The 72,089-nt window shown below is 39.0% G+C and overlaps 3 protein-coding genes across 11 annotated transcripts in view; all 3 read right to left on the reverse strand.

The window, feature by feature from the left end:
* Nucleotides 1-18,281: 18,281 nt before the first annotated feature.
* stk33 (serine/threonine kinase 33) lies at nt 18,282-37,006 on the reverse strand. 5 transcript variants are annotated; one of them, XR_006378678.1, is made up of 15 exons: nt 36,715-36,740; nt 30,971-31,087; nt 30,321-30,434; nt 30,082-30,186; nt 29,770-29,908; nt 24,686-24,771; nt 23,922-24,009; nt 22,880-22,955; nt 22,652-22,764; nt 22,373-22,458; nt 22,214-22,286; nt 21,773-21,942; nt 21,090-21,176; nt 20,460-20,711; nt 18,282-20,278 (listed from the first exon to the last, which is right to left on the reverse strand). XR_006378678.1 is itself a non-coding variant. In XM_044203287.1 (14 exons), the coding sequence occupies exons 2-14, from the start codon at nt 31,085-31,087 to the stop codon at nt 20,511-20,513; spliced, it is 1,455 nt and encodes a 484-aa protein (XP_044059222.1). In that variant the 5' UTR covers nt 36,888-37,006; the 3' UTR covers nt 18,282-20,510. The 5 variants fall into 5 exon arrangements, 3 of the variants coding, with proteins under 3 accessions (XP_044059222.1, XP_044059207.1, XP_044059229.1); XR_006378677.1 differs by having other exon boundaries at nt 18,282-20,374; XM_044203287.1 differs by lacking the exon at nt 36,715-36,740 and adding an exon at nt 36,888-37,006 and having other exon boundaries at nt 18,282-20,711.
* Nucleotides 37,007-46,211: 9,205 nt separating this feature from the next.
* trim66 (tripartite motif containing 66) lies at nt 46,212-67,190 on the reverse strand. Of its 2 annotated transcripts, none has more exons than XM_044193598.1 (18): nt 66,005-67,190; nt 62,250-62,475; nt 61,200-61,410; nt 58,962-59,091; nt 58,523-58,639; nt 58,229-58,343; nt 57,817-57,963; nt 56,730-56,847; nt 55,487-56,316; nt 52,917-53,123; nt 51,687-51,816; nt 51,507-51,588; nt 51,226-51,412; nt 49,485-50,398; nt 49,240-49,363; nt 49,046-49,120; nt 48,067-48,219; nt 46,212-47,908 (listed from the first exon to the last, which is right to left on the reverse strand). In XM_044193598.1, exons 2-18 carry the CDS (start codon nt 62,256-62,258, stop codon nt 47,672-47,674), a joined length of 3,786 nt encoding a protein of 1,261 aa, XP_044049533.1. In that variant the 5' UTR covers nt 62,259-62,475; nt 66,005-67,190; the 3' UTR covers nt 46,212-47,671. The 2 variants fall into 2 exon arrangements, with proteins under 2 accessions (XP_044049533.1, XP_044049539.1); XM_044193604.1 differs by lacking the exon at nt 66,005-67,190 and adding an exon at nt 65,425-65,994.
* Nucleotides 67,191-67,323: 133 nt separating this feature from the next.
* Nucleotides 67,324-72,089, reverse strand: part of dennd2b (DENN domain containing 2B) — a 51,597-nt gene continuing 46,831 nt past the window's right edge. For all 4 annotated transcript variants that reach the window (XM_044193627.1, XM_044193620.1, XM_044193638.1 and 1 more), the window contains 5 exons: nt 71,232-71,273; nt 70,413-70,524; nt 68,573-68,812; nt 68,181-68,267; nt 67,324-67,840 (listed from right to left, as the gene is read on the reverse strand). In XM_044193627.1, the coding sequence (XP_044049562.1) occupies nt 67,806-67,840; nt 68,181-68,267; nt 68,573-68,812; nt 70,413-70,524; nt 71,232-71,273 (516 nt within the window). In that variant the 3' untranslated portion in view covers nt 67,324-67,805. The remainder of the gene's footprint in view (nt 67,841-68,180; nt 68,268-68,572; nt 68,813-70,412; nt 70,525-71,231; nt 71,274-72,089) is intronic.

Raw genomic sequence — 72,089 nt, forward strand, 5'->3', positions numbered from 1 at the left:
AGAAAATAAATGAATAATTAAAATAAATGTATGCTTAAAGGCAATTAAAGCAGTAACTGCTTTAGCAGCTGCATTAGTACCACTTGTCCTGGAAAGTGTCTGTGAGGAAATGTAAATGTGCACACTGTTACGGACTTGAGGTCTTGCAGGTGAAAAATGGCTCCACAGCAAACTTGAAGTAAGAAAATGGAGCAACTGAAACAGGCTCCTCTATTTTTCATGAATAAGGTCACTTATCAGTGAATGTAATGTCACCAAGTTCTCTTCATCAATTCAATAACAGTGCAAACGTGAAAAAAAAATAGTTGGGTCATTTCTTTGTAATACACCCCTGGGCTTTTTATTATGACTTCATTTCCCGTTGTAATATTGGAACGTCTCTATAATTGTAAAAGTGTAATAGACTCTAATATAATTTCATTTTGAACCCTGAATGGTCTATGCCATCTCTGCTCAATTTGAGTAGAATAATGATTTTTAATGTCCACACATGGCTTCCTGTGACCTTATTCAATCTCTGGGCTGATCAAGAAATATATTGATTCAATTACAGTGCTGATGACAAGCGAATAGAGGAGAGGAGGGAAAAAAGGTCAGCATATATTTGAAAATGTAAATCTTAACAATGTCTTTTGGGTTTGCTGAAAAAAAGCCATTATCAAATGCCATTTGGCTCCAGTGGCATGTAGCCCTCTGCCTTTTTCTCCACCACCAATGGGAATAGTTAGAATATTTAGGATATCCATAGTGGATTTTTCCTTTGTCAGCATGTGACTTATATTCAGAGCATGTGCCTCTATTTTGCTATTTGCTATGATTGTGTGGAGTATAATGGCTAACATTATTTCTTTAGCATTATATGTCCACAACTGGCCTTTTGGAGACTTCCTAATGACCTTGAGGTAATGAGTTCCCAATGCTTTTGTATGTGTCACGCAGTTCTTTTGCTACATAAGCTGCTCTATAAGTAAATTAGCCTGTCTGTACTCAAACATTGAACAAAGCTCTCAAATTTATTCATTCTCAAATTACATGCACACACACCACACCGGGCTCGACTAATTATTTGTTTGGTCATTAAAAACTCATTAAATTTAAATTGTTCATTTGCATACCACTGTGTGTTGCATCATAAATTATTAATTGAAGATAAATAAATGAATTCAATTAGAAAAATAAGTAATGTAACATATGCACCAACAGAGATCTGGTGCTTGTCTTTCTTTTGACATTGAGGTTTAGCTTCGGAGAAATACTGTGCTACAGCTCCTTTTCCAATTGTCTGAATAAAGAGCTTGCACATAGAAAGGGATCCTTGTTAAAAGAGAATGACTGTACAAAATGTGAATTCCAGAAAGCAGATTTGAAGTGGTGCTGGTGAGTGTGGATCACAGCTGCACGGCCAAGATGAACATAGTGGTAAATTCTTTCTACAGACAAAAGTGGAAAATATTTTCCTCTCTTCTGTTTTACATTTCACTGATTAACTCCCCCCTCCCCTGCTGTCACTGTTTGGCTTTGATGAATTTGAATAAATTGACTTTTTCTCTTGCTGACAAATATTTAAGCAATCCAGCCAAAGAAAGGCAATTTTCCTTAACCCAACTCATTACCTCACATCTGCATGTGTTTTGTGGTTGGATCATCTTGTCTCAGGGCTGGAATAATATTCCATCTCATTGCAAACAATTACTCTGCAACCCAACTCTTGTGCTTTTACTTTGTATAGGGTTTTTTAAGACTGTGGCTGTTGCTATTCTTGTTGCTCTTGTTGTTTCAGTTAGTTTATATGCCCACTATTTTCCAGTTCCAGGGATTGGTAAATGTTCACCCTTTTTCAAATCACTTCATTAATTAAATGGGATTGGGAAAGGTTTTGAGCTAATGGATTAGACTGGGGCTGGCTGGTTCAGGCCTTTTACCAGAGGTCACATTTCATTTGCTGCCTATGTCAAGCGACCAGCAGCGGGGCCTCAGAGGCAATCTAATCAATGTCTGCGTGCCGTAGCCCTTGAATGAATCCATTAAAGTTATGTGGATGCATCCTGCACAGAGAAAAAAAAAAGTCTCCTGATACCTTTGATAGAAATTAGCCTCTCTCCAATTAGGAGAGAGGCTGGGCTCATTCTGGATGCCAGCCAAAGCAGAATTAATAGGCCATCAGAGCCTCTTGTGTGTTAAATCCCATTTGTTCGCCCATAGTTTATGAAAGCTCCTCCTCTGTTCCTCAAGGCCTGGCGTGAGACCCCCGAACACCCACCACAAAACTTCACTCATTAAATAAAGTTCTGGGAGGAGACGAGGCAGGGAGGGCTGGAGATCGAGGACAGAGCTGCAATTTAGGCTGGTGTTGTTGAGATGATGATTCTGAGGGGCCAGACTGAGCTGGGGTTGTGATTGCATTTGGGGTTTGGATGGGCTTAGTCTGTGGCCAGGAATGGAGCTAAGAGGACTTTAGCAGGACACTGGGGGGACGATAGTCATGTGGGCCTCTTCAGCACCAACTTTATCTCAGCAGTGTCCACTAATCCCACAAATTGATCCTCAGTGTTTCTGCGTTTAAGTGGAGGAAAAGCTCTGACCAAATCTCTTTGGAAAAGGATGTCTGAAATGCCTAAACCTATCAGAGGGAGAGGTTTCACCCCTGCAATCTTTCAAGCACTTTGTGGTACACAATCATTATTTTCTGTATGCCTGAAAACACGCAGCATCATAAGAGATAATTACTGGACATATACTTTACTTAAAGAGTAACAGCTTTTGGCACGCCTGACTCACAAAGTCAAGAAGTCAGCACTTGGAGTTTGTTGCTTAGAATAAACTATGTTCATCTGTAAGATTTTCTTCGTCACTGTATGTCTGGTCATCTATTTAGTGTGTTTTCTATTTTTCAGCTTCAGTTAGACCAATTAATCAACAATTTAAGTGAAGGACATTTTCAGTATATTACTTTTAAATCAGTGCTGCAGACAGTCTAATTAGATAAAATATTATATAGAAGCTTTCCAACAAATAGCTGCAGACTTGTGTTGATCTACAGCAGATCATTTTCTGGAGCACTTGGTTCTGTGAAGGCTGAATGAGCCTAATGTAAGTCGCTTTGGACAAAAGCGTCTTCTAAATGAATGTAATGTAATGTAATTGACTGTTCGCTAACCCCCACTTCCAAACAGCTATTGTCCAATCATAGCTTAGCAACCGTAACTAGGTACAGCAGGCCTGTCAAGCTCTGGAACTCTCAGCTTGCTGAAGCTGTGTGTGTGTGTGTGTGTGGGTGGGTGGGTGTCGTAAGAGCGATACTCGACATTTAAAGACTTTGGAGGGTGGTGTCCTTTTTTTGCCTTTTCAAACCCAAAACACAACAGCATAAGCGTAAGAATGGATTAAACAGTGTGTTGTTCTGCTCTGCATTTGTTAGCATGTCTGGCTACCTAGATTTCTACTTGCAATATTAACCCATAGATGTATCCAAGTAGGTGCCGTATCCGTCTTTTCAGATGCATCTCTGCTGCCATCATCTTGGGTTCTGGCCAGTTCAAATAGTAGAAAATGTCAGATTTTTGTACTGTGTGGATGTTCTCATGAAAGAAATGCCAAAACCAAGCAACAAGGAATAACATTTCACAAGTGCAAAGTTATTTTACAATATTTTACTGTCATGAACGTGTTGAATTTGATATATCACAATAAGTAATCCTTCTTTTAAGCTTTTAACATAAAGTTAAGTGACTGTCCTGATATTCAGTTAATGTAATTTATGTCATTTAAAGAAAAAAATTTATTTTTAGTAAAGTAATATATTAGTAAGATGCTGAAAATTACATTTGTAAATCAGTTATGTAGCGTGAGGGACACAATGTTGTCCTGGGCAAAGAGGTGGAGCTGAGGGGGGCCAAATGAAGCCTGGTTGCTGAACTACCTAGCAGCAAGCCACCTGAGAGGGCACCGACCTGTCACTCAAAGCGGCCACGTCCTTAATTATACAAACTTTAAACCTTAATATCATTTAAAAGGGTGAGTTATAAGATAGCCCCAGAGGTTGCCGTGTGGCACTGGTAAGTGACTTCCTGTGTTACAAGAGAAAATGTCGGTGTTGCAACAATCCCCCCGTTCATCTTGGTGCAGTTTTTATTTTACAAGGCACAGCTACCGAATGCAGATGGGGGTGTTTCAGCAACTACCCAACTAATGAAATCTTGGTCGACTAAACACACTGGAGACGGGCTCGTTATTCCAAGTGTCCAGTACTGTGAAGAAAAGTTACAATGTAAACAATCCAATGGGTGGCACCAATGTTACTGTAATGAGTGTAAATGCTGGGCTTCATTCATTCATTCATGACTGGACTGAACAGAGTCTGAATGTGTTGATTCATATGTATGTGTTTATTACATGTGATTCACCACATTTAATACAAGCCTTAATGGTCAGTTTATAACAGTCAGCTTATAATACGAAACAATTGAGAAAAAAACAAAACCCCGTTTACAACTAGCACATCCACTGTGTTGTATTTCCCCCACTCTGTGGCAGCTGGGATGCCATCAGACTTTAAGGAAATGTTAGCTGCTCTTTCATGAATTTGAGGCAGTTTAAACTCCAGCAGCCCCACCCACCCAACGCTACACAAAATAGCGTTAACGTTAAAAGTGAAAACATGTTGTTTGAAAGTACAAACAAGTATATAAGCTAAGCAGCCACACAGGTTTATGTTACATGTTATGTAACAAAATAACAGTCTCATTTTACATTTTTCCTTATGATGCTTATAATACTATGGCTAACTACCCTGCAATAAAAGAACAATGCTGTTTCTTAATTTGGCGTTAACCTAACCCACATCTTCTATGTGGATCATCAAATGGTGAGGAGGCCGACTTTTTGCCTGACATATGCAGTTTTAGCCTTATTTTTTTAGCACAAAATCATATAAGTAGCTATTAAGAGCATATTTAAGACCCTTTTGAAAGATTTCTTGTTTTAAAGACAAATCAGCTGGAAACATTAAAAAAGCATGCCAGAGACAGCGCTTTCAACCAACTCTTGGAGCTAATGTTAGCTTAATTAGCTAGTTAGCAGCAGATACAGTCAGCTAGTTGTCATTTGCACCTATAAATCTGAAGCCTGCATTTGTCTACCACTGTCTCAAATCAAGGACCCATTGTTTCAAGAAAGGATTTTGAGTGGTAATGTTATCATTGTAAAGATCATGTGTGCCATGCATGAATGGTAAGCTTGGCAGGCATAGCAACAGTAACTATGGGGGTCGGGGAGTAGCGAACAGTCAATTGAGCAGTTAGGGTATTAACTAGAAATTACTACAAGACTTGTAATGTAAAGCCACAAACGGCAGAGGCAGTTATCTGCTGGTAAAAAGCAGCTAATTACACTCAGTGTAACATTTAATTTAATTATAACAATTTTATGGAAATTCCTACATTTTATAAAAATATCTTAAAAATCTTTAAAGAGATACAACCTTTGATACTGAATGTACTCTGAGGAGAGTTCATAGTCAGAAACAAAACAGCAAAGATGAACTTTTCTTTGGAGATCTTGCTGCCAGTGTATGCAGCTAAAGTACTGACTCACCTTGACAAAAGCAGTGATAACCTCCAAATGAACTGGCACCACCCAAATCAAGCAGCCAACTAAAATAACACAGAGATGTGCAGCTCAGAGGGGAGGCCTCAAACTGCTGCTGTACACAGAAGTTTGCATACTGAACCCACTGGAGGGCCATTACAGCTCAACCGTTCTTTTCACTGCACTGATAAACAACAACTCCCAGAGTCCCCGAGTCCTCCATTGTCCAAATTTACATGAGGTTTTGGGGCTTCAGCGCATGTGAGTGATAGAGGTCAGCGCAAGTGTGTATTCACAAACACACGCAGCAAAGAGAAGAATGATAAGCATAACTTTCCCTAAAATACCACCCTGTAGAAAATTCAGTAACAAACTTTGAAAATGCCCTAATGCATAAATACACCTGATTGTACACTGCATTCATGCCTCATGAAACGTGCACGTTGCATGCTCATATGCACATGCACACACATACAAACATGGTTATTTTCATGCTGTTATAGACACACTATATGTAAATGAGATCTAAAATGGCTCTCATGCTTGCCCTCTTCCTCCGGTGCCAGAGTCACGCATCATTGTCAGCAGCCAGCAAAACAAGATGAAATAAAATTCTAAGCCGTCCTGGCAGTCAAGGACACCATTCCCTCACCGTAATAGCCTGTATCGCCTAGCCACTCCATGTGTAGCTTTTCTTCATTGCTCTGGGCTTTTATTCCTGGCAATAAGCTCTTTATCACTCCTCAACACAATTCATTTAAAACCACCGTCAAGAAGCAATCAAACCTTAAGTAAGAGGATTCAAAGTCAGTGTGTTATTGTTAAGCAAAGTAGCATTACTTCATTTCCATAATGCACCCGGACAGAGACACCAAATAGGTAATAATAAAGAACAGTTAGCAAGAAAAATATTTTTTCTAATTTTTGCATCCCTAAATTTAAATGCAATACTTTATCCACCCATGTTGTTTCCTCTTTTCTTCCTGCATTTGCCTCTTTTCTGCCTCCAAAATGCCATTATGTTTGGGTTAGTTGTCTCTCTGCCTCGGACACCTATGATTTAGCAATTCTTGACATATCCATTACATCTCACAGATTGGCTGTTCTACTTTCCCTGTGTCTTGGAAACCTATAGAAATGACATGTACCTTTCCATTTTTTTCCCCTTCAGATGTCTTCGATTCACAGGTGGTGCGTTTAGAAAGAAGTGGATTCTAATTTCAGGAGTGTTCCCTTACTATTAACTATAGCTACAGGAGAGACATCAATCTTGACAAGGTCTTTTTGAACCACGTCTAAAAATGCAATACTATTGTGTATTTTTCACCTGCTCTCCACAGTCTCACCATAGATGGGCATTTCAACTACTGGTTTTATGATTTACTATCTGCATTATTTTTATCTCTATAACAGTGTTTGGGAAATGGTTCACGTGTCATCATTATGTATCTTTTATATGTTGACTGCTTAGGTAGAATAACCTGTCTCTTCTCTTCTACAGCATAGACACAATCAATTTCATAACAGGTGCAATAATTGATAGAATCAATGTCATCATCACCGTAATCATCTTCGTTTTCCCAGCAATGTTTACTTTACTGTGAAACCAGCTTCAGCTTCCAGAGGCACCTCAGTCCTCTTACACTGATGTTTATTTGTGGACTGATCTTCATCCTCATGTATTTGCAGTTCTATTGAATCTTGATTTTTACATTCTTGACCGTTGACATGAATTGATCCAGTGAAAGAGGAAGTTCATCATGCAGCAACTGCATCAACCTATGATTGGATTCTGTAAAACCGCATGGCCAAAAGATCATTGTATGTCCCCATAGCAATCAGTCTGATATTCATATTAATTACACTATGATTCCCAATACTGAGAAAATGTGTTTCTTTTGGATATTCCTGGGTGTTTAGATTTAACACAGAGATGTTTTGCATAGCAATACCAGTCTTTATTTTTTCATAAAATATCTCTTTAGGAATCTTTAGCCTCGAGCTGAAAACCATTACTATATTTGTTTTATTGAATTAGATGTAATGAGGTCTCACTTCACAAACATTTTACAGAAAGGTATTTAGATTCAAGTCATTATCAAACAGCCCAGTAAGTGGTGGTGTTTGTTAAACATGGTTATAAGTAAGATGGTTTAATTCCATGTCCACTCTCCCCTCCCTCTAGTGCTTTCTGTTTAATACACCAACTTCATCACCGGGGAGATTAAGGCTAATGCCTAAAGGAGCACAGCCCAAAATTGAAAAGAATTAACTGTAATTAGCACGCTAACAAATGGCTAATACGATGGCAATTGTTATATTTTTATTATAGTATCTGTAATCTTACTCATGAGAACCTCATTTTAAATTAGGGGTATAGAGTTGTTTTAATATCAATCATTTCGATTTGCTAAAATCTATATATCAAATAAATGCAGGGTAAAAAAATGCATTTTTCTTTCACAGTCCTGTTCTGTTCTCACCAAAGTCTTTACCTTTTGTGCTACATCCTAGCAAATGTGACACAACACTACTAAAGACAGGTAAGCCTACATCAAGCGCAGCATCAGTGAACCAACACCACAGCCACAGCAGGCAGTACAGCACATAAAAGACCCTGCTAACTGTTCCTTCGGCCTGTAAACTCAGCTAATTAACAGTAGCTTCATGCTTTGTGTACATTGCCAGCTCTGTGTGTTTCTTCAAGGCCACAGGATGTAAGCCCTGCAACAATCTGCAAGCCAATTGTCACACAAAAAAAGTGAGACAGGCGGTAGTGAGCAGGGATTTATTGGCTCTAGTTAGTTATTGGATGGAGTATTTTTTCCCCATCTTTTCTCACCTTCTGCTGGCTGTTGCTGCTAAAATCACTAGTGTCTTTCTACACCAACAGTAATGAAAATAATAATAATGATAAGAATAGCATCACTTCAATCTCACTTTCAGTGATTACATTGTTCCACCCGTTTCCGTTTCTGCTTAAATTATATTTAACTTCATCTGCTGTGGTCCGCAAACAGGATTACTGGTACTTATCTGAAATGAAAGTGCATTTTTAATGCAGTTTAATAATGAGAGTGGAAAATCCAGTCCGTAGCAATAAACCTGAAACTAATTCATTTCAATGGCTGTCGGCACAGAGTGTTTCAATTCTTCCTCGTATGCCCATTCCCACTGTTAAAAACTGTAAAAGAAAGGAGGCAGAAGGCCATTTGTGTAATCTGCCGCAGACTGACATGAGCATGGTGATCACAGAAACACTGAAGAATCTTCATCCAGCCTTTAAGAGCTTCAGAGAGACACTAAAGACCAATCGAGATCACCAAACTCTGCAACTTTTCTTAAAAGTCTTGAGCAGAGTGGAGGGTGAAGGGGTGGACTGGTAAGATGGAGGAGAGAGAAACTGCCGGATGTCCTCGTGAATCTAAAGTGGTCAGCAGAACCTGTCCGTGCCTCCTGTTCCATTATGGAATAGTAACACAGGGGCCTGTTTGTTCGCCAAACACAATTAACAAGGTTTCTGCTGCACATCAATACTGCTATTTGCATAGGGTATTGATCTGAAGTCCTTATAATCACAAAATGTTAATTGCACCAATTAATTCTCAATCTGTTTGTGCCCTTGTCTGGCCGCCTTGAGCCCTGAAGGTCAGTGTGAAAATGAACTGCTCTTTGATTCTCCTCCAGGAAAAGATTTTTTCTCAAGACAACACAGTTTGCTACTCTAAAATCAAAAGGCCCGACCATCCTTTATCATTATTATCATTCCCCGTGAGTAGCAGCTAATGGGGTTGAAATCTTGTGATCTGATTTGTCCTTTTAAACAAGGTTTTTCTTGTCTCGTTCATTAACCGGGGCTGCCTCCTCTTCTCTGCGGAGCCACGGCTATTTACACCTCAAAGACACAGTATCCCCTTTTATATTGACTAATAAGTCATTTTCTGAGACAATGCATTGCCCATTTGATTCATAGCCCATATGCAGTGTTTCCCTCTGTCTCTGGTCCTGCTGCTACACCATGTTATTACATGCTGAAACATGACCTCCTGGTTTATTGTCTGTTTGAGATGATCAGAATAATAAGTCAGAGCTGTCCACTCTGCTGCTCCTCTGCCTGTGATATGAAGGTAGGTGGGCCTCCTTTCTTTGTTGTTTGCTACACTAATTTTTTTTTTATCCAAACATGACACCACTTATATCGCTGTAGTCATATGTTGGATTATACATACATTTTATATAATATATAGTATAGATAAGAAATATAAATAATTATCTATAAATGTATATCAGTATAAATATCTAAGTATATTCCTACTTTTAAGTAGTGAGAATAAATTATATTTTTGCATTGGCTGTATTTACCACTATTGATCAGAGTCTGGGTTAATTGCTTTTCCCTCTGTCTTGATGCGGTCAACAACACGAATACAATTAAAGGTTTTGCAACGTGTTTCACTCACCGATATCTGTACATAACAGTGCAGAAGGACCTCTCTTCCAGTCCCCGTCATCCATGCCTGAACACAGCCAAATGACAAATGAGCCACCCTGTGTGAAAGATGAATTTCAATCCACTACACCTGTGCCACCCCACCAAATGAAAGGACTGATTGCCTTCAATTGCATATTTAAAATGCTTAATTCCTCCATTAAGAAACCTATTTACATGAATTAGGGACAATTAGCATTTTCAGACCCACTTCAACTTTGTTCGCCCCCATCCATTAACATTTGAAAGTGTCGGCTGCCAGACACAAGAAAGCCCCTCCATCTGATTTGTGCTGACCCCCTATGACGGCTGCCTGGATGGACTTTTTTATCTGTACCACCTCACCAAAGGAGGGGGCTGGCTTGGGGTCTATAGTCAGTCACCTCATTATGGTTTATCAACAAAAGCCACTGAATGAAAGACAGAAAGGATGTCTAATTCAGAAAAGCTAAGGTGCAGGTCTTCAACCTTACACACCTTTTATCTAAGGGGTATTACATTCATTTAATGTGGTAGAGCTTATGGGTTGTCCGTCTAACAGTATGTTGCACATTGAACGATCAAGGCAGATGGAAAAACCTGTGGCCTCTAAACTGTCAGTAGTTACGTGGAAATAATGAAGAAAAAAGTTGATATAAGAGGAGAGAATGAGTATCAGGGTATGCACCTGTCAGGATTGTGAAGTTATTAGACCTTGTAGCTCAGTCCAATCTACACAATGGAAAATGAGGCCTCAGTGAAGTTTGTGCATAGCCTTGAGTATTTTCATTGGTCAGCAAATACAGCGTCTGATTCAAAGCGCTTACACATCCTTAATATGAGCTTTTTGATAGAGAAAAGCTGTCATCTTCTAATGAAGATGACAGAGGCTGTCTCACTCTCTGGGGAATTTATTAGAAAAAGGAGCCTCACATCATGTGAGTCATATGTAATGCTTTTTATTGCTGTAGTCACGGCAAGAGAGAGAGCGAGAGAGAGCTTGTTTTCATGATTATATTCACTCTTGAAATATATTAATATCTCTTTCGGTTGCATAAATCCTCATGTGTTTGTGTGTGTGTGTGTGTGTGTGTGTGTGTGTGTGTGTGTGTGAGAGAGAGAGAGAGAGATATAGCAGCAGCCTGCATCTGTGTGTGCCCATCTATAATGGTGCACATGTCTATGTTGACATGTACATTGTGCTCTTTTTGGTCTGCTTATGAAAAACTCCTTTGTGCATCAAAAAATTAAATTTTATGTTGTCATGTTTGACTTGAATGATGAATGCTGAAGTGGTCATAAATCTCTTACAAGTTATTAAGTTTACGTAAATAAAGTTTGTGGATTGAGACCTGAAGCCAACCCAAGACCTAAAGCTATACAGTAGTTTTGCTTCATTTCATCCATCACTGACTATTAACTTGCTAGGCTAATGCATCGCATTAGCTAAACGCTGTCTCTTTCCCTCCTCCCACTGGGCATTTGCCTGTTGAATTGCATCACATGACACAGATGTATGCAGATGATTGGCATAGTAAGAGATGATAAGAGAGAGGTTTCTTAATGAATTACATTTAAAAAATAACCCGAACCCGACCTAAGCCTGAAGCTTTGTAAGGCCTTGTTGAGTTTGGGTCAGGTAGCAGAGCTGTATGTGCTGAATGCAGGAAGCTGCTTTTACCCAACACACAGTTTTGGACATGTTAATACATTGCTCTACAGTACAGCACCACAAGTGGTCACAATCTCATCAATTTACCTTAAAGTAGTTGTATAAACATAGATGATTCCCACATTGGATATATTAAATGGAAATGAACAACAGCAGAATTACTGAGATACTATAAATACAGTGTGAGATTTGTGTACAAGAAAAAAAGGGGAAAGGTGGAAATGATCAACATACTGTTATCCGCAACAAGGATATGAGAAAAGATCAAATGTGCAGATATTCACATTACCACGTCTTTAGTCAGACATATGTACGAAAGTTATTAGGCATGTAGGCATGTGTGTAGATACCTGTCCACCTCCCAGATATATTCTCTTGATTTGCTGCTCTACAGTATGTCAACTCACGTTTTCCAATCCCTGGGTTCCCTCAGCTCCCCTTGCCTGTGTCTGCTCAACAATAATTCCTCCATGACTCATTGAATATGACATACAGAGCAAATACGAAACACGGATTTCTCTGTCTGAATAGGCAAATTTAATCTCTGTTTGTTTTTTGTCTTCCACACTTGATTGTGCCACCAATCGTAAAGTCCTTGTACCTGACAGGACATGTTAATGTTTCTGAACCAAGCTGCCAATGTTGAATCATCCACCAATGTTTTCAAGGTATATCCAACGTGTGCATATTATCCTCGTCACCACTTCATAATCTGTACTTATTTCTGCTCTGCTTGCCACCTTCCATTTATTCGCACTACCAAAAATGTACTCTTGGCTCTTCTAAACTACTTTTCTTGTGCAAGAGTGTTGTTCTGCTCAGTGTAGGGTTACTTGTGCCAATGTGCTGTCTGAATAACATAGAAAATGAGTTCCATTTTGTTTTCTATTGTGTAGTTTTACTGGGAACTGCACAATACTTTGTTTAGTAAGATAAAAACAGTTGATTTTGTGAATATGGATGATGCATAACGTCTGAGTTGGCTGTTGACATATGGAACATTTAAATTAGCCAGTTACTTGGAGAAAGCCTGGGAGATGAGGAAAAAAATCCTTGATCAGGACAAACTGTTATTTCAAAGCATATAGAGGCACTTACAATGTTGCAACTGGTGTTCTTTTTGTTTTTTGTTTTTTTAGGTATATAAATAGAGGTATCTTGTAATCCCATGTGGGATGGGTCAGATGTTTGACATGACACAGAAATAACTGATTAAAGGAAATAAATTGATAAATATACCTAACCCTAAATATTTTTGTTACTTTTGCGGGTACTGTTAGACCACCGACATCAGATGAAGCTGCTGAGTGTTGCTCCTCTGAAACACCTCCCAGTCCTTCTATATTTCAAAACACACCAAAGGACAATCAAAGGACAGAGCCCCCCCCCCACAATCTCCTAACATATTTCACAACAAAACATTATCAGTTTACTCATTTACATCAACTACTCATGGCAGTTTTTTCTTAGAGACACACAATATGTAATGAAGAGTCCTTGGTATATTAATTAGGATTGTTGTGCAGTTATATTATTAAATAAGCTGCCTGAGATAAAGTGTGTCACAATAAATAACTAAAGGGATACCAGTATGAATGCATAGACATTTACACAGGCTAATGCTGTAAACACAACGCAGCCTGTTTGTACAGAATGCACTTATTGTCTGAATCGCAAGGACAAGTCCTACGTACTATCATAATTGTGCTATTGATTATACATAACTCACTTTGTCTGATTATGATTACAATTTAATATTGACTTTCCATGTGCAATGAATTCATTCTCCTGGTGTCAGTCTTGTTGACTTGTATGATCTATGATTCATCAATACCATTGATTCTCCCAAAGTTCATCAATCCATATGTGACTGGCACATCGGTATTTTACATAAAAAAGATTGAGGGGAGGCAATCTGCATGTCAGCAAAATGTCACCATAATTGAGCTTGGCTGATGTTATTGTCCCTTAACGAAGTTCTGACTGTTTTATAAACAGGGCTGGGACAAGAGGCATCAGTCACAAGGGAGACTGTTAACATTACCAAGGACAAGAGCATCTTGAATTAAACAGGAGCGGCAGATGTGCCACGCTGTCCCTCATATGGAATTTGAATGCACTCTGAAACTCTACTCTTCTCTACTCTATCATCTATCTATCTATTCATGTGTTGGCTCAGACACACCACAGTGATGGCAGGAGATGTGTTTACAGTTTACAGAACAAAAGGAGAACATGCAGTACTCCAATAACACACAAGAATGACAGCATGCTGAGGCTAATTGGAAAAGGCCTGTCACTGATTACAGGCACACTGACGCACTCTGTTTGTGTGTCTGCGTGTGTGTGTGTGTGTGTGTGTGTGCGTACACATGCTCCTTGTGTGCCTTGCGTGGGTGCAAGGCTATTCAGTCCACGCACACCTGTGTATCTCTGGCAATTGCTCTGCTGGTGGACACCGCTGTGACAGTGGGCTGCCCTCGGAGGTCTCTGGATATCCAGTGTAAATCCAGCCCAGTGGAGCTGTGAAAAAAGCTAATAATATGTTATTGCAGTCTAGGTCCCCCTGTCGCCTCTCCATCAGAGCACCACTGTCACCTTACACATGGACCACGGTGTGATAATGGACAATAATGCGGAGTAGCTGAGAGTGAGAAGTCCAATCTGCCTCCTGAGTGGTAAAAGGGCTGGAGGAAAGCACATCCCATACACTGTGAGAGAGCTCCTGACTCTGAGGCCGTGTGTCATCCCATCATGAACCTCTGGGCATCCCTTCCAATAGGTAAGCAAACTTCTCATTGATTATTATCTTATTTCATAAATCGTGAAGGTTCAGTCTTGACAAGCGAGGGTATGTGTGAGTTTTCGCAGTGCAAAACCCAGACCCACTAATTACATTATTTTCCACCAAGAAGTGAGGCTAATTTGTGAATACTACTCTACAGCTTTGTTTTTCACAGTTGTTTAGGCAATACTTAAGCTACACAGAAGACCATTGCCTAATTGTTTCATCATGATGTGTTTATTCATATTTAATGCAGAAGCATTGTCTCCTGCAAAAACATAATCATTAGTAGGAGCTTCACAAAAGAAATAAATACTCAGATGTGTTGTGAGAGTGTTTAAATCTCTCAAAGAGAATCTAAAATCATGTTATCAGTGGTGACTTCAGGCATGTTTGCAGTTAGGGAAGCTCTACCGCACATACAGTAAGCCGATGAAGCTATTGTTGTGCTTTCTTTGTTTAGAACAAAGTTTTATAAAATAACCTTCAGAACATAACTAACAACTCCGTTTTCAAACCTAAACATATTAAATATGCTCACTTTGATCAAGCAAATGTTTCTGGTTTTGCTTACAGTGAAATGTTTCCCTGCAGAGAAAATGTTAAAACATAACAAAACATAAGCAGCAGCAGAAGAGAACATGTAAAAACAAAGTGGTACAACTTTCAGCCGGACTGAGGCCTCTAGTGGCAGCTGACGGCAACATCCTCCCTATTAAAAGTTTCCATGTTAGACTTACATCATGTGGAGGGTTTAAGAGCACGATTCTTGAATTTGATGATCAACTTCACAATTTGATATACATAGTACATAAAGTATATGTAGGCATAGCATCTCGGCGGGTGCAAAATAAAGTTGTATCTAATGTATCTTATAGCTGTACGTACTTGTAATTTCTATACTTCAATGTAAAAGTTGTGAATAAAATAACACAATAGTTTCCAGTTGTCATACAAGCATCATTCATCAGGTTAGAGTAAAAATAAGACGGTAAACTGCATGGAGAGTCTTCTATTTGTAATTATTGTGATGTTGCGAGGGCACAGGGGGCATTTTATTTTCTGTCTGGTGATTGAATTTCTGCCTCTCTCCTGTGCTGAGTTGTATTTTGGTGCGTGACCACGGGCTTTGCCGTTTTCCAACCCTCGTGGGACCAATTCCCATTATTTACTTGACTGTGACCCCGTATCATGACCCCTCAAGTCTCTCGTTCTCCAGAAGCCTACTTTTAAATTGCCCATCTAATGGCAACCTGCATTTTTACTGAACTGTAATGAATGCTCCAATTACGCTGAAGGTGATGGAAGCGATTTTCCTATGATAGAAGGGGTGATTGGATCTCCCACACTCCATTTCACTATCTCTCTGCTCTTCAGGCATTCCCACAGACCTGCGGTCAGCACTAGCTGTTGGGAGGAAACTAAGCCTCCACTTGTGGTAATGCACCCTCTCAGTGCACTGCCAAGTCGTGCACCAATGAGGTGACTACAAAATTAAGTGCTTGAAATAAATGAATTCATTCCGGCAGAAATGTGTCAAATGACCTTTCCGCTGCTCATTACACACGGTGCACATTACACCACAGAAATGCTCCTGTTGTCTGGGCTTCTTTGTTTCCCCCCTCCTCTCTGCCTTGTCAAAGGGGAATGGTAATTAATTGAAATCATTTCCATGTGTAAGGTTGTGTAGATCCCTCCTCAAGGTGTGTCAATGGGTCGATAGATATTTGGGGTGTATAGTGGAGTCAGGTGATAAGAACTCCAGTCATACTGAGCTAAATGACTGCCAAAGCTCCATAAAACCAATTCAAGGGCAGAGGAGTTTAAGGGCAGGAAGTAACAGAAAGAGAGAGGGGAGGAGGGGCATTGTCCCCAGCGGACGATATTCTGAGAGCAGTGACGGTGGTCACTATCCACAGAAACTGAAATGTTTTGGATCACTCAAGGCTGGGCTCATTTTTCATTTTCCACCCTTTCCCCCCTCTGATTAAAAGGTTGTTTGTGAGAACCAAACAGTCTCCTTCGAGGTAGTATCCTCCTGCTCAACTGAATGCGGGGCATTTCACCCAGCTCTGTGCACAAGAGAGGAGAGCTTATCCTAATGCAGAGGCTGCCTGTCTGCCTGCCAAGGAGAGATGTGGCTTTAAGAGGCCCATACATGGTGTTGATTAGTTTTACTGAGCGGGTATGCAGAGACCAATAAATTAAATATGAATAAATTAAAAATGTACTCTAGCAGAAAATTGCTTGGAAAACAACCACCTCCCCATTAAAATATGTATAGTAATGCCTTTTATGTGAAGTAACTTGGGATTAGATATCACTGTAAATTAACACGCCATCCAACCGTAGTCAAGAACTTTTCACTTTTAACAAGGAGTTATAAAAGAGGTATTTACTCCAGTGTGTTCAGTAATTAATTTGATATTCAAATGAGCTTACAGTATGTATTATAATTGCAAATATCCCAAATAAGAGTAGTTTTAAAAAGGGGTAATGTCAACAAAGATTGATGAGGCTTGCTTTGAAATGGCCATCTGTTTCAAATGTTTACTTGAGGTGGGGTTCCCCCCCTCCTCTCTCTTCTTCTGTGGAAATAGAAGCATCATGGTTTCCTCCTGCCATTTGGCCATATGTATCTGTTAATGGTGGGAGTGTGGGGGGCACTTTGGTGCAGCTGCATACATGAACACACACACACACACACACACACGCATCTCCACAAACAACACAAACATTGAAGGGGATCAGGAACATCAGCATGTGTGATGAGCTCCCACAGATAACGTCTCCGCAACATTTCCATGACATTGTTGCTGTGTTACCTCATTACCACAATGTCACAGCAGCAGTGTGAGGATGTTGTGTTGGGTGAGGATGGAGGGGAGTTGGGGGGGTTCAGCTGCAGGTATCGGGCCTCTGCAGATGAGCTGATTAATTAAAGGGAGCTCTTTTAAGGTTATTGAGATGCACCCCTCTCCCCTCTCCTAGCAGCCCCCAACGCTCCTCAGTGGATAAAGGTGGATGGAGCAGAAGGGGGGCCGGGGGAGGGGAAGCATCCTTGCCTCTTTTGACATTAGCCCGCGTGCACCCACTTCACACACCCCACGACTCTCGCCACAAGTGCCTCTCTGCACCCCACCTTTGCAGGAGTGACACTCTCTTCAGGCTCCAAAATGGGGCTGCCGAGTTTTAATCCCTCCAGCCCGTCAACCCACCCACCCTTACTTCCATCTGTCAGGAGCACTGCTGGAGGAAAAGGGGGGAGGGTTTAGGGGGGGCAGGGGGCGCATCCCTTGTTCCATCCCAACGAATTTTTAAATTTCCTTTGCCTCCATGCTTTGTCCCAAATTCACGCCCCTAACCTATCCACCATACAGCCACTCTTGTTCTGCCCCCCTATCTCTCCCACCTCTTTCCTCTGTTGTTTTGGCCAAAGGAGTAAAAGTAAAACTGGAGGCTCCTGTTGGATGACAGTATTTTACTACTACTCATCATATATGTGAAGACACTGATTGTTCCATATTTTCTTGATGTGTTGCAACCTCTTTAAATTTGTTCCACCTTGAGGCATGTATAAGCACTCAACTATAATTTGCTGTAGGTCATATTCTGCTTGCACAAATCAATTTAGAAATTTTTATTTTCTTTGTTTCCCTATAATTAATCAAGACAACGAGGACCATATGCTGAAATCCCATCTCCTCTGTCTAAACAGACTTCCAGCGTGTTAGTCTAAAGGGAAAAGAGGTGTAACTAACAAGACATCATTGTTGAGTGTTTTTGTTTTTTATTTCTCAAATTATCTATCAACAAAATCACATTTTGTGAATAAGACATCACCCAAAAAGAAGCATGTCTTAACCATTTACTATGAATGGGCCATCAAGACATAACCATACAACATATTAATTAGTGACACATTACATGGACATCACAGTTTTAATGGGCAGTGACTCAGCAATCAATTCTAATTACACATCTTCATGCACCAAACTAGGTAGTGAGCTTTAGGGATAGCACTCTCCTGTCAGATTAACTCCAGGTAATGAATTCAGCAACTTACTACAGCTCCATCTGCTGTTTATACCAGTCTGAGTAAACCAAAGGCATACGGTATGTCAATAATGATGCGGTAATGTTGCAGTCTTTTTGGCAAGCAGCTTGAATCAAAGAGAATTCACGTGCCATTTGTTCATTGTCATAAACTGTCTGTTTTATTAAAAATAAATCTAACAAAAGACAGTGAAAAACTGTTTTGCATATCTACTCACTAGGTTAAGAAACATCACCCGAGATCAGTATGTCTACCTGGACAGAATTTTAATAACGCTAAACATACTGTGTCCACACTTTTAAGACAATTACCTCTTCCTTTCAATGTAGAAATACCTTTTTAAAGCAGTTTCAACAAATGCACACTACATTTACACATACACACTAAAACACAGAGCCTATGCATGAGACCCATTGTTGGCACTCATTCACTTCAAGATGCAAATGGGTGGATTTGAAATTCAGCCTCTGTGTGTTATGCTTGGCTACTTTAATGTTGTATCTATGCTGGGGATTATTCTCTCTACAGCGGAAAAACCTGTGCTTGAATGGCAGTGCCCTCAAAGTAGCTCCTACTGCTTTCAATGGCCTCCAAACGAGATTAGACCCGTGGCTGCCCTTAGTCCCAATCCTCTGCATTCAGATGGAGCGTAACCAGCCTGTGTGACAGTCTTTCTGTTTTGACACTGAGTGGGTGCAGTCACTGCATATAGGGCGTTTTGGAATTGAGAGGTCAGAACAGAAAAAAGAAAATCCCTATTGCTAACTTTGGTGTTGTGGAATGATATCCAGTAAAACCTCCTGTACTCTTTATGAGTATTCTCTACAATTTAATATGTAATTATAAAAACATTTTAAAAAAATATTTAGTCATTTTATTGAAAATAAAATATGCAAAATTGCTGTGCAACAGTTCTGTGTTTTATGATATTTGGCACATTTTAAGTCTTATTCTTAAAAAGAATATAAACACACACACACACACACACACACACACATACACATACTGTATACCCTATATATTTGAAATATCCCCTGGCTACTGTTACTGGTTTAAAGATAGCTTCAAGTTGTAATCACACATTTCTGGCAAATGCTAATGTCAAATTTTGTGGGAATCAATTTGTACATTTCTTTTCAAAAATATGTCTATTTGGATTTTGAAAATATTCTCTGACCAGATTATTACATCCCTGTTGACCTCTAGCCAATAATTATTTTTTCCCAATGTAATAAATTAACATTCACTTTTTACATAAGAGATTATTTTTAATTAGTGACTAAAACCTTCTATATGGAAAAGGCATTATTTTCACAGTGTATATAAATAATGAGATGACATTAATAATGATGCTGCTAGGTAGTAAATAAATTACTAAATAACAGTTTTATTAAGGAATGAGCTGTGCAGTGCTCAAATCTCCTGGGTGGCTCTCTTTACCTCGACTAACTGTAGATTGCTGCTTTATAATAAATAGCCTTCAATCAGATGCCACACTAATATCTGACAAATTCTCTGTGTTTGCTGGCCACTATAAAAAGTGTGAGTCTCTAGTTGGGCTGCTTGACGTTCTCAAACAGTTGGCGGTGTAACAGCAAGCATTTGTCCAGCAGTTTTGCCCCATCCAGGTCCCTTTCCTTTGGCACGAGGCACTGCTGAGGCTGGATCCTCAGCTACAGTGGTCTTGGACTTCTTGTACTATTTTCACGCCTGCATATGACGCCAATTTATTTGACACTGCTGTCACTGCTTAGTCTCAATACTTACTCTTAGGTTGAACCATTCACAGTAGTTTCATTCACATCACTGTTAAATCACAGAATTACATAAAATAACCAGAATCACATTAAATAAAGTGTATATCAAATAAAGTTCTCTCTTGGGTACTCACTCTCTTTCCCACCCGCTTGTGTGTTCTCTTTCACTCTTTCCCAAGTTACTTTTATTCTGAAGGGTTATTGGTCTTAGAGCCGGCTGGAGGTTTGCGTAGGCCAGTCCTACTTTTAATGGAGGTAGAAGGTTTCTGGTCGTCTGCCTTACTGTGGTCAGAGGCTGATTTCTGTCCAGTACTGACATCCTTTTTGTCCCGAGGCCTGCGCTGCTTTGCACTCAGCTGTGTGGAGGGTTTCACACCGGCATGCGACTGAAGGGATAAGATTCATACTCATCTTACATAACAGAATTAACTATCACATTCATTTAAAAACAGCTGCATGGCTACACCTTTCTTACCATCTTCTGTAATAGGTAAATCTGGCACCATCTAGTGGTGATTTAATGTGAAAGACAGTAGGCATGGAAATATGAAAGCACAAAGGCGGTTTAATAAGAAAGTTTGGGTTTAAAATCCAAAATGCACAGCAGAAGATATTTGTAGTTTGAAAATTTGAAAACCTGTGAAATTAACTAAATTAAACTACAGGATCTGTCAAGAGCTACTGGAAATATAATTAAAACCTACAAATGAAAGAATAAATTGAAGTTGAACTGAAAAGGCCAAGTTGTAGGAGGTTCAACAAACCTGTGTGGTGATGGGATGAGGAAGTCCCAGGGTTTCAAAGCCATTTTTGCACTTGTCCTGCTGGAGGCTGCCACCACTCTCTTTAGTCTGTTTTCCAAAATACAAGGATAACCAGAAGGGAAAGATGAGAGATCGATTCCATGACCATACATAAAAGATAAGGGCTGACCTATAGAAGGGTAGTTTAAAGAAAAATTCTGATTTGTTTGTTTAACCTCTCTTTTGAACAATATAAGATTCACAATCATAATTACCACTTGGATATTGACGTGAAACTGATAAATGCAGTAACTTTCAAGAACACAACATTATTTGTATATGTATAAGTGCCCAATGTAACACCATGTGCAGCTTTAGGGAGTCTGGGAGTTTATAGTACCAAACGATAAAGTAGGTTATTATAGTTTAATCAGGAACAATACGTTGGTGACTAAAATAACCATTATGAATAACAGTTAACTTTAAGTGCTGAGTTATCTACTTAATTAGTCTTAGTTAAAAACAAGATAATTACCATACGAGGTGTGTAAGCAAATGTAACAGTATTTAAATAGATAAGGAGAGACATGACATCTTTAATTATTTGGGAGCCATATGTAGATTTATTTATTTCCTGAATAAGAAAACACAGAGGCAGGTGCGGTCAACTTGTTGTAGAGCTATGCAAAACAGACATACAGTACCGGCTTGGTGGATGTGGCAGGTGTGCAGAAGCTGCTGTCTGTCTCAGGGCTGAGCTTAGCGTGGCTCCTGCAGTTGCTGTCGGTTTCTGTGGAATCTGCCCTGGGGACCGGAGATGGGTTCAGTGTGTCCTCAGAAGAGGTGAGGGACACGTCCTCTAGAGTCTGTGTTCCTTTTTTAAATAACATCAACATCAAATAACCTCACGTGGCTTTGGTTTATCTCTCTCTCTCTCCAATCATAGCAACAGTACTAATGCTTCATGCTACGTTACCAGTTAACACTCACTGCTGAAATTAAATCAACCAACATGAGTTAATCCACTTCATCCATTATTTTCATATACCAGAACACCATGTCGTACATTATCGCTTGCACAATTTTGTTTATTCAAATTATCAAATCATGTCCTGGATTAAGTTAAATCTTCATCATTGTCTTACTCTCTTCCTGTTCCAGGTGTTGACGCATCATCTCCAGCACATTGGACGGTATAGCTGGCACATTAGTGTCACCCTGATGGACAAAGCACACCATAAGAGCTTCTCGTGTGACTCATTTGGTAAAGTTTATGAATGTAGCTGGAAGAATTGGTGCCTTACTGTAATCCATGGGTTTTCTAGTAGCTGATTAGCGGACATGCGGTAGGCAGGGTCCACCTTCAGAAGGCAAGTCAATAGATTTTTTGCTGTTGAGACAGACTCAAGCCAATCGGTGAGTTTGTTAGTAACAATCTTAATAGTAAAACTGCATGTATGCAAAATTCTGTACTGCTTGTCAATGTCAAAAAATATATATATATATTCCTTCACTCCATATCACAAACAATTTCTCCATTTTTTCAGGACAACATTTATTATTTATTTATTATTAAGTGTCACCTGTATCACTGACTGTGGCCCAGATGGGTTGAGTAAAACTGATTTCTTTGTTCATAATCTCCTGAAGTAGGTTTGCCTTTGTTTTGGACACAAACGGAGGCTCCCCACACAGCCTACAAGGACACACAGCTCAGGCACATGTATTCACAGTATGTATGTATGTATGTATGTATGTATGTAGTGTGTAGTGTGTGTGTATATGTATATATAGTATGTGTGTCTACTTACAGCATATACATAACGACTCCTATGCTCCACACATCACACCACTGGCTGTAACCACGGCCGCTCATCATTTCAGGTGCTGAAATTCACATATATACACACACACATGTATGACTTTCTTTGTCTGAAATACGAAAATGTGGTGGCTTAAAACTACTAGTTACAACTAGTTTTAGACCACTAGTGGTGCTGCTGAGCAACGTTTCAATAAGCAAATCCCATATTTGCTTCCCATACCCATAGTTTGTATCATTTTTTATCAGCACACTCACAAGGACACACATGCACACCACGAGCACAGGAGCCATGTGATTCACAGGGTGATGCATATCCACTGCTGGTGGCAGTAATGAGCCGTAAAAGGTAGCAATGCACCAATAAAAGTGGAGGAGGAGAAGAAGAGGACTGCAAGCCGGAACAATGCAGGTTTCACACAATTCCAAAAATGCTTTGCAGGTCAGTTATGGTGTAGGTAATGCAACAACTTTTCAGTATGCAATTAGAAGTAGAAATGTTTATATTCAGTGTTTCTCACCAAACACACTGAGTTTATCCTTGAGGCCAAACAAACATGTTGAATGCATTTCCGTTCTCATAAAATAATCACAAAGCCAATTTTATAAATCCCTTGAAATGTGCATTGTTTATATTCATGTTAATGTTGGCTAGCATTTTTTGGCACTTTACCTCCACCAACTGTCTATCAGAGGAATGGCATGAAACCAAGGGACGTCATATTGTAGCTCTTCATTCTTGCTCTATAGCTCAAAAACTCTACATGGTACCTTTACATAATAATAAGTATAGATATAAAATATACCTGATACATTCCACATGCAAAAATAGAATTACGCTTACTGCTTACAAACTTAAAAACACTATGTGTAGAATTTAAAAATGTCCAACTTTGCACCCCCCAGTGGTAGAACAAAAAATATACTGTGGCAGATGGCAAGGCATGCTGCTACAACACTCATTCAAACTCAGACCTCTAACCCTGTGGTCATCTGTGTGGCCTACTAGCATGCTGTAGGAGATGTCATACCCATATAGATAAGAGTCCCACACGCCTCCGTCATTATGTTCTCAATCCCTACACCACCTGTCTGCACCGATAATCCAAAGTCTGTCACCTAGGTAGAGAATAGCACTTAAGAAAAAAGGTGATACAAATAAACATGATATAGATGTGCTGACAGAACCCATATTAAATTATATGTTAAAGGCGCTTTTGTCAGGAGAACAAGGCTAAAGCTTGAGCACAAATAATTAACCGTGACAACACGAATAGCAACATAACTGTTAAGGCTGTACAGGTCCACATATTTACAAAGGGGTATCACATTATTACAAAAGCAAAAAAATCCAGAAGACTAACTCCTATGAAATGAAAGTCATTTATGCTGTGCCATGACAACACTTTCTTACAACATGTATAGTATGTGGGAGTTTGTTTATGTGTGTGAGACAAAGAGAGAAAAACAGAGAGAGACAGGGACGTTTATTCTGTGGTCTGCATTTGTTCTAGCTCGCACACCAGGTATCTGTTTTGGCTGGCTTGTTGTTAATGCACACAACATGCTGTGCTCAGCTGGTAATTTGTTTAAAAGGTACAGTTGAGTCTCTCTTTGTAAAGGTGTACTATAAAGGAAGACCAGAGGGAGTCTGTCATAATGAGGTAGTATTTAAAGCCATTATTAAATATATTAGAGATAGTGGGTGAGGAGAAAGTGCCCATCAGAGGCTTGTGATCAGAGAATGGATAAGAAGTGGTGATGGAAAGTTTCACAGTTTGTGTCACCATCTTACCTTGATATTAATCCTGCTATTATCATCCTCATCTGGAGAATTTTTCACAAGAATGTTCTCAAGTTTCAAGTCCCGGTGCACTATGTCTGTAAGATGTGAGGAGGAAAACTTTTACACAGACATAATGGGTTTGAATACAGTTTTAACATGGATGTATGTGACATTTACACAATTAGTTGTTGTAATCAATATTCATAACAATATTTTTATATTAACAATGGATCAAATGGATGAGAGGGGGTTGCTCATAGTGATGAAACCAAGTGATGAATGATCACACACCATTTCGGTTTTATGGCCTGCGGTTTTACTTTTTTGATTCACTCTCACTCGAAGAAGCTCAAAGAAATGCAGGTATATCTCAGCCCTGAGCCGACCAACAAAACTAAAATCAGACTGAATACTACTTGGCTACTGGCTTAATGGACAGGTTTTTGCTGCTTGTGGAAGACGGATATCCACCATTGTCCAATTATTGCGCATTCCCAAAATCATGTGTGTGTGATCTGGTCATCCCTGTTTGACATGAAAACAAGACAAGTAACAGTCAGTGGAGTCATGCAGAAGACCCACTGGAGATAAACAAATCGCCTCCTCCACTTCTCGTGGCGGTGGGCATGTCAACGCTCGCAAGCTAGTGAGCTTGCTCATTAGCTTGCTAATGAGCAAACGTTGTGTAAATAACCTGCACGTTATCCCACAGTTTATGGGATGAATGCCATATCTCGAAACTGAAAAAAATGCTCAGTGTTTGACAGCTTGAAATCTAATAAAAAAAGATTTAAACAAAATTTTGAAGATTTGCATAATGTTTTGATAGGCTGAAAAAAAAATCTCTGCAAACATTATTTTGTATTTGAGTTTTCCTTCTTCACAACTGCAGCACTCTTTTTACACTGTTTCTCCAACACATTTTCAGAATTCGTCACTGTTCTCCCGGTGTATTAGTTTGTTTTCCAGGTTTGAAACCTTGTAAATGGTGATCAGAAAACTGGTATGTTGGGGGAAAAAAGGGCAAATCTTTATTTTAAAACTTTTGGGGATGTACATTTGCACTCCTATTGCAGACTGTTCTTTCAGAGCTGAAACACTCACTTTTCAGAGATCTGGGGCACGTTCAATCTGAAAACGTTGTGCAACGTCTGGTCTGAAATTCCTAAACAGACGGTCTGGGGAAAAAAGCCGGGATCCAGCAGGCGTTTATCGTTTTTACAACCTACTTTAGATGAAACCACGCCCACCTCCGTATGACGAAAGCCTCGACGGAATCTGACAGCTACATTGGGTCCGCTCCATTCATTCAGCCAGCGGCAGCAAACACGTAATTGTCAGCTGACAAAACAAATAACAGTGTCGGCAAAAGCCATGGTAGCTTTCCTAGTTGACAAATAATTGCCAGCATGGACAGTAATGTTCACAGTATGATTTTATGTAAGCCTGAATGACAAGGGGGGGGCACAAAAGGTCATGCCTGTCCACATGAGCTTTTCACGCCAGTCCCTCCCCCCCAAATTCGCAGAATTAATTATATTACAATAAACATTAAATACAGTAATCGTGTATTGATGAATAATTAAAACTATTAATTTGCAAATTAATTTATATGTAAATACGTTTATAATGCATATCAGAATCAGAAATACTTTATTGATCCCCGAGGGGAAACTTGTTAGAGCAGCTCACTATCAAGTCAGTGCACACAAGGATAGAAGTTCTAAGCAAATCAGAATATAATACACTATAATACATGTAAGATAAATTAAGTACAAAGTGGATATAAGTATAAAATTAAAGTACGTGTAAAGTACAAAGTGGATTTACCGGTTGATAAAGTATGTACGGTATAATAATACAATGTAATAATACAAGTAGTATGTAATAGTGCATTAACTGTCAAGTTAAGTGTACCTTATAAAGATGATTATGAGACGGTGGATATTGCACAGCAGTAATAGAAATATGAATAAATATCAATAAATAGGGAATTTTAAACTGAAAAGAATATATTGCACAGCATTATAATAAAATAATGGCCAGGACGCATCAGGCTAACCTCCCAGACCAAATCAGCCAATAGAGTGGGGGTAGTCAGTTTAGGCTGCAGTGGTGGGGGCCGCAGGGGATAAAAAACGCAGCGGTGGAAAAGTTGAAACAAAATCAGCTTTTGGAGAGGGAGAAACGCAACCTGACATCATGCTGTGGTGGCCAATCCGGCGATCAGACCAGTCAAACAGCTGAAATGTCACTGAAACCAGCCGCTATCCAGGCGGAATTCATGGACCAAACTCTCCCAGTTTTGTCCTCACTTGGCTTATTTCGTGTACACAGCTTTGACGTCTGCATCTGGCCTGCACTATGCTGAAAAATTGTGATACAGAGAAGATTTGTTTGTGTTCATTTGTTTGAGAGAGAGAGAGAGAGAGAGGGAGAGAGAGAAAGAGACAGCTGTGATAGAGCGACCTAGAGAATGACTGAAGAGAGGGAGCGCCTGTAGTGAGAAAGCTGGTGAATCAGATAAACAAAAGTTGTTTTCTGATTGTTTAACAGCGGTACCTTCTAAAGCACAAATAAACACAAAATTAAATGACCCCCTTGAGGGCGGTGCCTGACTGGCTATACAAAAAACATTGCCATCATCACTGACTGTTGACGCGTTTCACTTTCAATGAAGCTAGCTAAAAATGGACTATGGACATAAGGAAATGGCTCAAACCCCCCATCTGTACCAAAATCTACTACAGGATCTACTCCTATGAACTCCTATGAAGTTTCCAAATCCTAGGCAACTTCTCCAAGAGCAATCAACAATGTTTCTTCTCTCCCTGCTACACAGCAAGCTAGCCCGGCTAACGTTAGCACCAGCTCCACTGCAGCAGCTTCCTCAGCTAGCACCATCAATGGCTGTCGCCGCTAGCAGATCCGGGGGATCTGCCAGCTACTATAATTCTCAAATGGTGTGCAGACAGTAGCTTGGAAAATAGCGGTATGGGGCACTGAATTTGATGAATTTACTGTTTATCAGACCACAAATGAGAGAAGAATTAGTTTGGAAAAGGGTGCTCTGCTCAATTCAGTGATTTATAGAGTTTCCTGATGGACAGGTAGCTTTACTTGTTGCTAAAGTAAACCGAACTGAATGTCATTCAGGCTTACATAAAATCATACTGTGAACATTACTGTCCATGCTGGCAATTATTTGTCAACTACGAAAGCTACCATGGCTTTTGCCCTGTAGGCCGACACTGTTGTTTTTTTTTTGTCAGCTGACAATTACGTGTTTGCTGCCGCTGGCTGATAGATTACACTCCATTTAAACAGTTTTCCCGGCCCTTGTCGTTATGTGTAAATGGAGCGGACCCACTGTTTACACCTCTAGCACAGGAGCTTTGGACCGCTGGAAGGAGCAGGTTTTCAGGCGAGGGGTGGGGGGAACCAGCGTAGTGTATATTATATTGGGGGTTGGGTGGCTCAGGGTGCCATGATATAAAGGGGTGCCGTGGTCAAAAAATGTTTAGGAACCGCTGCTGTACAATACTCATTGCCATACTGACTAAGGCACTGGCCTTATAACAGGAGTTGATTTCAGGTGCTAAACTATGTCTCGCACACACTAACACAGTGATCTGTTTACCTTGCTTACAGTAGGCCAGGCTGAAGGGCCTCGTTAACAAAACTTGGTGGAGTGAAAGAAGGCAGGAGGAAAAATACAATTTGCCCTGGGCAGTCCTTTTCACTGCACTGTTTGAAGCAACCAATTATAAAACGCAACAGTGTTGATGGTGTGTGAAAGGGTATGTTAGACGAACTGGTGTGCACAAAACAAACACATGAAAATGTTCTGTATTTTTTGTTCAATAATTCCTGTTTTTTCAACTGCTTGCTGGCAGCCGAAGTCTCACATTCACATTCAAAAATGCCTTTATTTAATAATTATAATACTGTAAATAACAATTACCCATTTTAAAATATACTCATTAGTTTTGCACTTATTTTGGTTATTTAATAAAATATCTATAACATAATTTTTGGTTCATTATGTTTCAGTAATCATCACTCTGGTAACTCACTGAGAAATCATGCAACTGAATAAAACTGAATCTGCAGTTTAATAGTTACATGTACATGCTAAATGTACTATGTTGTTACTAGCATGTGTTAGCATTAAAGCTCAAAGCACAGCTGAACCTAAGTACAGAACAGCTGAATGTGAAAAACAACAGCTGAGATTGACAAAGGACAGCAAAAATGTGATAATCTGAGAAAAATCGGAACAAATGTAAACTGAGGGACTTTCATGATCGTTCATTTGACAAAAAGGGTTCTGGCTACCTCATTATGGTCTTTATAGAGGTGAGGAAAACCAGAACAGAGGGACTTTCCTATTAATCAGTATTGCTCCCTAGTTTGTACATTAGTCATCAGCCACATGTAATGATGCCTCATTGCCAGGCAACATCCTAAATTACCTCTAACCACAGATTTTATCATTAAAAGAGAAAACCGCATTTTCAAATAAAACACATAGATTTAATTAAAATGTTTATTATGTTTTATTTTTCTTCCTGGAATTTATTCATTATTTCTCTTTTATCAAAATGAGCAATGCTTCTATAATGACTGAAAGCCATAATGGCAAGGAATCTGAGGGCAACGCAATTTGAGTATAATAATGGCACTATTATAACTTAACTGAAGCAAACGTTATTCAAAATACAGTCTGAATCGGGTGGTGTTTTCAGAATTGCACCTGTGCACTTACTTTAAAAATACAAAAATACCCTAGACTAAAACATCCAATCCAATCCAATACTACTTATTCCACACCAGAGTGTAATTAGGGTAAGAATATGAAGTAATGTAACAACAAGCTGAATACCATTGTTTCACTTGTCTTCTGGTGCAATAGTAACTACACCTGGACACCCCTATCAGTGATTTTAGGGTGTAGTGAACACACATATACACATCTACAACACCGCAGCAAGGTGAGGACTCCAATCACTGGAGATCATCAAAAACTACATTTTCAGCTAATGTTATGATTTTTAATACTGTCAAAATGTAAATCTGTAGAATGACATTACCTCTTTTGTGAAGGTAGACAACAGCGTCAGCTAAGCTACAGATGATATGCCTCGTCTCGTCCTCTGTAAAGAACTTTTTCCGCTGCAACAGCTGCTTCAATTCACCTCCAACACACAGCTCAGTAACCAAATAAGTCATCTAGAAACAAGCCGAGAAAATGCATCTCACCATACAGTCAATTTGTGTGTGCTTATCAGTAATATTCATGCAGAGACACAGAGTAATAGGAGATTTGGATGACATGCACACGTAACCCACTATCTTAATTAGGTTTATTTCAAGTTTTTTACTTAAAGGACAGTAATGCTCACCCTAGCTGTGTCGTAGACTTCCTCGAGATGTATTATGTGAGCATGATTCACTTGTTTGAGAATGTTTATTTCATGCCCCAGCATCTTGACTTTCGAACATCCTGCCTGAAGTGACAGAAAGTCAAATCACAGCTGATGGAGTTTCATTACATTTCATCACATTAAACTCTCTTATTAGTGCAACTTATTATCATATTTTTTAAAAACAGGCTTCCCAGAGGGATGCCAAATGCACTCACCGCTGGTCTGCAAACCTCCTTAATAGCCCATTTTGTCTGTGTCTCAATGTGTGTGGCTTCATAAACAACTCCAAAGCTACCTTGCCCCAATTTCTTTCCAAATTCATATATTTCCTATGCGAATGAGAAAGAAAACATTAATACATTTGTAAATTACACCTGCTCACTGTCAGTCAGAGACAGAAGGGGATTTCCCTTGAGCTTGTGTTAAGACTTTAGGATCATTTCACTGTTATGGATTACAAAAACATTATGTCTTAGCTCAAGACCTGAATCCTGAAGTACATCCTAATGTCAAGCTCTCTGAAAAAAACTGAAAGTTTTTGGGTCTCTGGAGGTGCACAATATAGTATTTCTAATCAAGTTACAAATGATTGAGTTGCTGCTGCAGTTCGTTCAATCTCAGGTCTAATTAACTTGATCATTATCTGTGTGATGCAAGGCTGAGCACTGGCTGCTTCGGATTTGGCAAAGGGAGCAGTCAAATTCCCCAATGAAGGGGGGATACACAGCAGCAAAGTGAAGTTTGATCCTCTTCTGGTGCAGAGTGTACTATAGAGGTCACCAGTGAGTATGTGTGGCGTCTTCAGAGGTGGCCCCATAGCACAACACAGGACTGTAGTGAAATCATGTATAGAAGCTCTCCATACCCTGAGGTCAACATCATCCTCCAGACGTATTGAAGGCACATTTCTCTCCAATGTGTCCCTGCTGGTCCGTGGGGACACCATGCTCAAGCCTGATCCACAAACTTCTGCTTGTGTCATCTAGAGATGGAAGGAGAAGGCACTCATTATCTCTCTGAAATTCCTTGTCAAGCCATGGGATAATAGGACTGTCCATGGCAAAAGAAATTCTTAGATGACAAATAGTAACTGCATTTCTTTGACTAATTTTCTTTGACGATTAGTTATTTTAATAGAAAAATCAGTGAAATAATTTTTCCAATACTTATTATTGCAGATGAATGCAGTCATGACTAATTGTTTCAGCACTGAGCGGATAACATTTTTCCAAAAACATTCATTATATCAAATGAACAGCATTGTTGTCAATTTGTCAATATTTGAAAATATAATGTTACCAACTACTAGAAAATATGCAAATATTCTGTAAAACAAGCAATCATTACTGCTAGTTTCAAAAAAGCATTAAGAAATTAACAAAATATTTTAAATTGAAGCCTATTGTACTAGTACTGAAGACATTATTTTTAAGTTAGCTCATTAAGTTAATTCAAGTCTACACTTCAAGAATTAGTGTAGAGAATCACTGAATCAATCAAGTTTATTGTCACATGTAATCATTTAAGGTACAATCACAGTGAAATGATCTTTAATTCCCCTAGTCTACGTCTCTGTCTGAGCCCATATTAACTTTAAGCACAATTTACCCAGCTTGAAAAACAGTCTCTAAAGCCAAATTAAATGTAAAGTTGTTATCAAGTGATGACTGGGAGCGATGAAGTGGATCCACCACATGCACAGCAATTAATTATTAACAAGGAAGCAGTGTCTTTAACCTCTTCACTCTGATGCATTATTTCAACCCTGACAGGGCTCTCATAACAGGCCTGTCTCTCCCATTACCTCCTGTCTATTTTCCAATCAAAACGATTGTGACAGCCTCTGGAAATTCTAATCAGCTCAATCACAGCTCATTTGTGGAAAACAGAGGGATGTGATGAGTGTATCACTGGGGACTTGAAGTGACTGGAGGAGGAGGAGGGTCCTGTGCACCTCATGTGACTCCAAGAGATGTCTGGTCCTTAGCTCCAGATCCCCGATGAAAGGGAAATTAGATATCAGGGTCAGGTCAGGGCGAGAAGTCTGACCTGAAAAAGGGTCAGTATCAACACCTCTTGAATTGCTTTAAGCCTGGGGTTGTCTATCTGCAATCTCTAGTCCTGTGTTTCTAAAAATACAGATCAAACTACAGGTCAAAACATAAAATAGGTTACTTGTTTTTTATTTTTTTAACTTCATACTTTTTATACTGCAGCTTGCACCCAACCACAAACCCAAGCTGAGGCCTTGAAGGGCTGGAGGTGGAAAATTAACCCAGAAATGATCAGACTTGGGCCCAAATGCCCCTCATAATTCCTGCATTTGAACCCTGATCAATACAGATATACTGTACACAGTACCTCTATGTCTACTGTCAAGTAAAAAAATCTTGTAAATTGTAAATGCCACTGACATAAGCTACCAATTATTTTTACCCACCAGTAACTTCACCAAGAGGGCAGACTGTAACTAGGCCGGAGGTTCCTGCTATTCCTTTCAAATCCCACCACTCTTAGGTGGAGTTGACACAAACAACACTCAGTCGCTAATGCAGTGACAAGGACATGATGTTTTCCTGGCTTGCAACTTGCAAATATGGCCAATTGTGTTTGTTGCATGACCACATTGCTGGACATAAAATGGGGTTTTAAAACTCTCAGCAGTGGTGGGGAAAAAGTGTGCCCCTGTGCATCTAAAATGCCTTCCATTAAGGCTACATTTTCTGTCCAGGTATCTCTATGTAAGTAGTACTAACATGAAATTTAAAAACCTCCTTGAAAGACCAAGTGTAGACTGCTTGTTCTCCTTTTTACTGACTTGGTTAAGTCAAGATTCAAGGTTCAAGATTCAACATAGTCAATAGGAATTTGGTTTGGTGAGCTCACACAAAGCAAAAACAACAACAACCCCACATCCCATACAGTGACCACCTTAGGACATAAAAGTAAATTAAGTAATAATAATAAATAATGAGATATAAAAAATATTTTTTCCCATCTCTACATAGATGGAGGATTGACCAAATAATAAATATATAATTATTAAGTAGGTGAGATAATTACTAAATAGTAGTAGACTGCACAATGTCAAAACATAACGGTCTTTGTTCACACACAGACATGCAGAAAGATGAGCGAACATCAGTACACACCCCAACCCCAAGGAGACACAGGCTATGGTCCACCTTTTACATTGAGTTTGCCTCATTTCCAGTTTCAGTAGGAAGCAATTAGAGCCAACGGTTCATCACTAGTCAAGCCCATACTTGCCTCATCTCTCCATCATTCTGTCAGACAGCAATTTCTGTTTATTTACACTACTGAGTGAATAAATGTACATAGTGTCTAATGACTGGGACTGTGGGGGCTACTGTCTAAGAACTAAGCACACAAAATCAATGTCACTTTGGAACAAAGAGAGCATGAACATACAGAGGATGACTGACCCTGTGTAACTTTTCTGCCTTTAATCCTGCTTGTCTTTCATTAACTTAAGGTAATGTATATTTACTCTTTCTCCCACCCTTGATGTCAATAAGACTGCCACTAGCCCCTAGAGGCTGCAATGTTCTTCACATCCCACACTATAAAACTGTTGAATAGGATGAAAAAATTGACAATGTTGTATAAATGGAAAATACTGTTGTTTACTGGCATATGCCGCTGCAGATACCAGTTTTAAAGTGCACCTGCAAGTAGGAAGCGGTATCTGTCAGTAGAACACAAGTGATAGGTCTTTTAGGGCTGAAACAATTTGTCGACCAAGTTGATGAGTTGATCAAGATCAAATTAATCCACAATTTCTACCCTCGTTTTAAGAACAGCTTTCCTCATCTGTAATAAGGACACTGAGCTCTGCCTCCTAACTCTAAAATACACCTCTGCATCTTTGCGCTAAAATATCCACCTTTCTTTGCCTACCAAGTAATACCCTGATTAGGGCTGCATGATATGGTAAAAAAAAAAAAATCTAATTGCGATTATTTTGACAGATATTGATGATTGTGATATGATTTAAGATTAGTGGGAATGATCATTTTTGCATTACAATTTTCATTTTCACTGAAAAAACTATTAAAATCATGATGATGTGACGTTTGTTGGGGTATGTACCAAACAAACATGTTTTCATACATACATCTGGAGAACCAGATTTGTAGGCCAGGGCATCTCTGCAGCACTACAGTACTTCATTATAATGCAGTTTTGACACACATTTTACCTTCAAAAAATTGCAGCTTCTGCGATTTGGATATTGCTCTGCCATATTGCAATTTCAATAATATTTCGATTAATTGTGCACCCTAACCATGATTAGAATTTATTGTGTGATGTGTTATAATGATGTCTGTCAAACTCCACTGACTTTGGTCATATGGTCATTAAAGTGAAGTGACAGTCAAGTAATCGTTTCAGCAAACATTTTCTGGTTTCAGCTTTTCAAATGTGAAGATTTTCTGCTTTTCTCTGTTTATATAATGGTAAATTGAACATCTTTGAGGATTGTTGTTCTAGCCAAACAAGATATGACCCTTATGAAGCCCACAAGCTGAAAAGCATAAAGCAGTTCTTTATACTACAAGTGTTGCTGGAGTTTTGACCTCTAAAGACTGTTTCCCTTTTCTATGCACCTTGGAAGTAGGTTGTTGTTGTAAATTGTGCCAAAAATCCCTAATCTATCTTCTACAAACAAGATATGTGAAGATATCACCTTGGACTATGAAATGATGAATGAATGATGATGATCGATTAATCGTAAAAACAATCAACAGATGAATCAATGATGGACATAACTGTTATTTGCAGCCCTGATTTATAAGTGGCATTCACCAGCAGGATAACTGCAGCGTACCAAAAGTCAGCAGTGGTGTGTCCCAGAAAGAAATGGCATATGCTGCTGAAACCACAGTGTCAAAAGAGTTACCACTTTTCAATCTCAACCAGACCGTTAAGATATACACATATTTCAATTATTGTACAGGGCCTTTAGAAGTTTGCTTTCTTTAATGGCATAACTAGTTGAATAAATTAGGCTTAAGCAGCTCTCTAATGATGGTGCCTCAAGCTGTAACAAGCAGCCGCGAAAATATAGCCTTAAAATCAAACAAAAACAGAATCTTACTAACTGCAATTAAAATGTTAACTGCTATCCGTTTTGCTTGAGCCCAAATATTACATTTTCCTCATGTGAAACTTAATCATTTATTGACAGCTGGGCTTTGATGACAAATGATAAACTTCACAGTCCTAATGAAGCGTGGAATTACATTACCTGATGAGGCAAGAAATTGCATGTTTAGAATGCAAATATAGAGCCCATCTAGTTCACTTAGTTATGAGGTGAATCCTAATATTATGCAGAGAGATTATCAAAGCTTGTGGTCTAAATATAATATACCAAGAGCACATCAACATTAAGCCATTAAAGCATACAACAGACTTACTAAAGAGCTGTGAAAATATACTATACCTGACAGCTGATGGACTACAAAAAAAGGAGGTGCTTTAAGTTGCTATTCCTACACTCAACAAACAAGTAATGCATGTTGTGTCCCTATAAACAAATCATTTAAATGCCCCTCCAAGAATTCCTTCTGTCTCCAATGGTCATGTTTGATAAGTGTCTATTGGCAAGAAAACACGCTTCGCCAAAAGGAAGCAAAAGATCAAATTCTGCCATTTGCTCAGAGCACTCCACATGTTGCTAGGAGATAAGGGCCAACAAATTCAAATTTTCTCATTGGTTTAATCCTGGTTAAGGCTAATCTCTGCCCTTGCTGGGCTCAGCCTTGGGAAGCTGGGAGGGCAGACATCTAGAAAAATGTAGGCCATAGCAGAAACAAGAACAAATCAAATTCATTTCAATGTCAACCCGGAGAGAACTCAGCACATTCATATCAGAATACACAGATATCCACACCTTCAGTTATACACCATTCATTGTCCAACTGCCAGGCTGATAACGTTGACGCTCTTCACTAAAAATGTTTTTTAACCAGTTAAAACGAACTATGCAGGGAAACCTAACCTTTATGACCACGACACATTTCAAATTATGACAAAGGATGACAGTGGAAGCTTTAACTGGCTCAAAAATGTAACATTAGCACTTTTGAGATGTTACCATAAGAAGGTAACAGCTGGCGCACACAATCAGTAAACAAATGCTTGATGTTTAGATATATTAACATAATCGACATCGACTGCTCCAGCTAACGTTAAACTAATTGGTTAACGTTAATTAACCTAACGCTATACGCTATATGGATCAGTGAAGGTATTTTCGTGCTCTGTAACGTAAATGATCCAGATATTTTTGCAGTTATTTTGCAGAAATACCGAGGCTTCAATTTCCTCATATAGCTTAGCTAAAGTTAACTCTTTAACTCAAACATCAACCGTGCGTAAATGCACTGAACATGAGCAAGCTAATGATGTTAGAGATGAATTAGTTAATTAACGCCTGTTAAAAAGCCTGAGATATTCTAATACTGGATAGAGACAATTGTTATTCTGCAGTTCGCCATATTGTAACGTTACAACAAACTAAGTTAAAGATACGTTACTCTTGGTAAAACATGAAATAGTGCAGAAAGCGTGAAGACTGACAGTAGTTTTAGGTCGCATTCCCCACAGCACACGTTGTCATGGCAACGAAACATGAAGTTGCACAAACATTTTTTCTCTTAACAACATACTAACGGGTAAAAAAATAAAAGCCCCGTCTAAACCGTACTATTTGGTTGTAGCTGCTGTTAGGAAATTCAACAAAAGTTTCTTACCTCTTAGAACAGCTCATTTTCTTTCAACAGGTTGGTCTTGTCTCGGTTGGTCTTCACACAAAAAGTTTTTCGGCGAGTGACTAGGGAAAGCGAAGAGGGACAAAATTCAATGAATGAACAAGGCTTCTCTTATTCAGAGGCTTGCAGCGCCCCTGGTGGCTCGTGTGTGTCGACCAACGTAAAATAGACCTTTAACATAAACGTGACCACGACAGGACTTAGATTTCCAACTTGCACAATAACCTTAAATTTATGGGGAAACAGTTTTTCCCTGTGGCACCCTGGATTTTTCTTGGTCCTTAGTCTCCATCTAGTGGACAAAACTGGAGGGTTTTGTCCATAGACTGTTATGTCTGAGTTGTTAGTGTTGAGTCTTTTATTTACTATTCATTTAGGAACAATTAAACACTGTAATCTGTTTATAAATAAGATAATCATAACCTCAGAGACTCAACACTTTGCATTGTTTTGCAGTTTATCAACTGTGATCACAGATTAGCAATTAAATATAGGCTACAGAAAGTAGGATTGTTATTAATAATTAATTCATAATTATTTGGAAAATTAAATGACATTCTAAATGAAAGGTTAAGAATAAGTAGTGTCTTCAAACAGAATATTCCTGTGATTAAAGCAGCTATGGGATCAAACTTTAACAAACTTTCTCTTTCACTGTGAAATATTTAACCAAGACATACTGTTAAGTCAGCCAGACATTAGCATGTGCATAGCCATTTGGCATGATCTCACCCCAATACTAGCTTCTGTCTACAATTATGGTCTAAGATTTTTTTTTCTGCACCTACAAGAAAATTTACTTCTCGTAACTGAACTACTACACTACTTATTCCCACAATTTAAATGTCTTTTTAAACAATGTTTACTCCAAACTCAGAACAGCAGCCACTTTCTTTTTTTAATTGCTGCTTTAATGTTCTTTGGTTTTCATTTATTTCTTTTAAATGTTGTTTATCATTTATTGGTTTGGATTTTGTTATGATTTTATACAATTTTTATTCTCACTCTTTACTTTTTCCATTATTTTTCTTTTCTAACAGTGTGGGACAACAGGAAACCTAGGCTACTGAAAAACAGTTCAGTGGAGTTAGAAAAGAGTTAGATTTTAAGCTAAATGGAGCTGTTTGCATGCGATTTAAAGTGATCAGTGGAAGGGTGCCTCTGTAAATCTTTAACTCTTATTTGGGCCGCCTGAACTTTAATCTTGGCATGACATTTAACTGCACCCTAGCAAACCATATTTTAAGTGGGTCGACTAGACTATCGTGTCCTTTTTCGTTGGTCTGCTGGATGCAGCTTCCCCATTTACTCTACATCAAGAAATAAAAGCATGTGGCATACAATAATACAGCTGCTAAATGCAAATTGCAAAATTATTTATTTGTGAGAATGTTTCTGATACAACTTTCTCAGGAAGTTTGGCGATACAAATTAACTATAAATATAGCAAAAACAATGATGCTTGCTGTCAAGCCAAAATTATTAACAGGAAAATGTTATTAGGCAAAGTTAAAAGTTAACTGTTGTGCTTTTAAAGTGCTTTGAATGGTTGGAAGACATTTGCTTTTTTTTTAAAGCTGTTTTATAACACCAAACCAGCTGTAATACAAGATGTACCATAAAATCAACATTTCTCTGTTGAATTAGAACAGAGAAATATTACATCAAGGAATCAAGGTCATTTATTGTCATTTTACAACACAGGACTGCACAATTAAATGTAAGTTGTAGCCCCTTAATGCTGTACACACATAGAACATATATATAAATATCATACGTATATGCTGTTTGTATTACAAAAATACCTCAACACCCACAGTGCCCACCGTTTTCAATAGGAAAAGGTAAATTAGATTAAATGAATTGTTTTATCGTGAGATATCAAATTGTCTTTGTACCATTTTTTTACTTTATTTCCTGAAGAAGAACATTAAAGTTTCAAGGCAAAAGGGGTTTTGTTGTTTTCTGCTGATGCATGCAATCAAATTGAGTATCATTATTTTCAAAATGTGAGATGTCATTCAGTTCAGTTTCAGTAAAACTGATATTTTTATATGCCACATATTTGTAGACCGATACAAAATGCCAGGAGTATCCAGACAAACAGTTTAGTGACATATAATTAGTAACCACTGATTTCCTCCATCAGACAGACTTCCGCCTTTTACCAAAGACATTATTGATGAGTTTGGCCATGGACTTGGAGCCTCTATAATGTCTGCGGTCTGCACTGTGCTTAAGGTTCTCCATCACATGATGAATGAGTTTCTTGAAGAGGTCGGATATCTCCAAGTAGTCCTCTGCTGCAGACACCTCCTGGAAGTGGCAGTGGTCTTCCTGAGGCAAGGTTCGGCCCTCCTCCTCGCATGCCCGAGGAGTGTTGTTGCACCGGTCCTGCTTGTTGACCACTAAGAAGACTGGTTAGTCCGCCAGTCTGCCACAGAAGAGTAAAGCAGGGTTATACAACAACCAGTGAACCAGGTGGTGAAGCTCCCTGAGGCAGTCCAGATTCATAATAGTGGTGATGGCCAAGTGCAAACTGACCAAACATCAACTTCAGGTCTTAGAAGTTCACAGACTAGAATTTAAAATGCTTGGTGCTTTCTATGGCATGTCCAGATCATTTGAACCGTATCAATCTAGGAAGCCGCTGTAGTTATATACACATAATCACAAAGTTGTCTTCTTTACTACATATCTGTATTAACATGAATATTTCACATATTATTGCTTTTCATGCAGTCTATTGCTTACATCATATACAAGCTCTGTGTTGAATTAGAACCTAACGATGTAGTATTATAATATCCTATATGATATCTTTACAAATGTTAATAATATCTTTTTATTAATGTTCTGCATGCTTGTAAACTATTTCAATAACAACAGTTTTACAGTTTTATTCTTTTAATCTTTTTTAGGTTGACTATGTAACATCTGTCCAGGGACTACAGATGAAAAATAGCCTTTTGGCTAATTCTGGCGCATTTGCAGCAATGTTTATTAATGTGCATTGTCCCTGTTAAATAAACCAATAAATAAATAAAAACATAAAAACATAAATGTAAATTACATTTTATTAGCTTTTTAAATCAGTTCATCAGTATGATTCATGTATCTTATTGTATACTGTATGTGCATGGACTAGATGGTGGATCATGTAAGCCACATTGCAAATATTGAGTATTTATTGTTGGTTTCCACTTGGTATCAGTTGGGGAACAATTTAAGTCATGGAAGTCATTAAATGGTTTCAGTAAAGCACAGACAGTTAATGTAGTGCAGAAAAAGGCAGTGCCCCTCTAAGTGGTCTCCTTAACTGTTTTAAATCTCTCTCACAATATGTTGGGAATAGAAATTTACAATTCAAGGAACCTTTCCACTATTCATCCACTGTTTCCATCTTGCAAAAACCTTTACTAAAATAAAATTCCTGATGTAATTTTAATTAACATAAACAAGAAAAGTGGATATAAAGCATTCAGGGATTACTTAACGGATTTGCCCAGTAAATTAATTTGGAGGAGCTCTGAGTTTCCACTCCTAGAAGATACAATATGAGTCCAAAATATCCTCGACTAAGTGTGCTTGGGTCCATATTGATTCTGTTTGACTACAAAGTGACACTTTATACAGAGATACTTCTGCCCATCATAGTACAGTGTGTTGGAACATAGTCCTGAACTCGCAGCATACCACATTGTTCCTCACCCTGATAGGCCTACATCATCATCTCAGGAATGGGACTCATTAGTTCATCAAAGTAAATCCCTCAGCTCGGCTTCATTTTTGCTTTTGGCGTGGCGAGGAAGGATATTCAGCCAGTGATGTTGTACACCACCACAAATACATCTGTCCCGTTCACATTGCTCCTCCAAGATACATCTGCTGCTTCCACTCAAAGCACAGCAAAGGTTGTCTATCAACTGATCTGACTACAGAGGCTATGAAAAGTTTTAAACATAGGATACTTCTTGTCCAACCTACTGCAGAGAAAAGTGATCAGAAACATTATAAAATGTTTGCTAAAATAAACAAGAAGGGGGCCAAAAGAGACAGTAAATTACTACTAATTGCTACAGCACAGCAGAATCACAGAGATCCTGTCATACGAGACTCTGTCTTCAGTCAATAAAAGTAAAAACTTTGGTGCTGAAGAAAACGTGCTCGCTGTGAACATATTCTGCTGACGTAATAGTCACAACATAAACCTTTACAGGCTGAGTGCTCTCAGCTACAGGGTACTATTATAAATACCATCAAACCAAAACATAAATTGGTAACATTTGATATATTTTGTGTGGTACAGAAGACAATAACCACAAGTCATCACCCAAAAGCATGTTACAAATCCTTATATTATTATAACATATTAGTCCCACCTGTGAACATGTATCAAATATTTCCAAGTTTAACTGTCTTCCATCAATGGACATGCTTTTATGGTATAAAGAATCTGCAAACAACTAAGTAAAAATAGGTTTGTTGTAAAAAGTAGCATATGCTATGAATCAAATGTTAACCGATGAACATTAATACAAGTGGAGAGTTCAACGCAGTAAATGAAAATGCACAAAGCTTTCTTACCGAGAGCCAAAGAACACAGCAAGGTGCCAGTTTAGTCGATCTATGGAACAATGATTACTGTAATTACTGTGGTGCATGATTGCTCAAGGGGCGAAAACAAGCTAATTAATTTAGGCCAGAAGTGAAAAGGTTTAAAATTGTATACCCTTCTGCAAACTGTAATTCTATTACAGTCATCCGGCCTGTAAGACAAACATTCAGTGATGGTAAAAATGTACAAGTCATTGATTTCAAATCCTTATGAAACAGACTGAAAATGAGGTTTTGTTGAGTCACCTTAAATTGATATAATAAAATTAGTGTGAGGCCAGCAGAAACACAGTGGAAAACCCATGAGAGCAATATACATCATATATCTTTCTATGATATAACAACATTACTGGTTTAATGACTATATTTACGTACTGGCACTGGAAGTATACTCTCCAATAAAACCTTTTGTCAGGAATCTCTCCAGAACAGCTGGGGAGAATATGAGAGGAAGAAAGAGGGAGTCACTATTGGAATTACAGTATGTGCAGGCTACTCACACAATCATTGTAGCTAGACATATTGTTCAGAGACTTCATTATGCTGCACACCTCTATGCAAAGACAAAATATATTTTGCATATTATGGATTTAATATATTGACATATTTTTAATAATACAGCACATCTGCATTGTATTGTGGACTATATCAAACAATGTATTGTAATATGTTTCAAGTGTTATGTTTTTCTATACATTTAACACCACCTGAGTATACAGGAAATATACAGTATGATGTTATTTGATTTCATTGTCATTGTATTTTGTTATATGTTTATGAAGAAACACTCTAGCATGTATTGCAAAATATATATGGAGTCTTTCCATATATTGAATGATGCTGAATATATTACATTATATTTTTCAATATACAGTATGTTAGTCTAAGTTCCATATGGGTTAGGCATGTTTGTCATTGTCTACCATGCATAATTTACAGACAAAACAGTGCAGTACATCAGGTCAGTCTTTACAGTAAAAACAGTGTCAGTGTCTGCCATGCTCGGCTGTTTTACCAGCACCCTCGCTCCGTAGCAGAGCCAACTTGATATCATTCATGACAGTATAAGTGTGAAATGAGCTATTAAAACTCTCCTTCCTCTTCTCACCCTTCTGTACACTACGTGCCACTCAGACGAGTTTTGGAAGAGCTGCTTCACCACCACATGCCCCCCTGTGAGAACATGCAGAGTCTCTGCCCCTTCTCAGCCAATGAGAGCCGTTTTCCAAGCAGGAAGGCAAAAAAGGTCGACCAACACAATACAGATGATACAGACAGGTTTTCAGACATACTGTTGGTATTGAGAACAATAAGCCACATCTTTGAAAAATGCAGACAACATTTTCCTCATAGTTTATTTATTATTCTGCAGGGATATGATACATGTTGTGCATTATACTTCAAATACTATAAATGTAATTGTGTTTTTGCGTTATTGTGTGCCATGAGGAAATTAAATTCAAAAGCATCTCTTATCCACTGTCACTACTACACTTAAGTGACTTTTTACAGTGTAAACAGTAGAAAATCTAAATTGAGTCTTGTTTCCTTGTATAAAAACATAATAAATCAATAAATAATATTACAGGATCAACCTTTCAAAACAAAGGTGTCACCAGGTCTATGTGTCCAGCACAACAAAATGATGTGAATGCTGAATTTAAAGGCTCCCCTTGGGGAGAAAAGTCACTTTAGAAAGGATAGTCAGGATGTTAGGATCCCTAGAAACTGGTGATACCACAGACATGTTGCAGCTGCAGAATCTAACCCACAGACTATAAAATGTAACATGTCAGTTGACCTCAGTGAAGCACAAAATTCAGCTCCCCCTTCTCTCCTCCCACTACAGCACACAGCTCTCATTTTTCCCTCAGTACTTTTCTGTCTGCCCTTTTCATCGTTTCACCAAAGGTCACACAAGTGTCTCATTATTATCATGTAATGTTTTACTTCAAGTATGCTGACTGAAAGGTCACAAACCTTATTCAAGAATAAAATAAAGCAAGATGCCCCCTGACCAAAACGGTGTACATATAACACCTTATTGCTGTATGTGTTCTTTAAAAAAAGAAACACAGACGAATAAAGAAAAGAAATTGAGCAGTGTAATATTAATAAAGACGTTATCCTTGTCCCTAAATAACCAGTGAGTATTTTTCAAGCACATTACAACATTGAACTGATGTCAAACTGCAACTTGGTCAGCATCTGTACTGAGAGGGTCCTGTTATTTCAGTTTAACAACAACAGCAAACATTTCAATACCCCATCAGGGATTTGTCTTAAAAGCTCTCCTTTCTCCAGAATATAATTGACCTATTAAGGTAGATCCCTCCTTCTATTGTGTGACTAAATCTAAAACAGATTCTGAGATTCAGAAATCCAGCAGAAAGGAATTTCGTGCCATTGAGAATACTTATGAACTATTCCCCTTACATTTGAGACACAATCACACTATTGTTTTACATCCAATTAAACATTTCCAACTCATTTTCAAAACCTTTTGTCCACAATATCTTGTGTTCTAATTTCATTTTTGCCCTGAATGAGGCCTTCCAGGAGGTGCTGCCACTCAAGCTGCTTGCTACCCCATCGAAGCTCTGCCAATCATGGCAGTTTGATGGATGGTTATGGTTTGGGTTGCAGTCATGGCTACAGTTTGATGGGAATACCTTTAAGGCCTTAACTTAGGGCTAAAAGAGCCCATAATCTCTTCTTCCCAACTCCTTCTCCAAAAGCTCTCTCACTGCTATGACATCAGGCTGTAAATAAAGTGCATTAAAACATCAAAGGGAGTGTAACACATACGTGATTCCCCAGTGACATCATTTTTAGTTCAGTATATGCTCATGGTCCAAAAAAATTGTGGTTGAAGTGTTTTTGGGAAGGACTTACTTTAACTCTTCACACAGTAACTTTAAAAGTTATACTAAAACCTCTGTCTCTATTATGTGATGTTAGAGTACATGATCTGTGAGAAGATTACCCTCACTGTTTTTTTTTTTAAATGTCACAAAAGTTAAGGAAGCCTTGAGGCTTTGTTGAAGCTCACTTTAGCTTGCGGTTTCAACAACACCTGTTTGTGGTAAACAAGTCAACTCACTGCCCCACACAAAATGTATTAACTGATCATGAAGCTGTAACGTACCCAGAACTTTGTACTGACTTATTTGTTTATGATGTTGACATAAAGCTGGCATTACTTCATTTTGAACTACAGTGTGGTTGATTCACCCAGCTTTATAGCTTATGTGCTCAGTATCCTCTTAAAATGGATCCTTGCATCTTCCTATACTGATCATTTTATCAGGAAAAGCTGCAGGGACATTAATTTGTTAATTATGTTACTATTCGCTATATTTACTACATTTTTACTTTACTTACCAGTATTTAAAAAGAGCTTGTACATGCTATTCATGCCCTGTATTGGACAGTTTGCTACAAAATCTGCACAAATCATCTTCTGCAGCTCCTTATAATAACATGTTCCAGTATGGCCTCCGTTGATTCACTCACCACTCAGGTTATATCATCCAACACAAACACACTGGATTTATTATCACTGTACCTTGGAGAGGGATTTTGGCTGGAGTATTTCAATCATCATCATCATCATCATCATCATCATCATTGAGTTTAATCAGAGAAGACACAATGAAATTAGAGTAGAAGATGGAACTCCTGGAACTTCTTAGGGAGCCAAAAACTATGTTTTATTCACTGTCCCACCACCCTGTCCGTAGCCTCTGAAACGATCGGAAATTACATCCTAATCTAAAGATCTTAATACATCTTATAGTGTTGAAATGCATTTAGCAGAAATGCTCTGCAGGAAATAATATCTGAACTACCAGAGATGCACCACTTCCCAAAGTAAATAAAGGTGAGATAAAAAGTTAAGAAATCTGTTTGAATTTTATTTCAAGTGAATTATATGTTTGCAACTATTGCTTTTAGGGAAGAAGCTGAAAAAAATCACAGTACCCTTCTGCCAAAAGTCAAGTATGTCCAACTACAAATGGTTGCAAAACATTGTTAGATACAAGAATTCTCAGATCTTCCACTGCCTTTCTTTTAGAAGTACCTGAAGTGTCCCACAAGAAATTTGGTGAGGCTGCTTTCTGTTTTTATGGCCCTAAACTGTGGAACACCTTCCCCCTGGATCTTAGAACAGCAAACTCCATTAAAATAAAATCTTTTTAACTTGGCTTTTACAGTAATTTGGGTCGACTTCGCTGTTTTTTTTTTTAACCAGTTTTATTAAACTGTTTCTGTTTGCTTTGTTTTTTCTATTGCCGTTGCTGCTTATTATGAAGATTTTTTACCTATTGTTATTGGGGGGTTTTTTATTATTATTTTTAATCTGATTTTGTTTTGTTAAGTACTTTGGGCTGCATCTTTGCATGAAATGTGCTATACAAATAAAGTTATCATTATTATTATTATTATATTGAGTGCTGGTTGCATATAGTCAATAAACATGTACAGTACACTGTTGTGCTGTAAATTATGATATATGATGTAAATGACAAAACACAGTTTGTCCGTATAATAACATATATATATAAATAATATATATATATATATATATATATATATATATATATATATATATATATATATATATAATATATAATGGCATTAATATATATATAAATAATGGCAGATGGAAAATAATAAGAAAATATATTTTCTCTTGAATGCATTTTATTGATAGTAACATGTGCACATTTATCATCGACTGTTACAGTAAAAAAAATGAATGAAAAGAAACAGACTGTTCTCCTGAAACAGTGACAGTAACTATATTTTATCATACAGTAGGAAATATTATTACATCTATTGATTTCAAAGGAAGTAACATTACATATACTGTATACTCACTCTTGACAATGATCAAGGAGTGCACAGAAAATAATTTGTGCAGTAATTATTCTAAATGTCAAGTAAAATCTATCTTAAGCTGCAGGAAGCAAGTAAAGAATGTTTAAAAACAAGAAATGCTCTACAACAGCAGGTATTATAAAATGACATATTCCCTCTCCACAGCGCGGCTCTATAAATAGCAAGGGCGTTTTTATAATCATTAATACTGAATGATATCACTACCTTACACACTTGTTAAGCCCGAGATATTTGGAAAACAGAAGAGTACAATATTTTGCAGAAACACTGGTGGAACAAAAAGGCTACATAATGTACACACAAACTTAATTCATGGTTAAATGCAAAATTTAAATTTTCTGGATTCGTTTGATCTGGATATTAAATCCTCTAACAAACATGAAAATACATGTTTACTCCTGTTGAGCTCTAACACTGTTTATAGTGCCCTCACATTCTGTATCACTCTGGTCAAAAAGTCAAAGTCAGTAAGATTCACTGCTGCTTTTCAAAAACAAAGCTACCGAGACACAATTATATCAATAATCAAACATATGACAATTGCCTGCAATCATTTAGTAATTAAAATGACAAATATAGTAAAATAAAGTTCTATACAGTTAAACATGTACACATATGTTTACGAATATGGTAAATACAGTATTTTCCAATATCAAAGTTTCAAAGTGCTGTGTATAATCAGAGCTATGTTCACCTAAAAAATCCACTTAATAAAGATGCAAAGTGAGATTAATAAACATCCAACTACAGCATCCTCTTTGTACAATATAGCATATAACATCAGGTAAGTGATTTTAGGAGGTCTGAATGTAAATACAGTAAGTAAATTCAGGAGCAAATCATCAATGGCCAAAACATGATATGATATGACACAGTAACAATTACAGCATCACCTCCTCACCATCTACTATTACAACTGTTCGATTCATCTTTTTTCTCCAAAGAGATATGGTTCCAAATGTGTAGCATATAGTATGTAACTGAAACCTTTTTTTTTTAAATCAGTTTTTACACTGCAGGGATAATAATTGCTCCTGCATTTCAAATATATGAATTATTGTTTCAATATGTTCAGCTGCCATCGGATGGCAGCACTGTGATATTATTGCAAACCACAAATTAGGGCTACTCTCAGATTACAGAATGGAAACACTTACAGTCCCACAGGCTGCTAAATAAAATCGGTATTATGACACACAAATACAGCATATTTTTGTACATTGTTGCACTCCATTCACCTCTGCTTAGAAGTAATGTCTCCTTGACTTGAGAGAGTGTCTCCTCTTCCTCTTCCTGTGGCACTGTTCCCTCCTCTCTGCCCAGGGGAAACCACTCTCAGCGGTCCTGTAGGCCTCATCATACTCATCGCTGTCAGAGTCCGCCTCAGCCGCGGGGAAGACTCTGTCTGGGAAAACTTCTTTCAGCTTGGAGGTGAAGAACGTCTCGAGGCTGCTGCCAGCTTGGGCCACCTCAGAGTCAGGCTGTGGTCAGACAGAGAAAGAGCTATTACACTCAGATCAGTGCTAGTGAAGTACTGACTGATGATGATTATACTTAGAATTTAAACTAGGATTAATTGTGATTATGAGACAAATTGAACATTGACTACACACATACAGGATATACATTTTTAACTTACATAATTGAACTTTGCACAGTTGCGGAACATGAGATAGACATCAGCAACAAACTGGTCTGCTGAGTTATAATGTCGGGTATTCCTCTTGTTAAGTTTGGCCCTAATCACAGACAGGTCCATGGGCCTCTTAATGATCTGGTAGTAATGACGAGCCTGTATGAAAAAGCAGTGACATTTAAGACCATTTTGATAACCCCATAACTCTTTCTGCATTCAAAATGCACCAAATAAATGTTCCATAGATTATATTATGTATCACTGTGACAAACAGGGCAACACATATTTGTGTACTTGGTGGAACAACAGAATTTAATTTAAATCAGGCAATTCTAGTTCCTACTGAGGATAAAATATGCTCACACAAAGAGTCAGCACTGACTCAAGAGGAGGTAACCTAAGGAATCAATATTAAAGGTACCCTGTGGAGTTTTCGACCACAAACAGCACTACCATGCATTGTTTGTATGAGTGGGTCCCCTTTGTTTGTATCTCATGCACGCCCACAAGGATTCACACGCATGTGTGTAAGCACACAGTGATGCTACACACGTTTTGGCCAAGAGTTTAAAGCTGTTCCACTGATTGACAGTTTGTGGTGGTAACGCACCAAGAAACGCTGCAGTGTACCAGAGAAGGCAGAGAAGAAGAAAAAGACTGCTAGCTAGCCAAATTAACAATGCATACTTTAAAATATTTTAAACATCATCTTTGCAAATGTTTAATGAGGAAGTAAATGCATTCAACACATTTGTCAGGCCTCAAGGATACATTTATTGTGTGTATAACTCCACAGGGTACCTTTAAACACCCCAAACCCTGACAAATATAGCAGCAATCACAGTGTATTTATGTGTGCCGAAACATGAGGAAAACCCTTCATAATGCTACTGTGTTCCAGTAAGTATAATGAAAAATAAATGAGATTGTGAAAATGAGTTGGCCTTTACTGTAACTGGGAAAAGATGAGATGATCACTCACAAGTGGACTGACGGGCTCGTGGAAGGGAGCACTCAGGATGTTACTGAGGATCAGAAGAGTCAGCCGCTCACATTTCTACAAACAGTCGACCAAACATGAAAGACAATTGTTATAAATGCAGGAAAAGGAACACAGTCACAGAAAACACTCAAACCAGCATCATTATTATTAATGCAGCTAATGAAATGACCTACTCTCTGGTCACATGCAGGCAGTCCGTGTGCAGATGTGTGTTCTCCAGATGTTCTCTCATTCTCACAGTCATACACAACCTCTGGCTGCTCAACATCTCTGCACAGGCTGCACACCCAGTCACCTCTGAACAGGATAAGAAGCAGCAGGTTAACAACAAAAGCTGCAGATAAACAGTTTGATATGAGGTGAGAGGTTAATGTTGAATGTATTGTATACATTTCAGGTTACAGTATAAGAAGCTTACGAGGGGAAGCTTAGTAGAGACGGGATATGGCAAGACAGATGAAAGACTTTTGGACAGCGGTCACAGCACAGCAAGTCCCCTCCAATCAGACACACAGCACAGAAGTCCTCACTCTCAACCTCTGCATTGTCCTCGTCAGACTGGACTTCCTCTCTGCCTCTCTGAGCGACAGGGTTTGCAATCAGAAGCGGCCTCTGACCAGGACCGATGTGGGACTCCTCTTCCAGGTCAGAGCGAAGCGGTTGCGGGTCGTCTGTTGTCAGTTCAGGTTCAGATTCGACGTCAAGCTCAGACTCCATAGAGCCCTGAGAGTCTGGAGGCTGATCGGATACAACATCAGAATCGGTCTGTGCCTGAAAACTGGGATCATAGTCAGGCTGGACATCTGACTCTGTTTCAGCATCGCCTGATTCTGCATCAGCGTCCAGCCCTTGGCCGTCCTCTGATCCTGCTCCTGCATCTGATTCTGGGTCTGCCTCATATTCAAGACTTGGCTCTGAATCCCCTGCAATATCAGTTTCACCACAGTGCCCCATCTCTCCTGCAGCCACTGATTTCGCCACAGCCAGACATTCGAGCTCAGCCTCAGATGAAGACTCTGCAATTGGGTCAGAATCTGGTGATGCATCTGAGTCTAGCTGTGGATCTGGATCAGCCCAAGAAACAACTGCGTCTTCTGAGACTGATCTGGGATCAGAGTCAGAGTCCAGATCCAGTGCAGAGTACCTCTGTGGCACATATTTAGGGTCTGTGGGCGGCTGCGTGGACGCTTCACCAGAGCTAACTGTCCCTCGGCTGTCAAACTCTTGAGTGGTCGAGTGTGTGGTAGACTGATTACTGTTCGGACGCTCTGTGTATGGTGGCGCAGGGAGTGAGTGGGTGGTCCTCGTGGTCTCCGAGCCTCCAGCAATCCCCTATGTTTACAACACAGAAGAGAAGAGAAGATGTCTTACAAGCTTTTATCATATTTTATTAAATATATTTTCCATATTGGCTGCTGAATTAAGCATATTTTTCACAGCATTTTAACTAGAATCTCTTGTGATTTTTAAGATGAAATAATAATTAGTAGCTATCATTCCAACACCACATCAAACAAATGACATACTGTAGATCATGTATATGGTAGGAAACCCTAAAATACACTTTTTTTTTAACATGGTCTAATCTGCCTTCCTACACCCAACAGTGTTGTTACAATACCTTACTTAAGCCAAAGTTCTCAAATGTTAAATGCTGTCTGAACACAAGCAGCCATACAAGAACTCTGTCTGAAAACTGTAAAACTTGCAAAATTTTCAGTAATTAAGTGTGTAACCAAGAACTTGAATCAATTAAATGTATTTATATAGTGCCAATTCATTCAACATGATAAGGTGATATAATAATATGATGTCATATCACTCAAACGCACATTTTGGCATGAGTGAAAATATGTTGTTGTTTTTTTGTTTTTATTAAAAAATGCACTTGTTTACTTCAATAATTGTATCCAGTAATGTTTCTACTGCTGTGAAATATATAGGGTGTTAGACAGTAATAAGTAATAATCAGCCATTTCTTATTATATCATAATTATTATTATTTGTCATATAAAAACAAAGACTATGACCATCAAAAAAAGCTGTTATAAATAAAAAAGAAATGAATGAAATGAAATGAAAATGTTCTGTGATCTGACTGCTCTGATGTTTTTACAGGATCACCTTTCCTCTACTGAATGCAAAGAAATGAGACATACTTCAGAGGATGCATCGTGCCAGGGTCTCTGCTGCGGGAGAGTCTGGCTGTTCTCCATGCCGCTGGCAGGTAAAGGGTCACTCTGCCGTCGTCCGTGTGCAGGGAGTTGAGACACAAGTATTTTGAGACGCTCTAAGCAAACCACGGGAACCCTGGGCCTTCCTGAGTCCTTCTGAACATCTCTGTCACTTTAGAGGAAAGTAGAGAATGAATGATAAAAACTATACATTATTTTCATGATTTGTTCATGGACAGATGTTTGACTCGACAGATGTTACACACCTGCTGTGGCCAGTTCTTGACACCCTGCATTTCTCCTTGGCCTCATAATCAATCTCTTCATTTACATAAGTAAAAGAATGATCTAACAAAGAGAAAGATGGTGAGCATGTATTCACAAGCTGTATTTTGTTTATTTGGGGATATAAGAAATAATCACGATTAAGTAGTATTTTCCAGCACCTGGCTCTATCTTATAGGACAGTAGAGGAGACCGGTGGCCTCTGGAGGGGACCGCATCAGACAAAGTTTCTTTGACAGTACAAAGCACCCCATCTGAAGCTCTCCTCTGTCTGGGATCCATACTGGCATACTGTGAACAAAACAAACATTATGTAAAACTGTATTATTGTATTGTATTACTGTATTACTGTATTCAAAGGCGCAATCTTCTACGACAGAGTAGAAACAGCCTTATTAGTAACTTGACCATGATGCTTTTATTTGTTCAAACAATGACTTGCAAAAGATTTATAGATTCAAAGTTCTTTTTTTAAAAGAGTACATTGTCAGACTTACGATGGAGAGTTTTTTTCAAAAAATCCACACATTCTTCTTCCTTTTCAAAACCTGGCGCCTACATTACTCACAATGCAACTCAACCGGTAACAATTCAGTTGGAGATTCAGGTGTGTTATGCTAATAGCGGCTAATGTAGCCTTGAGCCGCTAACCTCAAGCAGAGGGTGTAGCGGGCTACACAGGTCTGGTAAGCTCACTTCTTTCTAACTTCACACCCCCAGGTTTTTTTCATTTTCAATCTTGTAGTCTTCAGCCCCAAACCGACGCTGACTCAAGTGATGTCACTTGAGACAATTTATCAGACTTCAAGCAGCTTTGCTCAGGAGCCACAAAAGCTTTATACAACTTATTTTCACATATGCAGTAGCACTCCCCAAGAACTGTAAACAGATTTTGATGTGTAAAATCAGCACTGTTCCCCTTTAACATGGATGAAAAGTCCATGACGACTGAGCAACTCCATCTGCTGATTAAGATCATGTGATATTTTGGAAAGCTAAATGCAGCTACTAATGGATCTTGTGGTGAGAGCACAAGAACAAGCACTCCGAAGACGTGTCTTTGGGCTCTGGGAAGCTCTGATGGATATCGTTTCACTATTTTCAGACATTTCATAGACCAAACAATTAATCAAATAATCAAGAAAATAATCTGCAGATTAATCAACAATGAAAATGATACAAATAATAGTTGGAGCTCTAAAACAGAGTAATGTATTCATTTCAGTGGAACTGTTTATGACAGGAGAAAACTGTTCTTTTGTTACTATTCCTTTGCAATGCCAAAGCTCACATGTGGAAAGGGCGAACCACAACGGTGATCACCTCTATTCTGTCTGACAACTGAGCTTCACTTCCTCCCCATGTGTGATTATATTGTGATGCAGGGTTACCTTATTTGCAGCTCCTGTCTCTAGGCCGTGAGTGCATCCTGTGGGCCTTTCAGTGTAAGGGCTGGTGGATGGGGCTGCCAGTTCTGCCGGTATGCTCTGGGAGCGTCTTTTCCTCCTCATGCACATTGAACTAGGGCTGAGCCTGCTGCTCTGCACATCAGATACACACTCGAGGGCTGTCACAGACACCTCCAGGGATGTGGATCTCTGTCAGAAACACAAACATACAAAACTAAGCAGAGTCTCAAACTGCATCACATGCACAGACGCCCGTGTTCACGCCATTAACAACAGCAAGGAGAGAAAAGGAGCGGGATGTGTGCAGTGGAAACAACCTTCAGTGTCACCCAAGCACACACGCACAGGCACACACTAAATGAATAAAAACATCATTCAGAGCCTATTCTGAGACTAATTCAAAACAACTCAATCCTTACAAACATGGGGCCCACACAGCTGCATATATTACTGTTATCATACAGGCAATGAGAGGTTTGGTTACAGCACCAATTATCATATGTAAATTCACTGTCAGGGGTGCAGTGTGGCCCTTTGATTAAACCAGAACAGCAAATCACTTTCTACCACTCTCTCCTATATTACAATTTATCTAATGCAAGTGTCCTGAAAAGCTCCTTTAAACACCTCAGCTGTGTCCTCAACTAATGTGTGCAGGAGGGCTGACAAATCATTTAACGCCACACATCCCTCTTTCCTCTTTCTTTCTTTTTCTAGAGCACCATCACATGTATTCAGGCCAGGCTGCCACAGAGCACGTGCTCCTAAGTATCATGCGATTAAAACACTTACCTGATCCATGCCCCTTGGGAGAGGTATGCAGGATTCAGACTGTGGAGGAAAATAGACTATAATCCTTCTCTCTGGAACGAGGTGGGGGGTGTAAGAAATTATCTCAGAGTGCAAACCAGAACTGAAATCAAACTGGCAGCTCCCTCTATTCCCTTAGTGACTCATTAATGACAGGTTAAGTGCATAAACGACTGCGCCCAAGTGGTTTTATGTCGTTTTCAGACGCCGTGACTTGAAAATGCAAATATAATGCATCTTTGTGTTTGTACTGTACCCTGCGTGCACGCTGAGAGTTTTTAGAGAGGTGATTATGTGGCTGCTCAAACCTCTGGCATCAAGTGTGATTATGATGAACAGTGCTCTCCTGGTTTTGGGATGCTTGCTATGAACAGCTCAGCTTTAATTGTCAGAGCAGCTCTTTGTTTTCCTGTCATCCTTTCTTCATAAAAGCAGGAGCACTTTTCTGTTGCACCATCTGTTTTCAGGCTAGCTGTCAACTGTGGGAAGTGATCATTCTGGCATTAATATAAAGTGCTGCTTTGGTTTCAGTCGTTTACAGATATTAATTAAAACTGAGTACTGCCTCAAATGCAACACTCCCTTAAACTTAAACATTTCTGAAATATACAATAACCACTTACCATATGTAAAACATTTTCCTACTGGCTTTTGATTTGACTTAAATGTCACTACATGATACCATTTTTGAATTAGGCTTTTCTTACCTTTCTCTTTTGTTCTTTGTGTTTGTCTAAGTGAATGGACACCTGTGTTTTATAGGAAATAGGGCTGACTATGACTAATACATTGTGGTTTTTGAGAGGAGTATAAACAATCTTGTGTGGTTTACCATGTCATGAGTTGTGAGTGTGGTTAAAATTATTTTAATGCCATAGAAACTTTGCAAAACCATGTGTGAAATGAAAAGCCAGAAGCTGAGGTGCACAAAATCCCACCACACGCATTTCTTGGTCCTCACAGTAGCTGCTGATGCTGATCAGAAACTAATATGTTGAATTTTCAAACAATGTTGACAACTATGTCGCTTTACTACAACTATCACTTTATGAAATATATTCCAACCACAATTTGGTAGTATTGCCAACCAATATTGGCTTATCACAAATCTATTGCTATTACTGTCAATGTTGGCAGACATGCAGACATGCAAAGTTATCCCTTATTTTCAAGACAAGACAAATGTGATTTTGTATGTAATATTTAATACATCCTTCAGTTTCCCTGCGTCGAGTGTAATGTGTGAAACTTTAAGATAGATTTGCTCATAGAGTTTATCATAAACAGGCTATAAATTAGGCTGAACTTGGGCATAAGTACACCTCAATTGATGCTTAAATTTAGTTAATCCCTTGTAGCAGAAGCTTATGTGAAATTAGTATTAACTCCCCAGTTATTACATCTAATTGCTAATGCATAAAGCTGATGCTTAATTGCTAATGTTTATTTTTCTGTCATTTGTGCATGTGTAAAAGTTAATTTATGGTCAAGTGAGCCTAATGTATTTTGTATCGTGTGATACAACTGAAAACTCCTGAACAACTACTGAATGGATCTTGTGGTGATATTAACTGTATACTGCTGTTTCCAAGGTCAAGGATGAACCTTGAATATATTTTTGTTGCATTTGTATTTCTAGTTTTGTATTTCCCAGCGAAGTTTACTGAAAATTGAAAGTTTCAGTGCATATGTTTGCCAAAACTATCAAATTAGAGGGATCCTTGCTTTTTTAATGCTCTCACCCTGCCATTTCTGTGGTCTCTGAGCGTCAGTGCAGGTCTGTTTCTCTGCTGCCCTTTTCTCAGCTCTGCTGCAGGAGGAACACGGAGCTGCTGCTGCTGCTGTTGGACCTGACTCTGTTCCCTCCTGTTCTGCTGCAGCTCCTCATCCAGCAGCTCTCTGCTTTCAACCCTAGCTGTTTGTCCACGGACCACCTCCGCTCTGCACCTCTCCTCCCAGTTCTCTTCAGTCATCACGTCTCTGTCCACAGCTATGCAGCTGAGATCCTGCTGCAGAGCTGTGCTGGTCGTCAGCTTCCCCTGACACTGGCCTGGCCTGCTACGGTCTGCACTTGGCTGAGCCTGGCTGTCAGGAAGAGCTTCTCTCTGGTGTTGGTGATAGAGATAAGATTTCCCCTGAGATTGGGGCTGAGGAGCAGTAGCTTGTGGCTGGGATGTAGATCCTCGACTGCAGTTGAGCTGGATGGGTCCCATGATTGGGACAGGTGATAAAGAGGGAGGACACTGCGATGAGCTGTCTGGATCCCAGCACCTCTGGAGCTGCTGGATCGGGTGCAAGGAGGCAGCGATAAGGGCAGGCTGAACACAGCTGGAGTTATAAAGTGTGGCTTCCAGCTGACTTTTTTCCAGACTGGACAGATCTGGCTGAGAGGGAATGCCATGCAGGCAACACATCTGGGCCTCACAGCAGGCCTGGTACCCACAGCCCGGCTCTCGTCCTCTGTGACACACAGACGGCAGAGCCAAGCAGGTGATGGGCTGCGGCCTGAGAATACTAGAGCAGGCCAAGCCCTGAGGATAAATGCAGTTCCCCCCTTCAACAGTCAGCTGGCCTGCAGAGCAACAGAGTCACATTAATAGCTCTGTTCAAAAATGATGTCATATGTTATGCAAATAATATTATTATTACAAATCTCGAAGTACATTAAAACATAAAATGATTTATTTAAACTATGTAGTAGAAAGTCCTTTTGAATGATAATGTATCTACTTTTGCAAAAGAAAAAATATTGATAGTAGTATATTGGAAACAAATTCACTAACATTAACAATTATGCTTATAGGCCATTTCAAAACGCTTTAGCAAATTCACTGACTCCTGTGATGGAAATAATTCTATTTTTATTCTAATGGATTAACATTTTTATTGTGGGTTTATTTCCAGTTTCAACCTCATTTTGAATAGTGATAATTTAACTTGTAATACTGTAATATAACCACCTTTCTGCAATAACATTAATTTTACCTAAAGAGGAAACCTGCTTCGTCCAGTAACTAGCGTCCCAGTTGAATTTGATCTTGACAGGACTCCAAGTGTCTGAGTGGAGCAACGGCTCAAGCAGTTGTTGCATCTGGAGTGAAATCTGAAAGAAGAATATATATATTCTGTATACGAATGGAGCATTTTGCAAACCCTGTTGTCATCACTGATTGCCAAAGTAAAATCACAAAAAGACAGTACCAGACAAGATAATGCTGAAAGGACAATCTATTAGGATTTCCTTTTAAATTCAAGCTGCTGGAAATCAAATGCCAATAACACAAATATCCCACACTGTGCTTCAGAGTACTAAAGCACATTACATCCTACACTAAAAAAGATCCCATTAAGATGTAAAGTACTAAACTATACCAACCTGAAGGACCTTAACTGCATAAGACCGGGACAGATGAAACACAGAAAAATGTCTTGGCAAAAGCAATCTGGGTACATAATATATACATGTTTTTTATCACATTGGTGAGTATAACTTTAGGTTAAAAGAGTATGCAACTGTTAGTAGTATTAGTATTACACTTCCATAAAGTTACAGATATCAAAAGAGATTTACAAAATAATGGTAAAAATTGAGGCCAAGATATCCTGACTTTTGTGTCCCTTTTATGAGGTCAAGCTCCAAAATCACGGGATCCTACACGTCCAATCATACAACTTGTCTTTTGTTAAACCCTCCCTGCCTGGTAAATGCCTGCAACTTTCAAATTCCACGCTCCCAGCTCATAACACAGGCTTTCTGTTTAAAATTTGTAGTTTCAAAGGCCAAACTGAAATACCCCTGTGATGCACCTTTAATAATTTTCTCAGGCTTACTGTAAAAAAAGCTCCTCCAGAAACACAGAGGACGTTGTACGACTATTTTCACAAGCTGAGTAGTACTTCCTGTGGCTATTGGTCGCGTTCCCCTTTTAAATATAAAGAGGAAGGTTTAAAATTAAAGAGGGATCGAACTTGTTGTTCTGCTTCCTCATATAAATTAGAACTTCCTCCTCATAGGACTGTGTGTGTGTTTCAATAAGACAGTGGACATCTGTTGACCGTCCTGTCAGCGTACCAGAGCCCTGCTGAAGAGCACCGGGCCTCTGCAGTGGTGGGTCGTAGCCCAGGTGATGAACTTCTGAACATGGTCCAGCTGGCCACATATCTCTATTGCCCCCTGCAGCTGGTCCTCCAGACGCTGCTGGAAGTCCTCTGAGATTTTCTGTAAAGAAACCCATAAAAATGCATCCAGTTATGTGTAATTACTGGTACGCAGAGAGTCATGGCTGGACTGTGGGCTAAATCAATGGCTCTTTTTTTGCCATTAGTTCCTGAGATGTTGGCTTAAGCAGCTTTGACAGATTATTATGGGTTCTCATTTGCTTGCTTTCAGGACTGATTACATCATGACGGTTACTGATTCTTTGCATGTAGATTCGCGGCTGGCTGAACGATAAGAAGGAAAGAAAAAGAGAGAACGTAATTACCTCCAGTTGCTCTATTAATAGGTTGGCTCGTTTGTTAAGCTCGTTCATCATAATCATCTTTGCCATTTTAATCTGGTTCTCTGCCTTCCTGTGTGCAATCTTTACTCCATGAAGCCTATGAAGACAAAAAAAATAAATGTCTCAGAAAAATTCCCAAATGCAGAAGAAGACAGAAGCATTTCAGACATTAATTTATGCATTAGCTTGCTATATTTCACGTTGTTAAATTATTGACCATTTGTGGCAAAAGTTGCTCAGACTTTGGACTATGATTCTGTGTGACTCTAAACCAACCTGTCCTCTATCTGTTTAGCATTGTTCTCCACTGCAGACCTCCTCTCTTCCACCTGCACCATCAGGCTCTCAAACAGCCACTGCTGATCCTGTAGGGCCTTCCTGATCTGCACCACTCTGAACACATGAGAGATCACAGCAACGACAGAAAGTTCACTAATTTATTCTTCGGGCACGAAGAACACCAGAATGAAATTTGTTTCCCCTGGGGACAAGACATTATGCAGGTGACCTTAGAGGCAGCTACTGTACTGAAACATCACAGAAAACAAAAGCGTATGAATACTTAATAAGTATTAGGCGGGCCAAGGATAGTGTATGCAGATAAACATGATAAAAGTGACAAGGCAGTTAAAGAGAGTTGTTGCTCAGAGGAAGTTTTTAACCTGCAGTTAGCCCTTCTCTGCAGTGTCCTTGTGCTGTGTATCTGAGGACTGACCTGTGGTTTTTGTGGGAGGACATGTGACAGCTGCTACAGCACAGAAGGTCACATGACTCACAAAACAGCTCCAAGGGCTCCTGTCTGTGAGAGTGGCACATGAGGAGGGAACAAGGATACGACCCCGGGCCTAAAAGACAGACGGAGGGAGGAGGGAGGAGGGAGAGAGCATGGAGCATTAGCAACAGTCAGTTCACAACAAGCAAGCAATTCACACCCATAGCTAGAGGAGGGCCATCAGTGTGTACACAGTATGTGGAGAGAACAAACACTAACTAACAGGGAGTTTTAATAACTTAAAAGTTATTAAATGATGATGAGGCAAGCAACTACTTTAAGTTTATTAGAGGAATTAAATTAAATTTGATTAAAGTTAGAATTTGTTTGTTTGGATATCAATTTGTATTTCAGTTCTCTTGTAGATGCTTGAAAGGCATGCAGCATCTCACACTGGCCTAAGTGTCTTATTGATGAGTCATTCATATTTATCACTTTTCTGATCTAATTGCACTTCAGAACTTGCAATGTTTTAAAATTGTGTGCTTTTTGGAGTAATTAGAATAGGAAAAATGAAGTAAAATATCATATAAGTGTCCACTAAGGAGCGATGACTTAAAGTGAGCTACAACAAACTAATATATGACTACAAAAGTAAAAGTCACATAACTGGAGCCTAAAGTGTTGGTTCTGTAAAATGGGTCTAATTATGAGAGCAAAGTTTAATTGTGTTTTCTTCTGCTGACTGGTGGTTTGAATGTAAAAACGGCAGGTTGCGCTTTTAGGGGCACATAACCTACTGAAAAACAACAACTTTACACTTTTACTTTCCATTTTTGTACGAATTGAAAAAACACAATATAATATGTTCATTTGTGCGCTTTAGAGGTGCTGGTTTTGTTACCTTTGGATAGGCTTTATGCTATGCTAAGCTAACTGGCTGCTGGCCTTCACCATCCAGATGTGAGAGTGGTGTCAATTTTCTTATCTAACACTCAGCTAGAAAGGGAATAGCGTATTTTCCAGTATGTGGAACTATTCATTTTAACATTTGGGTATAAAGTTTTCCAGGATTTATTGTCGGTCTGCCCGACTGTTTTGAAGTTGAGGAGACACTATATTTTTAAGGTTTCAGTTGTATATTCTGTACCTGGATTATTTTTGTGGTCATTTTCAAAAAGAGAAATGCCCGAAAGACCAAAAGTCATTACACTTACATATGTTTATATTCATGTAACTTTTCATAGTATAACCAGTCTTTGATACTTTTATATGGTGCTACAAGTGGAGCAGTGGGTGGATAAAAGTAAACTGCGATGAGTTATATGGGCATGCAATATTAGAACTGGCCTACCTCTGCACTTTGAAACTAAAATAAAAAGATTGTGGGAAACAGGTTGCAAGTTGAGGTTGCAATGAGACTGTGCTCAAGTGTGTTAAAAGACAAAGATGTAAGTGAACAATAATTCAGTGCTGCCCAATCGGCCTTTGATGCACCAGCAGCTATGCACACATTCTCAAAAATATTTCTCACACATTTTTAAATAGGTCACAATAGAAACTGTTGGCCCACAGAATGTCTATCTAACAATAGCTGTATAAGGCTAATGAACGCAGCCCTACTGCTCTCTGCTGGCCGGCTCACCTTAACCAACCCCCCTCCTGCCTGCAAATCATCACACATCTCTGTGGTAGAGAGCTGAGCATCACCCCCTGTGCATCAACCCGATCTGACTGACCACATCCTGCCTGTCAGCGCAGTCACACGTCTTTTCTCACAAGTACACAAACCAAACAGTAATACTCCCACATCACATCAATAAAGGTGTTAAGGGGGAACTCATTATGATTTGACAACTTGTGCGATGCAGACCTGCAAGAGCAGCTGGCAACAAAGCTGCCAGGCATATTTGAGGGTCTTTAAATAGTAACACACTAATATTAGCGAAAATGAAATCATCCGAGCACTTTAGAATCTGGGCCACGTGTAAAAGAGAGGAGAGAATAAAACACAGGGATCTCCAGGAACTATTATCAACCATCGCCACTGTCATGCATTATTCATAGCAATGGTTCCTACTGAGACATAATTAACAAACAAACAGAGCACCAGAAAACAAAGAAGCCAAAACAGGCTTTCAGGTGACAGAGAGAGAGGCAGACTGTGTTGCCCCACTAATAATCTGTCAAACTGGCCTGGAAAATGGAGGTAACAAATCTTGAAATATGTAAATATCTTGCCTTGTCCAGTCGGAGGCAGGGAGCTGGAGCCTCTCTGGTGCAGGTCAGGACACTGGGTGGCACTGGGCCTCTGTTGGTGCAAGTCTATGTACTGGGAACTGTTAGGGGCTCTCTGATGCTGATGCACATCTGTGCACTGGTAACACAACCACTTGTTGCAGAGTGTACACAGGCTCTGTGCAAGTGTCGGCTCTGAACACTCTGAGCAGCTCTGAAAGACACACATGTGTTTAAAATATACAGTGAGCACACACTCTCTCTCTCACACACACACACACAGCCATGTGATTAAAAGTCGAAGTGGCATATGTCAGAAACATTTGTGTTGCCGTTTTACTTTGGGCTTAATCACACTTCCAAGAGTTGTTATTTGTGCTCATGCTCGCAAATGCCTCAGAGACTTTCAGAAGAATATGAGTGAAACTAACCTGTGCTAGAGCATCATTTGTGGCGAAATCATTTAAACACTGACTTAATGTTCCAACCATCACCATTTAAACATTATGATGTATGTAAACGTTAAAAAGGAAAGGCAATCTGTTAAAAGAATAATTTGGGCAATTTTATTATCGATAAACATTATAAAACTCCTCTAAGTCCCTTGTGTTTACATCTGATTTTGTTTCAGATAAAAGCAAATAAAAGAGCATGAAAGCTGTCAACAGAAATCTAGTAAGATGATGCTCAGCTATTTTCACCTAAGCAATACTTTATTAATCCCTGTGGGGAAATTCATCCTGTGCAGTGGACCCATCCTACCAATTTAGGAGCAGTGAACAGCGCCTCGGGAACAAATCCAGTATTAAAATCCTATTCCTTGTCTAAGGGCAATGGCAGGGGTATTCCTAATATCAATCTCATACCTAATATCAAACATAGGAAGCATGCCAACTCTACACAGCAAGGCCCCAAATGCCCTAAAGGGGTTCAATCACAGGATCAACAATGCAAACTCAGAAACTGCTGCACAAAAAGAAACAACCTCTTATCTCTAGCTGTGTCGTAAAAGAAGAATGCTAAAAGAAAACAATGCTGAAACAAGCACCTTACCTTCTCCATTTCAGTGCTTTGAGAGTGGAGCTGTTGCCTGCTCAGCGGGAGGGAGAGGACAGGAGAGTGAGCAGCCTGACGCCTCAGTAGCAAGAAACACTGAGGCTTCAACCTAAGGCAGGAAGCAGCACGCACCAAGAGGTGGCCCCAGAGGAGACGGCTTACATGACAGCCTCACTGTGCTCTCTCCTCCCCCAGTTCATCCATGTGTAGGACCCAAGCCTCACTGCAGCGGAGGAGAGGAGTGTCACATTCAAATTCATCCCCTGCTCGCTGGTGCAGGCACCAAAAAAGAGAGAAAATCTAATCCTTTTTCTTAAATAAGCCTGTGCATAATAATTGGGAATTAGGGAGATAAGATAATTATTTTTTTGTAGGGCAAAATATCCCCGGAAGCCCTTTCCAAAATGGAGGAAGGAAGACCAAGTGACCTACAATGAGGAAGGAGGGAGAAATTGTACTGTAAGCAACTTTTAGTTCTTTGGAGCAGGCAGCGTGAGGCAGGATTAGGAGATGTTAGGCGCAGGTTGTGTCGGGCTGGGCTAGGATGGGACAGTTGTGGCCTCCTTCTCTTTGTCAGCACGAGGAGGGGACAGGTCCCAGTGGAGCTACACGCTAACGTAGCACACCGAAACCGGGTCAGGCTCTGATAAGCTCCAGATGGGACTAGGATACACTCGTGCAATTCCCTCCAACACTGTGAAATCAATTAAGATTTTAACTCAGCATGTCAGAGAAAATGAACAGCACACATTGTAGGAGGAAAGAAAATGAGCTAACTGTAGATGAAGAAGAAAATTCAGACACAGAAGGGATAATACTCAATATATCTTCAAAAGAAGCAGTTGCACGACAATATGAAAGTTGAAAAAGGGAACTGGGGAACAGCAATCGAAACTTAAAACAAACACTCGCCATCAAATATAGCCCAGCATCAAATCGCTGTCACAACTGGAGCTGTGAGCAAGTCTGCCTACCAACAACCCCTGCAGCCTGACCTACAAATCTGACAACTTTCTCATCCTTGGGTGCTTCAGTGGGGAGCTCAGAGCAATCCCATTCCCCATTGTGCGCTCAAAGACCCAATTTGAAACACAATTAGTCAGTCGTAGTACGCCCTGCCTCTCGCTCACTCAGCTCTATAGCATTTTCAAACTGTGCACTTGCTTTCACTGCACCTTCACAGCCTTTATCTTTCAAACTGAAACCTCCCGCAAGCTGCCCTGCCCTGCTAAGTGAAGCTGGCACTACGCATGCCATCTCAAGAGATGTCACCATAATAGAAACCTGCACAGTGATCTGTCCCTTGAAAGCATCCCCCAATGAAACATCTATTAACACTGAGGTGATAAGATCACAGGATTATCTTCCACCACTCTTAAGTTATTAAGCCATTTTACTATTTCTGTCCTCAAGCAACTTACTTAACAACTTATTCTCTCTTCTGCAAAGAAATCAATCAACAGGAGAGAAACATCTTCACCTGCCTTCTGTTCAGAAAATGCAAATAAATCCTTTAAAAAAACAACTGTATATCAACAAATAACAAAACTATTTAAATAATTTGAGAACACCCATTGTAGGAGTTCTCCTTGGTTAAAAAGTCAGCCTCAGTTGCTGCAACTTCACACAGAAAAAAGATTGTTAAGAGATATTTGAGTGTTTGAACTGCTTCAGCTGATGGGATCTCACCACGTGCCGCCTGTCAAATGGTTAAAGACGATTCAAAGCAGTTTTCCTTTCTGTTTGCTGTGACACCTCACTCTTATGTACACATAGCTCATTTTAAAACTTCCTTTAAAACAACCCTATTATTTACTTTAAAGGGCCATTAATACATTTTTGACACCTAGGGGGCAGAACAAGTACAAAAAAGCTGACATATTATCACTTTGTAAAGTTGTTATGGCTAACTCAGTAGTAAAACATTGCCTATTACACACACTACAGATATAATTGCTGTATGATGTTGGACAAGTGGCACACGGTGGGCTTATCAGAGCTTTTTTGCTGCTGTAAACGAGGTTATTAAGAGCAGTGAGACTCAATGTGTGAGCCGTAAATCCAAAACAATGAGCTAAAAGAGGCCAAAAATATCCATAAAGCTGTAGAGTTTATGTGATTAATGTAGCTTTAAGTTAACCATTGCATTTCATTTACAGTAGTGCATGCTAAACTGTAGGATCTAATATTTATCTAAACTTATCTATTTAAGTTTATCTAAAAAAATAAATAAATAGACAAATTGTGCAATAACACCTCAGTTTATTTTAAATCTTATCTGCAAAATCTAAAATATAATAATGAACAATATTCAGCAAAACAACATGGCGCAGTCCGAGGCTGTAGCTACTGTATAGCACTGAGGACACTGAGTGCATGTCTTCTATTGTGTCTGAGAATATCTGGGTTTTAAACGACCTCAAGAGGAGTTACATCCTCTAACAAATTATTAAATTATTATTTGATTCTGATGGGTTTTAGACTAAATATCTTTAAATTTGACTGTTTTAGGCAAAAAATACTTCTTTAAATAAAATTAAGGGCCTTAGTATTTCACCACAAGAAAAGGATTTGAAACAGCATTTATAGGGAGATAGACAGGATATATACAGGTACATTCAATTAAAATACAACTCAGGGACATTTACAAGCTTTTTTTAGTGGCTAATCAAAATTTCATCACTGGGTAGGGTTGCACTGGGATAATTTGGAGAAGCATTTTTTAAAATCCTTGTTATGGCCCTAGTGCAGCCATAATTTATGGGAAAATCTAAGTCAAGTCAAATTTGATTTATATAGCATAAAATCACAAACTGTGACTATCCTAAGACCCTTGGTTTAGATACGGAAAAACTCCCCCGAAACTTTAAATTTAATAGAATTTGCCCCCCATAATGCCTACTACATTTTACACTTTTTTCCCTCTTGTAGTGAAGGTAAAAGGGAGCTTTAACTTCACAATAAACATATAAACAACCTACTGAGGTTCATCATAAACTATCCAGTTTGTGATAGAGTAACACCATATCTGTGGCTTGGTATTTAGGGTACACTACAAACATCACTGTAAAACAATAAACCCCTGTTTGAATATTATATTCAAGTCATGGGGAAACTACCATTAAGTATGGATAGGCCACTATAGTTTTGTGTTTTTGTGTTTATTACTCACTGTACAAAGCTGTGGGAATTTGGGATTTCCAGTGATTTTCCTTATGGCATCTTGCACGTTTGGCTACCTGTTCCATCTGTTCATAAATATGTCAGTCTGACAGCTCTTTATTAACGCGTCTTCGCTTAATAACAACAAGCACGTCAGTCAAACTGCAGCGCGCCTGCCCCCGCATCCTCAGCCTGCCTCTGCATTAGCAGCCTCACCTCCAGCGCATCACTGAGCGTGATATTGTTTTTTAGAAAGTGCGCATGAGATTACGCCCCTATCATGGCATCATGGTGCAATCCACAAGACAACAGGAGGACAACAGGAGTCAGCACGCGGATAGTTTGGTGCACAGAGCATCTAGAAAGTGTGTCTGTGTACAAATTAATTCCGCTCGTTAAGTGCGCAGCTCAAGCAAAGGTAAACAGGTCAGGTAAACATCAGTGTGCGCGTGTGTGAGGATGCCAGAGTGCTGTTTTCAGTCCAGTGGAAACGAGACTATCTGCCGAGCAACTCAACTTCTGTCGATCATGTCATGTGTGCTTCAGTATGTGTCTGTCCAAAGCGCGAGAGTGGTTGTTTTTTTTTTTACCTTGACCCGTGCATCTCCGAGTGTCGGTCCCCCCCATCGGATGTCGCTCTTTAGACCGGACAAAATTTTGGAGATTCCAAGTCTCGCAGTTAATCGTGAGATCTTATACTCGTTGTCATGCAATACTTCTGACGTTTCTCAAAGCTATAGTGTGATGAAAGTGTAAAAGAATGGCATTATGGTAACATAACTGCTGCCCCGTGATGGAGGAAGTATTCAAATCCTTTATCTCAGTAAAAATAACACAATGTGAAAATTCTCCGTTTTAAGTAAAAACGTTCATTAGAAATTTTACCTGAGTAATCATGCACAAGCATTATCAGCACTTAAATCAGCAAAAGTAAAAAAAAAAAATCATGCTGCAGAATAATCCCTGTGTTATATTATTATATTTACATCATATTATTGGACTATTGCTGCTGCATTAACATTTAAGCAGCATTTAAATTTGCTTAATATACTGTTTGGTAGTTTAAAGTATTTCAATACTTAAAATTGTTTCATTGTAAGCAATCAAATCAGACAGGTATATCAACTACAGCTGACTGTTATCAAAGTCTTCATGTATGAATGATTCACACTTAAAAAGTAAAAAAAGTACAAAATAACTGAATATAAAATATACAACATGAAAATAAAGGGATTGTACCTTGAAATGTGACATGATGACTAACTGTATAATAAACGTTTCTACCCCGTAAGATAAGAAAAAGGATGTAATGTAGGTATTCAGCTTAATCCTAAACAGAGAATGCTGTTATTTCACATCAATTGTCACGCTTAATTGCTATAAAGGACACAAGCAGAGGAAAAGTAATATGGCGGCTGGAATCAACAGTGAGCTTCTCAGTTAGGAGTGCTAATAACAGCGTGGCAGTGACAGCCACCAGAGTGATGTGTACAGACGTAATAAGGTTACCAGCAGCATGTGGTAGCTGGTGCTAGACTAACTGTGCCTTTTGGGATCTTACCAGCGTCTCCTAATGCACAGCTTTGGGGGAAGCTGTCATTGAGATGTCAGATGTAAAAAGAGGTGATTTTTATATCATCTGGCAAATTGTGAATTACATATTTCTGTTTGTGAAATCTGTATGCTTTGGGCCTTGTCTTTGTGACAAGGACGACAAAACAACGTAATGAAGGGTGTGGAGTATGTCCGTATTGTTTGTATTGATAATTGGCCTCTTTGGTTGAAAAATAAGAACACATTTATGATGGCAGATGAGTCAATATCATAGATCTGAACTTTAACCAACATTCAACAACAAAAATATTGAACATGCATATTATTAGTGAACTCAATACTGTACACTCAGGCATTTGAAGCATTTTAACTACCATTTTTTAATAAAAGATTGCAAAAGACTCTATGAAGAGTTACAATCATTTTCTTCATTGTCTTGATGCATTTACAGTTTTCGAATAGGTTTTACACTCCTTAAACAGAGGACAACACTGTCGTGAAATAATGCAAAATGAAAACATATGAATTGTACATCTATGCCCATGTCAAGACACACACACACACACTCTGATAACACTCTTCACAAGCACACCTGGACATCAGTGGTTACTCTACGGCTCACTCGCTGTGTACCGTCCTGCTATCACTATCTCATAAGGTACTATAAACATACACTGAAGAGTATCACAGCCAGCTTACAGTGAAATAATATGTACATGTTTACATAAAAAAACAAAAGACAAAAGACAAAAAAAGTGAGAATCATCATAATGCAGAGACTTGAGACATCAGGTCTTCAATTTGTTGTATGACTGAAAACAGGAGGATGATCTCCCCTCAGTTCTTTTTGTGGAGAAACTTCATTTTACTTCCTGAAAACAGTTCAAACAAATCCATTAAAACATGTAAAATGCACAACATCTGCGAGGTTAAATTTAATTTAAAGTTATTATACAGCATATGGGGATTAAGCCAGACTGAGATTACATAAAGTTTGATCTGATTTAACCCCTGTTTTCCTCCTTCAGCAGATGAATGTGAAAACAGCCTTCTAGTCAGGTAAAGATAATCAAAATACATTTTTGGCCTTAATATGAACTATTGAAATACTTGAAATTTCCCTTGAAGGATGTTATGCAGCCTGATTTTAAAACTGTTAAACATTTGTTTAATCAAAAGTCTATAGCTTTGTGAGTCTGCTGCAGGACTCACCAAGGCCTTTCAGAAACTTGTTGACTCCACTCTGCTCTGTGTCTGGCAGCTCCTCCAGATACTGATCCACCCTCTGCTCAAACAGACCTGTCAACAGGACAATACAAGAGATAAAAAACACAACATGAAACATCTCATCTCAGTATTGCAGGAAGTTACAATTTAATTTGTCTGCCAAGGAGCACAGTGATGTGGTGTGAAAACATGCTGATGATAACTTTCAGCCACTAGAGATCAGTATTACTGCAGTTCCTCCTCCTGCACAGTTAGTATTAGAGTTAGTACAGGGGTGGAAATCCATAGAGAAAAGTGTGCAGACTTTCCATTAAAACTTTTAAGGAAGAAAGAGGACATTCATGGAAACAACTGACACTCAGGGAAGGACAGTATACCTTTAGCACGGGTCTTCCTCAGCTCCCGATCCTGAATGAACCCTGCAAACATCTGAGACTCCATGAAGACACCCAGGAAACGACGGATGCTTTTAGACGCCACAGACTTGCGGAAGGCCTCTCTTTGGAAAATGCGCTCTCCGCGCTCATTCTGAGCGATAAACAGGGAGTAATGGCCGATGGTCTCCAGGAAGAAGCGGATGAAGGCCTCTGACACCAGGCTGTTCAAGGAGTTATACTCTGTAGACACAAAGGAGAAGCACTTAGTTCAGTTACTCACATCACTTACATCAGTATTCATAATAAAGTAATAAAACAGACATGTCACACAGTATGGCATTTTGACATTTTCCAAGAGATGGTCAGATAGTTCTTGAAAAAGAAGCCTGAGAGCAGTCAAAGGCAGATTAAAGTAGAATACATGGTTTGGCTCAATGCTTACAGCCACATAAGTAATAAAATGTACCCACAACTATTGTTAACTGTGTGGAGATTGAGGGACGTATCCCATAATGCTCTGTCAAATCAGCCTGAATCTAATTAACCACAAAATAAGAAATAATAATAATGTGGTTGCCTCTTTAGTACTTCACTAGTGTTGTCAGTATGCCAAAAGTATAGAACTACTGGAAAATCTGAGCAAGCATTGACCTTCATGACTAGAGAAAAGATTGTGAACGTTACAACTCTGAAGGTTCTGATGAAGAAACTCTGCAAGAATCTGAACTGAAGCTGAAGGGACTCTGAAAAAGAAATCTACAAGAATGAAATGCTAAGACACTCGATCAATATTACAGGGAAAAAAACAACCAGAACGGTAACTGTGAGGCCTTACCAAGAGACAATCTCAACATGACTTTCTGCATTCCCTTACATTATTGTTGCCGCTTGTTATTTTCCTCTCACATTAGTTCTTTTGTACAGTAAATCTTAGGTGTCATGGCCGGCCTGTAGGCCCAGAACACTGTCTAAATATTACGAGGTACTTTAAGAGGAGGAAATTGTTGTGTGTAGTAGTATTATGTAAAGCCAAGTTTATATCTTAATCTATTTAATCTCACAGACTGCAGATTGCACAAGTGTCTTGCTTTGGTTTGCACATTAGCGAGAACAGATTGTGATTGACATGCAGCAGATGTAACGCAACCACAGACGGTGTTAGCTGTAGGTTTGATTTTGGAGAAGAATGTGGAAAGCAGCGACAGAAAGTCTGTCCAGTGTAAGGTCTTTTCCTGATTAATGCAACGATCTGAAACAGTGCGCATGTCGTTGAAAAAACAGGTTTTCTTTATTGTTGTCTTGTCTTGAATGTTCATATTCCTGTCTTGCCTGCATCTTTTGTTTTGAAAAGTGCTTGACAAATAAACCTATTACTGGTCCCCTGGGATAAACTGTTAAAAATCCTAATTCCCATATTGGGAGTTGAACCCAGGCCGCCTGCGTGAAAGCCAGGAATCCTAACTGCTCGACTATATGGGAGATATGCACGGCATGATGAAGTCTGTTTGACTGTTGATTTTTCCCCCCTTCTCATAGTTATACAACTTTGGTTGTTTCGGGGGGGGGGGGTTTACCACCACATTAGAATATGTGGACCCTAATGAACCATCTGTGGAACACATGAAAAGTAAGCGTAATCAGTCAGCTTGACACATACCTTTCATCATCAGAAACATTACGTTATCTCACTCACTGAGTCTTTTTGACTCATTGTCATGATTAGTTTCTACAGAGGACGTTATCTTGAATGAGTTTCACAGAGATGTGGATGTGGATGTTGTTTTAATTAACGAGGAAAACATCTGTCTTGGTTGGGAGGGATGATTTGTCACTTATTCACCTTCATCTGACTCACTGTCAGAGTCCTGATTGATGATGTCATTCCTCTGCTCCAGCGCTTGCTCAAGAGCTGCCTGAAGTTTCCGCGGCAACAGCGAGGCCTCGTCGTCCATCTATAAACAACCGAAAACACCAGTGATAAACAACAATGTTTGGAGAGTACCTTTCAAAGGCGCAGACTTAAAACAGAGAACCACATATTTTACAACCCTGTTTAAAGCGAGACCATGTAACTTTTGAAAGAAGAAAAAACACAATCTTCCTCTGTACAAAGTTGAATTCATAAACAATAAAACACACTCTCACTCAACTCAATACATTCAGGGGTTTTGCTGCTTCAGTCTTACTTGGTCTGGTATGACGATGATGGCTAATATTTGCTAGCTTTAGTTAGAAAACCTCAAATAAATATTGCTGCTGTGAACATACGTTACTGAGACAGTTTTCTGACTTTCTGACTTTTGCTATTGCTACATTTTAGCATATCACAGAGAAACATATTAATGGTTTTATCACGAAAGTGAATAAATGAGAATTAAACACAACATACAGGAGACACATTTGTTTTTTTATGCTTGTGGCCCCATTACAATTTCCCTTATGATGTTTTTTTCCCCTGCATTTTTGCCCTTATTACAAGCATGGATGAAATGCATCACAGGTCCTAGGCCGAGGACATTGAGAAAGTGACTCAAGAAAATCTTGGGAAATGAAGGGAAATTGCCATTATTTTGCAACTGCCACTTGTGGCCACAGTGAAAAAATTGACCCAAAAGCAAGACTATATAACTTCTGCTGAACAGTAAGTTCATAGACTAACCTGTCGGATGAATCGGTCAGCTCCCAGGTCAACCATTAAAGCCTGAGAAAAGGAAAAGAAGAGCGCATGATTATTCAGAACTAATTAAAAAAACTGTGAACCCCCTTTTATTATCTCTGACAAGTAGAACTGTTTATTCCACCTGCAGTGGAAACGTACATTTGCTTTCCGCAAAACACAATCTGTAAAATAAATAACCATCACCTTCAAAGAAGCTACAGCACAAAAAATTTTGATATAAAACACATTTGTTAAAGAAGACTGTTTTCATGAGTCAATCAGCAACAGGAAGAGTGATGTAAACAGACAGCAGATGTTGTTGACAGCCCATTAACAGGTCGGTGTTAACTGTGACTTTTCACATTGTCTTTTCACATTAATCTCTACTCAGTCTGAGAGAGATATGTAGATGTAGCCAATGCTGAGACAAAACTATTTAACAATTTTCATTAGCAACCCAGGTGCAAACCTAATACCTGTATAACAAATTAAGAACACTGCTTCGCTGGGCTTCTTCTGCCAAAATATTTACTGTGAGCCAAAGCTAGAATAAGAAGGATGCCAGAGATCTTTGGCTGGTGTTGCCCTGACACTGGCTCTGTGCCGGCTGCCCATACCACAACTACTTCAGGTCACACTTCATAGGCTTGTGAAAAAAGTCATGGCTTGACTTTCAATATAGATCTTTTCAGGTAAACAAGAGAATTGATTAACAAGAATATAGCGGATATGAGTGTTGCCACATGGCACTTTCTCAGAGAATTAGTTTTGTTGTAGGGCTGCAACTAACCATTATTTACAGTCATCGATTAATCAACAAATTATTTTCTTGATCAATCAATTCATAGAGATATTCAG

This window comes from Siniperca chuatsi, linkage group LG1, assembly GCF_020085105.1.
Source record: "Siniperca chuatsi isolate FFG_IHB_CAS linkage group LG1, ASM2008510v1, whole genome shotgun sequence".
Classification (NCBI taxonomy): domain Eukaryota; kingdom Metazoa; phylum Chordata; class Actinopteri; order Centrarchiformes; family Sinipercidae; genus Siniperca; species Siniperca chuatsi.

Excerpts from the sequence above, each read along its gene's own strand:
- trim66 (XM_044193598.1), bottom strand. Across the intron at positions 56,848-57,816 it reads TGCTCTTCAGCAGGGCTCTG|ATTTCACTCCAGATGCAACA; the intron begins GTACGCTGACAG and ends TTCTTCTTTCAG. Across the intron at positions 53,124-55,486 it reads GAGACCACAGAAATGGCAGG|AGATCCACATCCCTGGAGGT; the intron begins GTGAGAGCATTA and ends TGTTTCTGACAG.
- stk33 (XM_044203272.1), bottom strand. Across the intron at positions 30,187-30,320 it reads AGGAGGTTTGCAGACCAGCG|GCAGGATGTTCGAAAGTCAA; the intron begins GTGAGTGCATTT and ends CTGTCACTTCAG. Across the intron at positions 20,712-21,089 it reads CTCATCCCATCACCACACAG|TCGCATGCCGGTGTGAAACC; the intron begins GTTTGTTGAACC and ends TTATCCCTTCAG.